The sequence below is a fragment of the Centruroides vittatus genome, unplaced genomic scaffold, assembly GCF_030686945.1.
Source record: "Centruroides vittatus isolate TY-2023 unplaced genomic scaffold, ASM3068694v2 contig_221, whole genome shotgun sequence".
Lineage (NCBI taxonomy): Eukaryota > Metazoa > Arthropoda > Arachnida > Scorpiones > Buthidae > Centruroides > Centruroides vittatus.
The window spans coordinates 2,148,500-2,211,712 of NW_027121377.1; the positions used below are offsets into that span (position 1 = coordinate 2,148,500).

The window sequence follows — 63,213 nt, forward strand, 5'->3', positions numbered from 1 at the left end:
AAGAAATTAGTCTTATTGCATTAAATTATTGAAACAAGTAAGAAGACTTGTGACCAATAAAAAAGACATTTTGATTATATTTATTTTAATTACTCCAAAAATTGTTTTCTCTTGGTAAAAGATTCAGATATATATCTCTTATATTGTCTTAGAACTTCATAGAAAGTAGTTTTGTTTGTGTTGATTGTTGTTCTAAATTACAGTGATAACCTATTGGTACAGTTAACATTTCAGATACTGGTATAAATTGGTTATAATATATCAGGTTCAGTACATGACCATATTCCAAGAGGAAAAAACTTCATTTTAAAGTTTTGACCTTATGTTTTGGTTAGGCAAATGTGAAAAGAATCAATGACAACTTTACTGATCTTTAAATGTTTTTATCGACGAAAAATGTGCATTTTGTGAAATCTTATCCTTAAAACTTTCATATACTGGTAAGTTGCCTTATCATGTAATAGTTATAAGGACTTGAAATTATAAATGTAATAATTAACGATAAAAATATAGATGTAGATTATTTTAACTTACCTTTCTATTAAATCGGCTTTTCTACCAGCTAACTTGGCATTGTACTTTTTTAATTCTTCCTTTAATTGTACCGTTGTTAACCTTCCTAAAAAATATTTTCGTTCTTCCATTATTATAAAGTAAGCTATCCTTCGAACGGAACAGCTTGTTTACAACCGTATCGATAGGCGCGACACCTATGTCACGTGATCACTTTTTTCCCCTATTACAATAACACAACAAAAATTAAATCAAATTCATGCTATTCCAGATATAAAAACGTACAGTTATGATTATTAATGAACCTAGCCTCAGAATCTTCATAGGTGTGTCACTATTGTTAATGAATAATATCATTACATTCTATTTCTCAATTCCTGTGGAGTAAAAGAAAAGTTATAGACCTGTATATTCTCACTATCATTTGTCCGTTTATATGCCTGTCATATCTTCATTTAGAGAACGGTGTTAGGCAGATGAAAGTTGGACCATATAGGGGAACCATAAGAGCAGCCGACCCAGATGTATGAACGTCAGATAAAAATTGGAAAAGTATAATATACAGGGCAAGACACTACTTCTTTCAGATGAAGAGCACACATTATAAATTAAATAAATTAATAATTTAAAATTAAATCCCGGCATTGTGACAATGTCACAATAAATAATTGCTCGTTACGTAGTGTATTGCTATTAATCTGTATCCAAATAGTTATTTTGTAACTTAAGATTTGAATTTTCCATTAAGTTTCACAAAAAGAAAAAGGTGTTTACAAATACATTCGGTTGACTTGGTACTATTTTATAACGGTTTTCATTAAATATTTATTCTCTTAAATAAAAATATCTATCAACGTATAAAATGAAAGTCAGTTTATAATACTTATTCGTTTAAAATAATATCTACTGCTATAATAAAGTTGATTTTAAGTGTTTAGACCTTTAAAAGTGAATTTCATTTTTCACAAGAAATTATTGTTTCCTACCAGACTTTGTAGTTTAACATTAAATTTAGACAAAATAGAAAATATGAGAGAAAGAACAACCGGAATGAAAATCAGCGCATGAAATGCAGTTTTTATAGCAATAAGAAATATAATTTTCACAAATGTAATGCACGCGTACATGTTTCTATATACAAACAAAATCCCTAAAATTGTGGACAAAGATCCTTGACATATCGGATCGCCAATACGATAGAGACTGTCTTTCATCTTTTCACTCGGAGTTTCGAACGTAGAACGAACATAAGCATAACAAATATGAGCCGGATAATTCACGCAGAAACCAACACAGAATATCAGACTCATCATAGATAAAATGTTCACGTTGACACCCCACAGTGTCATATAACCTAAAGTTTCTACAATGGTGGATGCTACCGATATTGCAATGTTCGGTATAAACAGCAAAAACAATAACAAGAGCATAATCAGAAAACTTTTGTAATATTAAACGTATAAAGTTCATAGTTGAAGTTATAACACTTTTATACTTAAAATTCAAGTGATTAGCAAGTACTATTGTAATCAAAAGTATCGAGAATGATTCATTTACACTGCGCGCGTGAAAGAAGGCGCCGTCGTCGTTTTTTCTTCGTTCAGTACGACTTTTAACGACATCTAGCAGCAATTCCGTACGCCATTGTCTGCTTTTGTTTGCAAATAAAGTTGTAAACATTCGTTAGTACTTTCAACTCGTGCCTTTTAGATGCCATTGATTCTGTAGACTGACCTTTGCTAACCTTTTTTAAAATTTTGCGTATTTGAAAACGAATAACTTTATGGTTTCTATGAAATATCTATATTAAAGATTGTTTTTTTCTCGTTTTATTTGATATATAATAAGTAAATACTACGTATTTGTTGATACAGATTTGATTGTTCGCAATGTAAATGCAATGTATACAAATGCAAAAAATTTTGTAGCCTTTATATAACAACAAGTAAAAATAACGCACGCTAGTAACGAGTAAATTCTTCATGAAGTTCGACCCTACTCGAGACATGAGCCCCTCTACTGCTCACTCCCGACTTTTAAACGTCAAAATTTAATCAAATCTATCTCACTAGTTCACAAACTTTCCTGAAAAATTTCGAAAATTTTCGAAAAAAGACACAAAAATCATTAAATGTCTAAGAGAGTGAACAAAAGCGTGTTACACACACACTAACATCCATTCATACAGAAAAAAACTTGCATCTTTTGCATTTCTCTATGTTTCAACGTTCCCCGAATCCAAAAATGTAAAAATTTTGGGGGCCATTTTTTTAACCGATCGCAAACTGTTAATGTCTGTTAATGTGTAATAGCCAGAAAAGTAAAAATCTGCTGAAACAGCGTAATTGTCTTTACGCTGTCGCAGCAGGTTTTTACTTTTTGAAAGTTTGCAACAATACGATATGCAATACGAAGTTTATTATAATTTATAGAATACGAAACGAAATATTTTATATTCAGAAAAACAAAGATTCTGTTTTTCAGAGATTTTTACAATTATTACTTTTCGTTATTTAATTGCGACGTGAAAATGACAAAATAATATTTAAAAAGTGAAAATTTCGATAACTCTGCATTGCAAACAATGATTAATTAATAAAATACAAAGTACTCACCTTCATTAGAAGAAATATAATAGAAATTTCCGAAAAGGGAAACAAACAGAAACAACACTTTCATTATCGACGACGTCACACGGAGTGACCACAGAATTCGTTCGTAGCGTGACTACGATTGTGATTTAAGCATTGTTTATTCAGTGGCGTAGCTATAGTTTCATCCGCCTGGAGCGTTTTGTAAATGTCCGCCTTTCTTTTAATACATAATAAACATCAGACTTATTTAGACACAATTTGAATATTAAATTAAGAAATAATTTTATTTTACTTATTTATAAATTTAGATACTAAATTAAAGACATCCAGCAAGGAGTTGCTTAACTTTCCTTGCCAACATTTCAAATTTTGGTGCGCCATCTGTTGTGATATTTTAATTTTAAAACATTTTATATTTTTAATTATTATAACATGGCAGAAGGGTTAATTTTGAGAGTAGAAGCGAGTTTTATAAACAATTGTTATTACTAATAACCAATAAAATCGTCATAAAGTCCGATTCTACTCGACGTTCGACACACGACCTCCCTTTAGCTACCCGACCCGTCGACCTTTAACCACCAAAATTTAATAGCATCAATCCCCTAATGCACAAACTTTTCGACAAAATTTCAGAAATTTTTGAGAAAAACCCGTAAGTTATTAGTTTTCAAAGAGAGTGAACAATATCGTGCCACACACAAATTAACATCCATACATACAGAAAAAAACCCCAGAGTTTTTTGCATTTCTTGACGTTTCGAAGTCCCCTGAATTCAAAAATGCAGAAACCTTTGGGGTTTTTTTAACTGTATGTATGAATATTAGTGCCGGTGCGGTACGATTTTGTTCGTCCTGATCGAAGTTTAATAATACCCTATTCAGAATCCGATACACGCAGTCACATAAATACATATCCACCGAATTTTCTTCCATTTTGTGACATTTTGGAGTTGAGGAAATCTGAAAACATGGAGATTTGCAGAAAACTCGGAAAGTAAAATTTGATACGATTTTCTATCTTGCGTATACGTGACAGCCGGGAAAGTAAAAATACAGAAATTCCTCATATATTTGTTTAATGTCTGTGTAGTTGATTTAAGTAACAAAAATAAAAACACATGGAATACAGTATATTAAAAAATAATTTTGTTTGTTGTGCGCGATCAATTATAATCTTTCCTTGCAGACGTGTTATAGTTAAATTTTATAGATTTGTACACCAAATTAAAATGGATGAAAATTGGAAGAAAAATCAATATCTAAACATAATTAAAAATAGTAATTTCTCTTCTGCAGTATTTTTTTCGCATTTACAACATGATTTAATTAAAATGTCGTTTGCAAATGTTCATATTTGGCAATACATCACATCTTTATAAACTTCAAGAAATAAATAAACTCGTCGGTACTTATTGGATTAAAAGAATAGATAATAAAAAATACACTAGATAGGTGACATCGAAAATTTCGAGACGATGTTTATCGATGTAGTTAGCCTGGCCGAGCAGTTTGAGGATTAACATGTCACAGAAGGAAAAATTATAAGTGATTTATTGTTGAAAAAAGAAAAAAATATGATGAAAAGTACAGATAAAAAAGAAAAGTGTAATAAATAAATTTAAATCACACTAAAGTAAAGTAAATAAACTAAACTAAACTAAACTAGAAAATAAGAAATAAAAGAATGATAAAATGAAATGAGTTTGCATTTAAGCTGGAAAAGTCTTCGATAAATTGGACTTTCCATAAAAATTTCCTACCGAGTGGAAATGACATTTCCTCTAAATCGATACAGGTACGAGCATGTAGTTACAGCAGAGGCAATTGAAAAGGGTAACGTAGGTAACGTTGCCCCATCTAGTGGGGATGAGGAACGTAAATGTGGTTCCTTTTTCTTTTGACTCGGATAACTTTACCATAGTTCGACCAAAATTCGTCAACGTCTGGAAAAATATCAAGCAACTGTGTGGCTTTATATTCCAAAAAAACAGCACCCAAAAATGTCAAAATAGTTTTTTTCTTTATTAATCGTCAAAGATGCGAAAGTCGACACTTTCGTTTTTTAAATATATCTTTTTTCCGAGTTAATTATGTTTTCCAACATTTAATTTACGCTTTTCACATGGTACTACTGAGCATATTCACACCAAAACAATCGAAATTTAACTTGGAAAGTGTTTTTAAAAACGCGCACAAAAAGTGCAAATGTTACTCCATTAGCCTGGGATACGCCCAGGCGAAAATCTTCGCGAAAAAAATCCATCTGGAGCTGAACTGAATTCACAACTCCTGCATTCGGTGCACACGCGTGAAGTTACTCTACTAAGGCAGATATCTGGGGACTTATTCTGAGCTCTTCTGATACCTCAAGGAGAGCGATACATGGGAAATTGGACAAGTCTCCCTAGCGAAAGGCACTTAACAAACATTCTGCAAATCGCTGTTTTCTGCTCCACGTTGTTAAGTGGGTTTCGCTACGGTTAATCGGATAAGACGCGTCATGCTATCGATAGCTGTTAGGCTTTAACCTCTTAACAGTGGAACAGTCGGACTCGGCTCTACCAGTTAGTTGTGGAGATAAACCCTGGGAATTTTTTTAAGAATTTTCCCACGCGTTTTTCTCGTTTCCGTTCAGGAAAAAAAATTTTTAAACAGTTACGTCTTGTAAAGAAAAAATCGTTCTTTATTGTCACATAATTTTTTTATATATGAATTTTTTTCGCGGTAATTTTTTGCTAAAATTTTTTTTTCAAATTTATATTAAATTCTTTTTTGATTTTCCATCCGATACGATTTTTTCAAAACTTTTGAATTTATTTTCAATTTTATAAAATTTTTTAAAGTTTTAGGCATTTAAGTAATGACGATTTTTTCCAACCTGCGAATCAAATTCAAGAAAATGTAATTGACAGTTAACGAATTTCATCCACAACAATAGAAGACGTAAAGGTTGTTATGACTACAACTGGCGGTATTTCCCCCAAGACTGAAATGTGGGTGAAGGTCGTCTCGTGTTCTACTTTCTGTAGAAGTGACGTAATCATTGTAAATAAAAGAAAATTTCAGTATATCTTTTATTTAAAATTTTAAAATTCCTTGTTCAAATTTACGCCGAAATATTAAAGCGAATTAAAATATTAGCATTTTGTAAATAAACTTACTTGACATATAATAAATTTAAATAAATTAATCTTTAAGAAACAACAAAACAATAAAAAAATGTAAAAATATTTTTATATTCATTTTCACATTTATAACATATGTTATCGTCATTGACCGATATTTAATTTTAAAAACAATTTTCACAATTGGCATGCATCAGAAAAAGAAAGCATAACTTCCCTAAAACACACTTCATTGAGAAGGTCCGCTTCACTCTGAAAAAGCCCACAGTTTTATGTCAGAAATCCAATGTGTGACCTACTTTCTCTAACGTAGTAAAACAAAGTAAGTTGCAGTACAACAATACACATAAACATAAATAAATTAGTAGCCCAATAATACATACTTTCATGTAAATCCATATGTTATATCCAAAAGTCAGTTTTCCCAAATTGTTGAAAAATAAATTATTTTCAACTTTTCTTTTTGTAAAGTAGCATATTCTGAAAAACAAGTTCTATATTCAGCGTAAAATTTCCACCTTTTATCCGTTAAAAACAACGCAAAATGTACGAATCCACGTAATAAAAAATTATCGCAGTGAACTTTGAAAAAACCAGAAACACAGATACACCAGACTGCACTGTACAAAATTTTCCCACGAACTGATTCATATTTTAATGCACCTGTGAATAATTTCATCACATGACGAAAAGTTTTTGAATAAAAGCTAAAAGTTTTTAAAAATTCTTTCATAAAATCCGATGAATTTAATTAATACACAATAACTAAATCTGTTTAATAAAGGTTAATAATTTTCCATTATAATTATGCAAATTAGATATAAAAAAGATCATCGCGCAAATTCTCCCGCGAACCATGGATGACTCTTACGTCATCTGGATTGAAGTTTCCTGCAAAATACTGAAAATTTTTATATAATTATTTTACTAATCCAGTCAAATTTAAATAATATAAAATGTCTAGATCTGTTTAATAAATATTAGTAATGTACTATCGCTAATATGCAAATTGGATATGACAAAGATCACTGCGGGAAAACTCCCGCCAAGATAAAAATAGCTTTCGGTCACGTGATCACCAAGAAATACGAAGAAATATGCCTTAAATTTAATGTTTGTGTACAAATTAATACATTTTAACTAATGTCATCGTTTGAAATTTAATGTTTCTGTAAAAATTAGTAAATTGTAACAAATTTCATCAAAGACAACAGAATAATTTTCAGCTTATAAAAACTCTACAATAAATGATTATTTCTTCGAATGACGTCGATATGCACGAATAAATAATAAATATGCAATAATGCTTTTATCCATTTTAAGTGGATATTGTAAAAATTAAGCTATTTAATTTGTTTGGCTTTTATAATTTAGTTTCCGAATATTTTACTGTGAAATTCCATTTAGTAAACAGAAACAAAGACAAGCTATTAGTTATAAACAGGACAATAGAATAATTTTTACGTAAATTGAGTGAAAATACAGAAAAAAACGAATTATATCAAAGATGGGGACAAACAAGCTTACATCCCCAGAACAGAGCTTATAATTTGTTGTTATTTTCAGCCTGTTTCTACTTCGACTGTTTTTTGTTGGTAAAAAGTTAATATTTTAAGATGTTCTTAGTGAAGAAAGATAAAAGTATCGAAATATAATATTCACACACACAAAAATATTGATGTATGTCGACATTAGAAATTTGAAATCAATTATAGAATGTCCTGGATAGAGATATCGTGTGATTGTCTGTTTCTTCTGTCTTATTTTGTTTTTCTACGTGAAAATAAGATATCTTTTATAACTATTGATAATATAAACATTTTGTTTCTTTATATATTACTTCAATTACAGCTGCAAACTTTAACACATGGAGCATGTGAGAAAGTATTATTGTATAGATTATTACATTTTTATGAATACACCTGAGACTCGTGACAATATAGGCCTATATTAACCTAGTTTAAGTGTCAATATTTTATTTAGAATCATTTTAAACGTTATTATTACATCAAATTATGAAATGGAATGTTCCAAGTATAGGAGTAAGAGGGAGGGGAAAGAAGCCATGCGTGGGGAAAAAATGAGTTTTTATCTAAATTATAATAAAATTTACTTATATTTACGATAAATATCGACAATTTTTTTTTGGAGAAATGTATCTTGATAAAATTAATTATCTATATGAATGAAACTTTCAATAATACATTAGTTACAATGACTGACGTTCCTTTCTTACCCTTTCTGTAGTATGTCTTATTATTAAACATAGTTTTCTAGATTATAGCATAATAATGTGTAAAAAAAGAGGAAAATTCTGTTAATTTGTAAACGCAAATACTATCACATAACAAGCATACTGTATCCTCTGTATATTTAAAGTCAGTTATTCGCGATTAAATTTTTCTAGATAAGCCTGTTTAATCCGTAATTTATTTGACAGAAAAAAATTGTTTATGGCCGTATTTCATTTATATAATGTTTTTTTCGTGATATTATTTCTAATATTGGAAAAAAATATACATTTCTAATATGGACATACATCAATATTTTTAATTCTGAATATTATATTTCGATACTTTTATCTTTCTTCACTAACAACAAAGTACTTTTATTTTAAAAAAAATAAGTTTTTACCAACAAAAAACAGTCGAAGTAGAAACAGGCTGAAAATAACAACAAATTATAAGCTCTGTTCTAGGGATGTAAGCTTGTTTGTCCCAATCTTTGATATAATTCGTTTTTTTCTGTATTTTCACTCAATTTACGTAAAAATTATTCTATTGTCCTGTTTATAACTAATAGCTTGTCTTTGTTTCTGTTTACTAAATGGAATTTCACAGTAAAATATTCGGAAACTAAATTATAAAAGCCAAACAAATTAAATAGCTTAATGTTTACAATATCCACTTAAAATGAATAAAAGCATTATTGCATATTTATTATTTATTCGTGCATATCGACGTCATTCGAAGAAATAATCATTTATTGTAGAGTTTTTATGAGCTGAAAATTATTCTGTTGTCTTTGATGAAATTTGTTACAGTTTTCTAATTTTTACAGAAACATTAAATTTTAAACGATGACATTAGTTAAAATGTATTAATTTGTACACAAACATTAAATTTAAGGCATATTTCTTCGTATTTCTTGGTGATCACGTGACCGAAAGCTATTTTTATCTTGGCGGGAAGTTTTCCCGCAGTGATCTTTGTCATATCCAATTTGCATATTAGCGATAGTACATTACTAATATTTATTAAACAGATCTAGACATTTTATATTATTTAAATTTGACTGGATTAGTAAAATAATTATATATAAATTTTCAGTATTTTGCAGGAAACTTCAATCCAGATGACGTAAGAGTCATCCATGGTTCGCGGGAGAATTTGCGCGATGATCTTTTTTATATCTAATTTGCATAATTATAATGGAAAATTATTAACCTTTATTACACAGATTTAGTTATTGTGTATTAATTAAATTCATCGGTTTTTGTGAAAGAATTCTTTAAAACTTTTAGCGTTTATTTAGAAACTTTTTGTCACCTGATGACATTGGACAAGAGCATTTTCGTTTTGTTTATTGTATACGACAGTTCGCGCCAGATTTCGTAAAGTGCGGTTTAATAATTCTGTGTTTCTCGTTTTTTCGAAGTTCACTGCGATAATTTTTTATTACGTGGATTCATACATTTTGCGTTGATTGCAATGGATATTTTAAGGCATAAAGTTTACTGTGAATTATTTCTAAATTCAGAAAGAAAAGTTGAAAATCATTTATTTTTCGACAATTTGGGAGAACTGATCTTTGTTTGGATGTAAATGAAGGCATGTAAATTTATTTGTGCATATAATTATCTAGTTCTAATTTCGAAACATTTATGGCATTTAGTGTTTATAAGCGTGTTATTTAGACATGTCTACCAATTTAGTGCTAAAACGTAGAACTACGTCAAAGAAGAATACAAACTTTAATTAGCAAGTAGTATCTTTATTAGAAAACTTATTTGTTGGTAGATTTTTTTACATTTAAAGTGTAATTAGATGAAACTAAATGGATGTGAACATAGAAAGTTGAATATGGCAAGAGTAATAGATAAAACTATTATTACATATTACTCGATCAGAAAAATTTATACTTGAAGAATTTTGTTTTGATAATTATTGCCTAGGGTTTATGTCGAAAATATTTTTCAGTTATATTTGTAATTACAGTTAATTCGAATAGTAATGGCGCTTAAATATTTATAAAATTAATTGAAGTTTTCGAATTTTGTTTTGAGGAAACTGAGGAAGGCAAGAGTATCTACAGTTGTATAATGAACTGAATTTAAGTAAATTAGGTGACTTTGTATGTTTCGATGTAGTTTTTTATAATATTACGATATACGAACTTTCGATTTTGTAAATTGTATTATACTAAAAAATAAAGTTTTTCGTTATTCTCCTACTTAATGATGTATTTATAATGTTTCTGAACTAAATAATACTTATTAAATTGAAATCCAAGCATTACAAATTACTATGAATATTAGAGAAGTCCGTTTTACTATAAACTACTACGTTTTACTACAGCTTACTCCAATGTTGATTCTACGAAAAGTAGGTCAGACAAGGACCGTTAGACTAATGACGTAGGCTGTTTACTTTTTCCGATTGCATCGGTGCACTCCCGATAGCGTCATTTACAGAAGTCACACCTACTTTTTTCTGACGCGAGCCAATTAGGAATATTAATTTTTTTAACCAATCAGATGACGGCGGGAGATTTAAATTCGATTTATGTCGATAGATGGCCGTCTAAAATTTCATATTTATTTTAATTTTCTTTCTTTTATTGTAATTTCTCGAGAACTAAAGGATATTCCAAAACAAAGTTGGAGAACCCAACTACTCGTGAAAATTCTACGACTTCACGAAATGGTCCAGGTATTTTATAAAAATTTTTTAACGACTATAGTCGTCCTTCACCACTGCCACTCGATCGTCTTGGACGACTATTCTCGTCCTTCACTGTTAAGAGGTTAACCAATCACAATTTAGTTAACGTTATCTTTGGTCACGTGACTGCAACCCGCCGTTTGCCGTATTTTTAGTATTCTGAAACGAAATTTTTTTGTGCTAAAATGTCATCAAAGAAGGGAAAATGTAACCAGGGAACTACTTGTCCGTTCGAGATATTAGTTAAAGCAATTCGGCTCTAGTCGAGGCCGGATTTAGGCATTTCCAATTCCTTGAAACTCTAGCTGATGCTCCTTACCAACGGTACAATTTTAAAAATCAATTATAAAAAAGGAATTGACATAAACGTATTAATTTTAATAATAAATGTTTTATTGTTAAAAAGTACTTGCAATATATTATACAATAAGATACAGTTTATAAGGGAAATAGTAAAAATGTAGTTTTCGTCATTTTTTGATGATAAAAAACTACTAAAAGACAGACTATACATCATATCTTGAAAGATTGTCCAACAAGATGTTTTCCGGGACAACACAGTCACTTCCTGACTGTGACTGAAAGTGCTCTAAACTATATTTCTAACTTAGATTTACATTTATGATTTGTGGTCTTTTTTCTGCTTCCTGTTCTTTTTACTAATTAGATGTAAAACTTAGAAAAGCTACCAATAAAAATCAAATGAATGTTGTATAAAAAAGAATCGGGCAGCGTTTATGGTCGGCGATTTTGGGCGTATTATAATTAATAATTCATTTAACTTTCCAGGTAAGATCCTTTGTATTATTCGTCATGTCTAAAAAAAGACCTATTCCCCAGTAAATCAGTCAGATAGTAGATCTAAGATTTTTCACTTGGACCTATTGGAGGAGACGAGGATTTTAGTTACTTCAAGGAGAACTGGATATTAAGGAGGGGATATCGTTATTAATTAAACTAATTTAAACCAGAATATTAAATTGGAAAAAAATGATTGCTAAAATCGATAGAATTTTTACCTGGGTAAAAAATTTTGACGAAACTATTGTTAATTTAGAAACTAGACTTGAGGATTTAGAGAAAAAATTTGCATGCGATACGGACAAGGTCTTGTCAGTCGAAGGAATAGACTTGGATAATAAACTGGCTGAGTTTACATAAAGCCAAGAGCGGTTTCAGTGTTTTGTAACAGTTAACAAACTTCTGTGTGCAATAGTAAACTATTGACATCTTGGTCGTTTTTATCACAAAGGTTAATTCATCATTGAGCGTATTGCTCCTGATCTTGTTAACTGCTGTAATTACATACTGTAACGAGCAATAAAGGCGATCACTAAAATTTTTGCAACCAAATGTTGTCTGTGAATTACACAATGCACGGCGACTACATCTGGTACCGCCTTTTTTCAAATATGAAAGCAACTCGCGGTGTCGTTCAACCATTGCCCGAGCGCCATCGGTAGCAATGGACACGATATTATCCAGAAGAATATTTTTTTCTTTAAAATAGTCTTTCAATACATCAAATATAGATATTCCTTTAGTAACCGTTTCTAAGTATTTTGCGAATAATAGTTCTTGACAACTTTTTTTCCTATTTTATGAAGCGAACGTAAAGACTCACTGTTTGGTGAAGTAGATTCATCCAGCTGTAAAGAAAACTCTGTCGTTTTCAAAAAATCAGTTAGAGAACCTCCACATACTCGGACATTTTGTTCATTCGTCTCTGTACTGTATTATTGCTTAATGGGATTTTCTTAATAATATCAGACGGTGGCTTGTGCAGTAGGGGAGAGTCTTGTACTGTACCTACGGACATCACGTACCTATGGACACCTCAATATTAATTTAATATGTTGTAAATCTTAATTTTTTTTTAATCTTTAATCTTAATATTGTCGGTTGGACGCTTGCTGCGAGGCTTAGGCGTCCCGTAGATGTTTACTTGTTGGCTGGTCGTCCTCTAGCGGTGAAGTCAGGCGACAGCTTGTAAGTGTGTGTTGATGAGAGCACTTGTAGCGACATCTTTTGATGAATTTGATAACTAACACGAACTTTAAAAAAGTCGGCCATTTTGATTTGTTCATCAAGAGTGAAACCTCGTTATATTTTTTCTCCAAAAGTAATTTTTAAAATCTGATTTAATCATCTGCTTCATTTGATTTTTTGCAAGGTGAGTGATTAATATTCGATGTTTTAATGAAATATTCCTTTGTATTTACGATATTTGAAAGATTTTTGTAGATAAGATATGTTTTTTATGACTCATAACCTTTTCAACATTAAGTCCGAATTTGTACCTACAACTGTCCTTAGGTACAGTACATGTCTTTCACATTTACTTTGGTCATCGTGCATAAATATTGTTTTTAGATGCCGCGAAGTAAAACAAATATAAAAAGACCCAATCCCGAAGAAGAATCGGTCGTGGCTGCAGCAAATCTGGCTTTGAGTAGAAAATTATCTATAAGAAAAGCCGCAAAACATAAACAAATATCAAAATCTATGTTGTCCAGGCAGTTGAAGCTGCATAAAGAATCTTTGAGAGAGGTTTTCGTTTACGTGTGTAATTATGAAACAAAACGCGTGTTTTCAGACCAACATGAAATTTTACTTGTAGATTACTGCCTAAAAGCGAGCAAGTTTTATTATGGTCTATCAAAAGAAACATTTTTGAAACTGTGCTATGAATTCGCAGTCCATTTGAAAAAACATATTCCTGAATCTTGACACAAGAACAGACAAGCAGGTCACAATTATTATTACGGTTTTTCCAAGCGTTATCCCCAACTTAGCTTGAGAAAACATGAAGCAACGAGTCTTGCAAGAGCGACAGCATTCAACAAAACTACTGTGAATGAGTTTTTTCAAAAATACGAGCAGGTCCTTAACAGAGAAAAGTTTACGGCTGATTCAATTTATAACGTTGACGAAAGTGGACCGTCTACAGTGCACGTGCCGCTTCGAGTGATCGCACCAAAAGGACAGAAACAGGTAGGAAACATGACCTCAAGCGAACTTGCAAACAACGTTAGAGCCGCCGCAAACTAGCGCTTTGCGAGAGCAAAATGCTAGCAAACGTGCCCCAGGACAACCGATGACGTCAAAGGCTCCTCCCCTGTCTTCTTGCTCACGTGGTTTTTCCTTTGCTAGAGCGATACGAGAGTACTCTCGCTGTTCAAAGAATTCAACAACGAGAGCAGTCACGCTAGCAAGAGAGAGCAGGGGAAAATGGATGACTACGTAAACATGCCACGTGTCGAAAAAGAAATTATAGAATTTTATCGATGTACATAAATTACATGATTAACACATTCAGTATTGAAAATAGTATAAACGTTGTATATAAATAGTAAATAGTTTATAAACGTTGTATATAAATAGTTTTCGGCTAGTTAAGCTTAGTTAGCCTTAAAAATTACACTCAAATACTTATATTGTGATACAACCGAAATTTGGAACACCTCGGAACCACCATTTGTCAGCCTTAGAAGCCTTACCACCATTTCGAAAGACCACAATTTTTGATTTTGCAAGATTCAACTGTAGACTGTTATCCTTTAAATATTTATCCAGCAGGTCAATCGACCTCTGTAACAACCTCGGAGAATCCGCCACGATGACCACGTCATCCGCGTACATTAATATCTTAACAGAGACACCACCCACAACTATACCACCGCCGCCGGAATCATCAATACAAGTCAATAAATCATTTTAAAATAAACTAAAAAGAATAGGGCTTAGAATACAACCCTGTTTAACACCTTTATCAGAAAAGAAAGGCTGAGAACAACAATTCCTCTATTTAATCCTAACATTCGAACCACTATATAACTCTGTCAATAAAGGGACAAACTTAAAATTTAAACCAAACTTTAATAATTTCCTCCATAATAAATTCCTATCAACAGAATCAAATGCTGATGCTAGATCTATTTTAAAAAAGTATAAACCTTACGTCGTTTCCTATTTAATGTCTTAGAGATAATAGTATACAAAATAAAAATATTATCAACAGTCGAGTAACCTGCACGAAAACCAGCCTGACTCTCTGACAGAATATATCTCGTACTCGACCAACTGATTAACTTATAATACAAAACTCTGCAAAAAATTTTACATTTTTATGAAATAGGATGTTTATTTTTTATAAATTTTATTCTAGAAAGCATTAGATATCTTTCTACACAGCCAAAATGATGGAAAGAAACGCCCTTGACCATCAGATTTACACGTAAAGAGTTCGGAAGATGCGGAGGTTGCAAAGGATTGTTGGAGGCTGAGTAAGAACTTACTTCTGTTTCCAGATGGAAAGCAAACGTTTTCACCAAATCCAAGAGTTTTTGCTGTCGACTGAACAAACTAAAAATGAATTCTGTCTCAAAGTTGAATTTAAATCTTCGTATGTTCGTGCACTAGATAAGGGTCAAAAACACTTTACAGTATACAGTTGAATATAATGTTTACAATGTTTCTAGATATATCTTTTATGAAAATAAAATGTTTATAAAATATTTTTCCACTTTTCGAATGGATAAACAATAAATTTTGATACTATTTTAGAAACTCCAGTCGATATTTCGTCTCCAAAACTCTCCTTTGTGTAGCTTTAATTTACCTTTTTTAAAGGAGAAATTAACTTCAGTTATGCAAAAATATAGCCTTTAGCTGCCATTTATTATATTTTAAAGGCATTTTACACAGAAGAAAAACTATTTATAAAGGTATTTTTAACTCTTCTAATCAAATCTTTATTCGAATTTCTCTCCACAGAGCTCGAGGGGATGATCTGTTTCGTGTAATTTATTTACTTTTTACTATTTATAGATACATTCTTTACTGTTTCCACAATAATAATATTATTACTCCTCGCCTTCATTTTTACATCATAAAAATCATTTGGAAAAGGAGCTATGAAGTTTACTTTCTTCCGCATTCCGGGAGCAGAGGATAAAACATGATTATTCGAATGGGCAGCATCCCTTCTTTGATTTATTTTTGTTAAATTTTTCTCTCCTGCCATTACCCATACCAATGATTTGTGTTGTATAACCTTTGTATTTGTATTGTGTAGCAACGCTTCGTGTTACATGACCTTTGTATTAATTTTTTTTTCTAACAAATAAACGGCCATGACGTGGCGTCTCTGTCGAGCCCGCCACTTTTTGGTTCGGTATTACTTTGAAACGGATCAAAGTAGTCGTGTATGATTTTATACTTGCTTGTAAGATATCCTACTCACTATCTGTGAACACATAACTTGCAACAGTGATATATTTAACAATTTTATTTCTCATAATCACATAAATATATCAGCTGTCAGTTCTCTTCATACATGTTTGAACAATGACAATAACTCTATCACCACATGGTCCAATTCCTTTCATAACTGCGGTTGTGTGTCGTCATTAGTTTGATACCCGTGAACAGAAACAATCCAAATAATTCCCCAAATGAAACAAGTTAAAGATTTTTATGGTCTTACATGTAAAGAATCGAATGATCTAACTCACGCATTTCGATAATTTATGTCTTTATGAATGCACTAGCTGTTACCCGCGACTTTGCCCGCGAGGATTTTGCAATTTGATAGAAATAGCCCTTAGTTAAGCCCCAAATATATAAAATAACTTGCCTTACACATGCCCCTTATTACTGAGAATTTTCTAATGCAATTGAACGTTTTCAATTTGATCAATTTTCTAGATCGTTTGCAATCGTTCTATAATCAAACCAATGTGTAGAAACAAATTCGAATTTAAAACGGTTCGAACATTTGGTTGAAAAATCGTAATACGTGAATATTGTACACTTGGAGATTAAGTTATTACCACCAGAAACAGAAAATCGCATCTAAAATAGTAAAGTAGAAGTCGTTTTTCCGGTTAAGCCTTAATGCTCTCCCTTTCCCCCCACGGGGGCATTTCGAAAAATCCTTTCTTATTGTGCGTTTTCATGACGTACCCTAACTGTGTACCAAATTTCACCTCTTTAGGGTCAGCGGTTTGCTCTGGGCGATGATGAATCAGTGAGTCAGTCAGTCAGGACAAGAAATTTTATTTATTTAGATACATCGATTCTTTTTTGCTTGTTCGAGATCGAAATTCATCTAAAAATTAAAAATTTACACGTATATTCGAACAGAAATTAAAGGAAATTTATTAAAATCGACGTTACAAATTAATAAAATTGTCTTCTTTTGCTGAATTTAACTCTACTGTCGCTTCTAGTGTAACGAATTTCATCAGTGATTAGACAACGAAAGGCGAGACCTGTAAGTTAAGCGGCTTATTAATCAATTTATCCTTAAAAAATCCTATAAAATTTAATGTTTTCTAAGTGATAATTAGGCTTACTTTTTAAAGAAATCGAAAGGCGAAGTTCTCCATCGCCGTGTAATTCCTGATTATTAAAAGGCCACAAGAATTCATTTGTAAAAACTGTAGTAGCCTTTAGCCTCCGACTGGGATCATCCCTTAGAAAATAATGTACAAATTTCCACGCAGATTCTACTTCACTGTCCATAAGAGAAGCAACGGGATGAGCTTTCTTTAAAAGCGTTTTATAATAATTTTTATGTCTTATTTATTTTAGAAATGGCCGAACGTGATCGTTTCATATTCTGAATCCATTAATGCCACGGTTAATGATGTCCGACTTAGAAAACAACTTTCTACGGAATGTCTTCCCAAGTAACGTTTCTAAAGTAACGATCCCGAAACCCCAAAGATCTAATTGTGCTCCCGTCGTTTCACTTTTATCCCAAAATTCTGGAGGAGCATACAATGGGCTTATCATGAGCTCAGTTGTAGCATCCGCATTGTTCTCCTTCAGCGTGGATAAACCACCCAATCTGGCCGATTTTCCGAGGGTTAAAACGATATTTTCCGGTCTTAAATTTAAGTGGCATAAACCTTGAGAGTGTATTTCTGTCAATCCGTATAAAGTTTCGTAAATCCACTCCTTGGCCAATGCAAAACTTAAAGAATTACGTGGGAAATTACGCGACATGACTTCCTTTTCCAGTGTGGTATCATAGAGTGGCATGGCGTAAGCAGTCTTTCCATCGTTCAATTCTGCTATTTCGTATAAGGGTATAACGTTCGAATGATGAAATTTGAAAATTTTGAATTTATTGTCAGAACGACAATTAATTTCTCTAACAATATCTTCGCACTTTCTTACGTATTTCCAAGCAGAAAAATACTTGAATCTCGTCCAGATGATGTAATTTTTGACGTAGAATTAAGTGTGTGGATATTTTTTTAATAAGATTTTTAAATAAAATTTCGACAAATGATTGATGTTTGTTCGATCCTGCCGCATTCAATTCTTCGTTATATTTATTTATTTGTTTATTTATTTATTTTATTTAAGCATTCTGGTACAAAAACCCTGGTGCGGGGACATAACAAAACATAATACATAACCTTACAAAATAGTAAAAAGAACATTCCACAGATATATATACTAATTACAACTGATAATTATAAATTTTATAAATACTAATATTTATCATTTTAAACTAAATTCAAATCAACAAAACAAAACTTAAAGAATTACTTGGGAGAACTATTCACAACAAATTAGCAACAAACTAGGCTGAAAACTTACCTAGAAAAAAAGGAAAAACAACAATTTAAACCACTAGTTCAAAAGAAAATTGGATAGTCTCCCAAGCAGCCACAGATTAAATAATAGGCAGGCCACGCCCCAAGACATAATTTACATAAATAAGCAGTACTTCCGCTTTAAACCTAAAAACAATGAAAAAAGCAAATAACAGAATCAAGATCAAATATACCATAAAAACATTATGAAATGAACAATTTAACCTTCTTTACGAAAATAAATACCTTAAAAAATACACCAAAATCAGAAATAACCTTTTTAAACTGATTAAATGGAAAACAGGAAACCTCAAAAGTTTCTTCACGTAATTTTGACAAAAAAGTACAAACAGCGATAATATTAAATGCATCCAATGACGAGTCAGCCGCACCACATATTCAGATGCCCCTTCTGTAATTACTAGGGTTTCTCATTTTTCGAAAAATTTGCCTCTAGCGGGTTACGGGGAAAATAATTTCTTTTCCCGGGATCCCGGGAAATTCCGGGACGAGATAATAAAATAAATTTCATATGAATAAAAAATTTCATACAGGAATATCATAAATTTGAATAATTTAATGTATTTTCTAGTAAGTAACTAAAAGTTTAGGGTCAATCTCACCCATACGGACGCGTTAGGCTTAATTAATTTATGTTCTCTACATTATAAGATAAAAATAAAATAAAGCGTTTGTCCATCAGGCCTCGGACTTCAATTTCACAAATTTTCTCTGCTACTACCCTTGCACTGAACACCTGTCTCCAATAACGAGGCAACGTATCTTGAATGATGAATTTTTCGTCAGTCATCCTTTGATGTGACAAACAAAATTCACCAAAGGAGTAAACTCAATAGCTCTATATAATGATAGTACGTGCTTTGATAATGATTCAAATACCAGCTCGTTTGCATTCACAGCAGCTTTGCCAGTGCTAGAGATCTTTTTTAAAAAAATGTTGTCAGTGTCTGGAACTTTTGAATCGCCCTGATATATAATTTAATTATGGTGGTAGTATTTAAATTTGATTTTCACCTGAATCCTAGTTTTTGTCGCATCGCTTGGAAAACATGGAAGTACCATCCTCCCAAAATCTAATTTTCAAACTTGTCTAGAATCATAAAATTTTTCTTCTGAAAGAGGCATGGCAATGTGACAAATGTAAAATGTTAAGTCTGGAAAGGCAAGCATGTTCCTGCGCTATCTAGAGATGAACTTTTTTAACGTCTAGAACAACCCTTTGTTCACCCCTACTTTGAATTCCTGTATTTTTCTAATTACATATTAATTAAAAGACATCTTGCATGATTTTTTAACATTTTAAGATTTGCGTTACTTATCAATTGAAGTATTTTAAGTTTTCAGAATCTGCAATAAAAGAAGTGTGTATTAGTAAAATAACCGCTTGTATGTTTCAACACAGACAAATATAACAAAAGTTTTTAAATAAATTAATAGTTTGTTTTTGCTTGCATGCTTGTTTGGCCGCTCTTTGGTGGGATGTTACGCGTTAGCTTTCATGGCTATTTCGCCCCATTAAAAGACTATCTCGCCCCTATGGAATGATAGGTGGCGCTGTGTGTCAATATTGACCATAGCTCCATCTATCAACTTTTAACGTCAATCTCTGATTTTATTTTACTGTTACTCCATGAAGAAACTAAAACGTAATTCTAACAATTCATTTCGTTACTTACTGCTGATTGATTGATTTTCAGACAATCCTAACAAGAAAGAGAAAAGTATACATGTACTGTACTTCCAAAATCGTTTTCGTTGACAACCCAGTTTCCCGGAACCTATCGACGAATTTAACTGAGGACTCGCTGTATTTTATTGAGAAGCATGTATTATTTAAGGCATAATAATTAAATATGAGTTTATTTTTTTATATTGTCTACGTATACCTTGTTTATAAATAGGACTTATTACACTGGTGTAGTTTCAGATTATCGGAAAAAGGAAGTTTTAATTTAAAAATTGATACAAAATACCTTTATTTTTAACTGTACACTTAGAAATAAAGTGTGCCCAGGTGAAAAAACAAGTGAACACAAAACTTATATTGCAAAAATAAAGACTAATATAAAATTGTTTGTAAATCTACACACGTCCAATGCAAAGTATTTGTTATATTAGGTTGTTTGAAATGAAATAACCGATTTTTACTTTTGACTTTAAATGTTTATTAATTTAATTTAAAACACAAATATTCAATAGAATTGTCGCCACAACATTAATATACATTTCCCAATGTAATAGAAGTGCATTAATGTCAATTTGATTGATATCGCGAGGACAAGCAAAAAGTCATTAAAGATACTTTTCATTGTGTCTTCTTCTTTAAAGACTTTCTTTGCCAAAAACAACTGGACGAATATATAAAAAAAAGTGATAGTCTGTTCGCAAAAAGTCTGGACAATAAGGTGGATGGAGAGAAATTTCATATAAATACTTTCATTGTTGTGACGAATAATTAAAGAACTGCACACCCCAAATGCTGCTCCTTATCTCTCTCACTGTGTTCGTGTAGTACCCATTTGACGAGCTTCTTTACTTGGTAAGTCAAGAAGCTCGGGTTTAGACGTGGAGAAATGATTCAATAATGTCCAGTATGTTCAACCTTACGCGATTTCCGGACAGTCATGTGATATTCTAATTCGATGATATTCTTCGGTTCTAATTTTTGACATTTGTATTCCCGAAATGAAATTTTTTGAACTAATGCCTGGTTGCCTGCTCACTCACACAACCTTCACCAAAAGTTTTATTGATATTTTGGGTGACTTCGGCTGCATTATGTCCCTGCTTATACTATTAAAATGAAATTATTCGATTCCTTTTTTTCCCTTTCCGTCAGAAAAAGTACTCTTAAACGTGTTAAACTCACAATATAAATGAGATTGCATTTTTAAATTCAATCATACAGCACTGTTCACACGAAAAAAAGTTTAACTTCAAGGCCGGAAAATGTTTAAATTTTAAAAAACGGCCATTTCATTTGCAACGACTCAATAACACAATTACTCTTTTACGTATTTAGTCCTCATTTTTGCAATTTTACAATAATACTTCTTAAATCCTTTAAATTTTTATTTAGTTAAAAGAAACAAAAAACAGAGAGAAATTCAATTTCAAAGCATAAAATTTAATTTGATTAAAACTAGTTAAAAATAATACTTGATGAAAGGTTTAGAGCTAGAAGAGTTTTGTAGTTGTAGAAGCTTTTAAAAAATTTTAAGAAATTTCTATCAAATGTGTATCTAAAGCATTTGTTGCAAATCCATAATTGGGTTCAGAAACAAAACAAACACTTGGTCCAAAGGAATACAAAACACAATAAAATATCTAAAAAAAAACCTAAAATATGTTCACTTATCGACCTGTCCAATCATCGTGAACAATTGCCATTGTTCCTGTTGTTCTGAATAATCAGACATGAGGAAAAGTGAAGACATCTTAGTTTCTTCTACGTATTTTTTACTGTGCAAATATCGTCAGATATTTTTAATTGAAAAAGAAAATAGTTTCTAAACGCAAGAAATAGTAACAGTATTATATGCACACTCAATAAAACATAATTCAAAATTTATAAAGGAATCGAATTGTTTTAAAAGTTACGTAGAATATAATATCGTCAGTGTATTCGCTATTAAATAAAGAAAAGTTTTATGTAATAAAAACGAATTTATTGATTTATTAAATGTAGTCATATAAAAATCAAGTAGTAACTTCTATTTTTCTATACATAGGAAGCGGATATCTCTTACTTGGCTATATTTGTTAATTATGATCGTTTCTCTGCAATGGATTTCTCTTCTCCATTAGCTCTTCGACCAATGACATTTGTGATAAAGTCGCCGGAAAAAGTTTCGAATTAGAGTTTTATCATAGAGCCTTTCTCTGTAAGAAGCTAATAACGAATAAAATACGATGTAATCGCGACGATAAAACCTGTAAAACGATGTCCTTGTTAAAAAATTTCACTGCACCAGAAGCACATCAATTCTCATAAAAAATACTTTCATGTCGACGTAAATAAAATATTTTATCATAAAAGGATATGCAACAACAAAGGTAGAGTAGACCAATTTTAATATTTTCTAAATATCTTAGCTGTTAAAATGAATGAGAGAAGAAAATAAATAGCTGCGTTATTTTTCAAACTTATATACAATGATGTATGGTATTAGCGTTGCAATAACAATGGAAGAAACAGGTATATTAAATAAAGTAGTAATTATATGACGTAGGTATAATGCAAACAACAGTCTTGTACTGCAATCTATTAGATAGCTACCATGCTACTTGCAAAATAATCTCAAGCGCCCGCAATTGAAACTATTGAATATACATGATAGCTAAGGCCGCGACTCCACTAGCCGTAAAAGGACCGTAAAACCCCTCACCGTAAAAGCTTTTAATCACGTGACCATGATATTTTACGCCTGAGCAGGTCGTAAAACCAACGTAAAAGCGAGTTGAGCAGTGTTCAACTTGCTTTTACGTTGGTTTTACGACCTGCTCAGGCGTAAAATATCATGGTCACGTGATTAAAAGCTTTTACGGTGAGGGGTTTTACGGTCCTTTTACGGCTAGTGGAGTCGCGGCCTAATGGTGGCTTCAGACCTGTGTAGAGCGTTGAGCAGAAATTTTATTCCTTTTATGTTATTATTAGTGATTTTGCATTTTTTCTGAAGCAAAATCAATTAGTTATGTCCAAAAAATTTGGTTATTTGGTCTGAATGCTGTGCATCTAATCATCAATGTCACCGAAGAATCCGCACCTCCTTTCAGTAGTAATCATGAAAGTAAATGGATTTTGCTTAAAGTAGATTAAAAAACTTTATACATAGAATATACTCTAAATGTTTGAATAGTATGTATATAACCTACTTATCACAGTAAAAAATACGTAGAAGCGGCTAAGATGTCTTCATTTTTTGTCATGTCCAATCACTAGGAACAACGAGAATATGAAAAACAGTTTTAAAAGTTTTCTGGTGACAAACCAATAATTGAAACTGTACTTTTAATTATTGGCTTGTCACCAGTAAACTTTTTAAACTGTTTTGCTTATTTCTGCATAGCTTCTAAAGGACGTCTTTACAATGGAAGACTGTTGTTTTGGATATTCAGACATTACGAAAAGTGAAGACATCTTAAACTTCCTCTACGTATCTTTTAATGTGTAAATATCATCAGCCCTTTTAAATTGAAGTTATTTGTCGTAATTTAAATATATAGAATTTTCATTTTATTAGTTAGATACCTGTAATGGTAAAACGTCTGGTGATTCACATTTGAAGTTCATATTAAAATTGTGCGCTTTTTCAAATTTTTTTGCGTAATGGAAATATCCGCCAAATATTGATACAACAAAATAACACTACTGTAATGTTTACAAGTATGGATCGTTCTATTATCAACTATGTTGGTATTTGGATTAATTTTGCACAAAGTGATAGAAAAAGATTTCTCTGAAGACAAAACAAAAATCAAGTGGACAAGAAGGAAAGTATTTTGGAATCTGTTTTGCACTTTTTTCTATAAAAGTAAGTTAATATGTTAAATAATCATTACTATTGCACTGTCTTGCGTTTAAAATACAAAACCTCGTTTAGGTATTCAATTGAAGAATATAGAGAGATTTTCTTCAAGATTATTAATTGGAATCTGGTGACTATCGATTCTAGTTTTAATATCTAGTTACAGTGAAGCTCTTATGTCTTTTATGACCTATCCTCGGATGGAAGATGTACCCAAAAATTTTGATAAATTAGCTACTGCGATTCATAAAGCTGAATATACTTGTGGCATGTTAGGTAGAGGCGCTATTTTTAGCTATTCATTTCTTTTATTTTAAGAATGCTGAATCTAAAGTTGATAAAATTATTAAAGATAACCTAATAAAGCATAAGAATTTTATGTCCGGATCTGAAGGACTACAACACGTTCTCGAACAACGTTTTGCCTTCATAAGTAGCATTCCCATGATAAAACAACATATCAACACAGAAGATATGCATAAATACAGAATTTCTAATGATTCCATTATTACATTTCTTCAGGCTTTTGTAATGAGAAAAGAATTTTGCTTGAAGAAGGACATAAGCTCCATGTAAGTTTATGTTAGCATTTACCAGTGGCGAAGCAGACTGAAATAATAAAAATTTACGTATAATTTTTTAGGGTCTAACGTAACTTTATATAATTAGATTATTGCTACATACACTACCTATATGAACACGCAAAACTCGAGCATTTCGTTAGCGTCACGTTTTTCTGTTGGGTGCCCTTGTGAAATCTGTATGCAAAACGTGAAGCTATCGTAGATTAGCCTCACGTTTTAACACGTGTAATATATTAATGAGAAAAGTATTAAATCTACAATTTCGGTCTATTTTATATCTACAATTAAAACTTTTAATACTTTGATATAGTTTAATATTAAGAAAAAATAGACTTAACTGTCAAAAGTCCCTTAAGTTCTTCGCCACTGGGTTTTACTATTATAAGATGTAAAATAATAAAAATTAGTTATTCTAATTAATATAGAGTGACTCGTTTATTCGAAGCTGGAATTATTGAGAAAATTGATTATTCTGAAAAACGCAAAGTTTTGGAAGTTTCTGGATATAATGCTGTTTCGTTGGAAGATCTGAGAAGTTGTTTATTGCAAGTTTAACGCTCTTTTTTGTGTGCTTACTTTTTGAATTTTGTTGTGCAAAGTATTGGTGAATTCAGTCATAAAACTTTCTAAAATGATGAAAAATAACCAATATTTGTGTATAATTATACTTCGTTATTTCATACATTTTATTCAATTTTAACATTTCATGTTAAAAAACAGCCAACTAAAATTAAAAAACTTAATATCTCGAGCATTCACACATACAGAGTAACCTAGTTTTGTAATCTTAATTTCTGAAATGGGTCTCCATTTCTTCTTGATACCTGCGCGAAGTTTATGGGCGCACTTGTCACGGAGGGGATGGTAATCAGTTGAAAATTTAATGCAAAATTTAAGTCTGAAAGTAACAAGTGTTTGAATGCTATTGGCTTAGTAAGCATGTGCTGACCTTTGCTTGAATACTACTGACCTCTCAGATCCCAGTAGTCCATCGTTAGCTTCAGGTAGATCTCTAAAATTTCCTCCTGGTAAATTTTTCGTGATCACTGACCTCTTGACTTTGTCCTTCCAAATGTTCTATCCTACATGGTCCATTGAACGTGAGTTTTTTAAGCGTGAGCTAGACATGATACGTTTCTTTTTTCGAGAGGAATGTCTATAGACATTTTCTGTTCTGATAACATTCCGTTATTTTTCTAGTTTTTCTACTAAGCAACATTAAAGTGTTTCTTCTCTGAAGGATATTGTCAGGATTTTCTTAGAAAATTTTGTTGGGTTCCAACTATACATTCTTCCCTTTTAGTCATTTTTCAATGACTTTTAGTCAATTTGTTATTATACTAAAAATAATGACAAATTTCCGAATAATTTTCGGGTGTTTATTACACAAACAATTAGTTTTGTATGTTTACCTTTCAGTAATGCGTTTACAATAGCTTTTCTGTTGAAATTTTAATCCATTTTTGTTTGGAATTAAAATGAAAGTACTAAAACAGACAACGCGAAAAACAAATGCAAGATCAAATTTTGTTCTGTGCATATAAGAGTATCTGCGATAACGGTTTTAAAAAGAAAGGAAGGTCATTTAAAAAGCGTAATAAAGTATAGGAAATACTTTATTACGCTTTTTAAATATTCTTCGTCTGAGTTGTCTGTTAGTGTATTTAATACACTCCGTTATTTCATATAACCGAGTGTATTAAGTATACTGACGGACAACTCAATGAAAATCGAAATTACTTTTTAAATACAAAAAAAAATATCAATAATTGCTTTTGTTTTCTAACAGATCTTAATTAGCATTAGATCACATATCAATGCGTAACATCCCTGTATAAACATTCTAATGCATGTAAAAATACTTTAAAAATATTGTATAAAAATATTCTAATGATATTCTGTATTTTTATAAAGCAATTTACAATTATTCATAATTGTATAAATTTATTTTATAAATTTACTGACCATCGAAGATTTTTTTCCGGACTGTTATATATAACAGACGAGAAGTATGGCGATCGATCGAAAAATTACCCCGAATATTTTTACATTTCTGAATTTAGGACACCTTGACACGTCGAAAAATGAAAAAAAATCGGGGGTAATTTGTGTATGTATTTGTGTTAGTGTGTTTGTGGGATACGATTTTGGTTTACCCTGTTTGAAGCTTAATAACTTCTGTGCTTTTCGTCTAAAATTTCTGAAATTTTGCAGGATGGTTTGTGTAATAGGAGGATTCATGCTGTTAAATTCTAGTGGTTCAAGGTTGAGGGGTGGAGAGATAATAGAGGTCGTGTGTATATCCAGTAGGGTCGGACTTTGTAAAGATTTTACTCGTTATTAGAATTGATAATTTTTTATAAAACTCGTCTTTACTTTTAAAATTAAGCGTTTTGCCATTTTATAATAGTTAAAAATATAAAAGTTTTTAAAATAAAATATGATAACGGATGGCTCCACTAGAATTTTAAATTTAAAAAATTGTAAATGCTAATAACTTGTGAAATCATCATGGAGTCCGACTCCTCTCGATAAACGACATACAACCACTCTTTATCTCCCTAACCCGTCAACCTTTAACTACCGAAATGTAATAGCATCGATCCTCGTATTACACAAACCTCCCTGCAAAACATAAGAAATGTTCAACACAGGAGTTATTAAGCTTCAAACAGAATGAACAAAATTGTGCAACCCCCTCACACACACAGACTAACATCCCGTATCGAAAAAAAACTAGAATTTTTTTCATTTTTAGAAGTTTCAAAGTCCCCTGTCCAAATTCAATAAAATTCCCATTTTATATAGTCGCTAATTTGTACGTAGTATAGAAATATAACAAACGACATATATAAATAAGAAAATAAATTTTAATTAAGAAAAAACGGGAAAATTCTCTGATGTTTCTTCTTTGGAAAGTGCCAAGGCCGCCCTCGATGGGCGGCCTGGCACTTTCCAAAAAAGAAACATCAGAGAATTTTCAAGGCCGCCCTCTGGATGGGCCACTGCATACCTTAAACTGAAATATTGAAATACAGTAATTAAAAAGCAAATTAAGATAAATAAAGACAAATTTGGATCGGAAGAGAACATACAATTTGAGTAACAGTAGATTCCAGCTTGTGGGTACGTTTATACAGGGTGAATTAGTGAGAATGAGAGAAAAACGTATGGTAGGCTGCAGTAATAGAGAGGTTGAGGCCATCGTATTTTGTTCTTGTTCTTGTTCGTGGGTTTATGTTGGAAGGTGTGGCCGTTGTCGGCTTTTCTTCCGATGCGCCGCCTGGTGGCTAGGCGAAACGGCCGGTCTTATATATGTACCGCTCAAGGGCTGAGATGTGGTGGCGCGGGTCTAAGCCCGCGTGTGGCCAGTAAAGTTGGCTGAGGTGACGAGTCTGGTGCAGGTCCAAAGAGAGGGCTTGGCCCAAATCCCGATGGGCCTCGTTGTACGCCGGACACACCAGCCAAAAGTGATTGGGGGATTCCTCCTGCCCGCAGTGCTGGCAGTCCGGGGAGCGGCTAAGGTGACGAGAAAAAAGGAAAGATTGAAGAGGCGCCGTATTTGTACGTAGCCTCGCCAAAAGCGATTCCGCACGGCGCGAGGAGGCCAGATGGTAGGGCCAAGGGGAGAACGGCCGGAGGTGCTCCCTCCCCTTCTGCCGGAGAGCTGCCGACCAATTGTCGGTGAGGGCGAGCACGATCTTGTCCCTGTTGAGTCGTCGTAGGTCTCTCGGGGTCAGGGAGCGGTGCCAGGAGCCAGTAAGATCGGCGTGACTGGCTGCCCTATCGGCCGCTTCGTTAATCTGAATGCTCGAATGTCCTGGGATCCAAACGAAGTCCAGGGGGGCAGGGAACCTGCTGACCATAGATGCAATGTCTGAGATGATGGCCGTCGAAGAGAAAGAGACGTTCGCGATTGCCTGCAGAACGGAGCGGCTGTCTGAAAAGATTACAGTCGGACGATTATATTGGGAGGCGATCATCAGCGCTCGCTGGATCCCGATTGCTTCAGCCGTGAAAACGCTGCAGGCATCGTGGAGGCGCCAAGTCTCTCGGATTCCATCATTCGGAATGACGATGCCGATCTGAGTCCTGAGAGTAGTTTTCGAAGCATCGGTACCGATGCAGTACCTGTCGTACCATAGTTTAGCCTGGAGCTTGGAGTAAAGGCTTATCAAGTCCTCGGCGTGGTCCGCACCCGCTGCGGACCACTCATTGAGGTGGACCTTGGGCCGGACCTGATCTGCACACGGGGGGTGGAAATTCTGGCAGTAAAGGCTGGCGACCGGGAGACTCTCATTCGCGAAATGGGTGAAAACCCAGTCGACGTAAGGAGACTGAAAATGGCGCCAATGGTGAGAGGCCAGTCTGGGAGCCGTCTGGAAAAGGTGGAACAGAGGGCTAGATGGACCCCGAGATAAGTGGGTTACCGCATGCGCTATTGCTCTATGGCGAAGGCAAAGCTGAAGCAGAATATACCCGGTTTCCGTGTAGAGGGAGATCAGGGGGGTCGATTTGGGGACCCCCAGCGCGGTACGAAGGGCTTCGTGTAATGGGCGCTCCATATGGCTAATGCTGGAGGGCGGAGCCCCCTCCAGGAGCTGGGCGCCAAATTCCGCCATTGGGCGAAGCACCGAGTAGACAGCCATCGTATTTAGCGTGTACGGCGGACGGCAGAGCGCCGCCATGTGGCAATTCTAGAGTCGATAATGGCTTTCGTGTCGTCTACGATGGTGAGTATACGATCGGTTAAACTTCTTCATTTTTTTGTGTTTGGGGTTAAAATTATAACCTATTTTATTAAAATAACGATTATTTAAGCATTTATGAATAACATTGTAAAGAAAAAGACGATTTTAAACCAAAAATTATTTATTTAATATTTTTTAATGTACAGTAATGTGAAGTGACCACAGAAACTCTAAGGCCGTGTTCACTTTTTTTTTTAATTTTTGCATGGTAAGCATTTAATTAAAATTATATTTGTAGTCTAGTGATGAGGTATTACTCTTGTCGGATCAGTATGACAGTGATGAAGAAGCCATCTTATTATATCATATTACTAATAAACATCTACCTGTGACAAAAGCAAGAATAAATTTAAATAAAATGACCGATTCTGATTGCTTGTTTTATTTTCGGTAAGTGATATATTTATAAATTAAAGTAAATACTTAAAAAATATATAAAATATTTAATTTTAACAGATTTTCAAGAGACGATTTGTTTCATCTGCATTCTGCTTTACGCCTTCCATCTGTAATCATTTGTGAAAATGGATCACGTTTACTTGGTGCATTATGTATTTTATTACGAAGATCAGTTTATCCTAATAGACTTGATGATATTTCTGTTTTGTTGGGGAGATCAAAAAATGAACTTTCGCGATTTGTGCAAAATACTAAATATCATTAACAATAACCATTCCAAATTGTTATTGAATATCAACGAAATAAAAGTAACAAGAGAAAAATTAAAATTATTTAGCCAAGTAATAACAGCAAAAGGTGCTCCTTTGACAAATTGTGGGGGTTCGTAGATGGAACGGCACGTCCTATTTGTCAACCAAAAATACATCAAAGGGTGGTATTCAGTGGCCATAAACGTATATATTGTTTCAAATTTCAATCAGTGGTTACACCCGATGGTATAATTGCTAATTTATTTGGACCGATAGAAGGAAGACGTCGTGACAGTGGAATGTTAAGAGAATCTAATTTGTTAGAGCATTTGGCTACGATTCTGAGAACGGGATCCAATTTGTTTTATATGGAGATTCTGGTTATCCTTTCCGTTAACACCTCATTACACCATACCGAGGTGCTAGCTTAACACCTGAGCAAGAAGTATTTAATTCCAGGATGAGTTCAGTAAGAGAGTGTGTGGAATGGGTATTTGGGAAAATAATTCAGATATTTGCTTTTCTAGATTTAAAAAAAAATTGAAATTGTATTTTCAGCCTGTTGGTAAACTGTATATTGTTGGTGCACTACTTACAAACTGTCACACATGCTTATACGGTAGTGCAACATCAGATTATTTTAATTGTTTACCCCCTCAAATTGGATAAATACTTAGAATGTAATCAATAAATAAGTAAAGAATTTTTTCAATGTTATAAAAATGTTTCTTCAATTTTTATTCAAAGTTTTCAAAAGTATTTTTAATAACGCTTCTCTCTCTTTTCTCTCTAACTCAAATTTTTCTAAAAATATCTTGATCATTCTTAAAAGAAAACTATGATAAGCTATTTTATGAACACAGCTATAAAAATTTTATCGACACTTCACATCACTTGCTAAAAAATTGATTAATTAAATAATTTCTGGATTAAAATCGTCTGTTTCTTTACAATGTTATTCGTAAATGCTTAAATAATCGTTATTTTAATAAAATAGGTCATAATTTTAACCCCAAACACAAAAAAATGACGAAATTTAACCGATCGTATACTCGCCTTTCTAGACGAAGCGAACGCCATTATCGACCGTCTACAATTGCCAATCCGCCGTTTAAGTTTTGCGCTGATACGTGGGCCTCAACCTCTCTATTTTATACTTCTAAAAATAGGGTAGGTTCTTTAGTCTGTTACAAAAGTATAAGAACACCATAAATTTTGTTTTTTAAAAATTTATTTTGAAACTGTTACTAAAAATATTAATTATTTTTATCATTATTTTAATTATTTTATCGGGTTTTTTACATTTCCTAAACCAGCATAGTTTTTTTCACAAATATTAATTTTTTATATATTCAACATACATCATGTTTAACATCCAGGAATGAGAGAGAAGTTTTGAAGCTTATAAATATAAAAACATGTCAACAAGGCAAGCTGCTGCTGAAATACCAATAGATGTATCTCATGCAACTGTTTGGAGAACTTTAAAAAACTATGACAATGTAAATTATTTAAAAATAAACACTTTTAACTGCCAAACACATCAATGCATTTAAATTTGGCTAAAGACAAGATGGGATGGACTGAAGAATGGCAAGAAATAATGTTTAGTGATGAGCAGGGCCGGATTTACATAAGGGCATTTGGGGCCTGTGCCCGGGGCCCCCACAAAACTAAAAAAAATTATGTTTAAACATAATTTTTTTTTCTATTACCGCGACAGCCTAGTGTGGTCTAATCATGAGGGCAACAGGCAGAAAAAACCAAACCCGGGAAAAAACCAATAAATCATCGGAAAATTTCGGGAAAAAATTTCACATAGGTATTTTTCAGTTAAATTAAAATACATATATTTTATTGTGTAAACTAATCATGTCTACAATAACCTTATTTTTAAATGCAATTTACAACTTCCTAGTTCAAATCTAATTGAAAGTACAGTATTTTGTGTAAATTTTTTAAATCATCAAATTTGCCTACTCTTAAAGGGGTGACCCCCATCGAATTTGTGCCCAGGGCCCCTGGATTGGTAAATCCGGCCCTGGTGATGAGAAGTTTAATTTATATGGCCCTGATGGGTTTTCATATTATTGGCATGATTTAAGAAGAGAAAGCAGAGTTAAAATAAGCCATGGGTCTGTAATGATTTGAGATAGTTTAGGAAGTAAATGGGATGGATGTGGAGGTAAAACTAATGTAGTATTTGTTGACAAAAATATAATTACATTTGGTGCATTAATTGAAGGTCATAAATGGTAGTTTCAACAAGATAATGCTCCCATTCATGTCTCAATGTCAACTTAAAATTGGTTAAAAAAGAAAATATTTATGTAATATTGACTAGCCTTCGTGTAGTCCAGATTTAAATCCCATTGAAAATTTATGGGGGATTTTAACAGCTATTGTTTATCAAAATGGGAAACAATATGAATCTGTAAATTAATTGAAAATTGCAATAATGGATACATGGAATGAAATTAAGAATGAACAATTAAAAAAGTAATAAACTCCGTGCCTAACAGAATTTTTCATGTAATTATAGCCAAAGGGGGTGAAATCTTAAAAGTGTTTAAAATATATTTAATTTTTTTTATGTAATTTTAGAAAGTGTATCTATACTTTGGTAACAAGTAAAAAGTGATAGCTTCTATTATACTTCTTATAAGATAAAAAGCTTGAAAATGATATTTTTGTAATTGTCTTAAAACGTATAAAACTGTTTTCTAATAAAAAATTTAAATAAACTTTGAAAAATCACAAAATTTGTGGTGTTCTTATACTTTTATAACGGACTGTATATCTGGGAGGCAAGATTGCTGTCTACTACCTTGTCTGAAGAATACTGTAGAAGTAGAGTTGTTCTTTTCCGGCATCTTCTACCGTCGACAGTGTGATACGTCCGTAAATTTTCAGATCTATTTTTCCAAGCACCTTTCGGATTTTCATACGCATAGGCATTTACAACCACTACGTCTCTCAACAGAAGTATGTCGTGATAACAAGAAAACGCACTGGAACTTTTCTAATGTTTCTCGCAGGAAACACGACGCTAATTATAGTAAAAAAATAATTACTTAATGTTATTAAACATTCTATAAATACTTGTAAACAGTTTAATTTCTTTATTTATTTTCGCTAGTAACCCTCAATGTGAAATGTATCCGCCATTTTTTAACAAATTTCCTGTGAGTCAATGCGCGACGTTCACTGAGTCGCGTAATGTTGTGAACAGGGGCCTCAACGATTTTTACTTAGACTTAAAACGTCAAACGTGTACTTCTGTTTGCCGTACAAGTTTAACGTCTGAACTTGCGCCTCAACCTCTCTAATGTGTTCGTCAATGTACAGTACTTACGGGTTTTTCAATCAACCTTAATATCGTGGATATTCATTCTATCGCCTTAGAACTGTTTAAAGAGTGTGCATGCACATACGGAAAGCAGGTGCAAAATGTATAGCAGTATGCGAAAAATTTAGATGGAGTATAACTTATTAAATTTCACAAAAAGGCAAATACCTTCTATAATTTGGCATCAAAACTCTCGTTCCAAAAATATTGCATAAACGAAATTTTCGTATAATTGATTTACAATTGATTGGCATCACAACTAACTAGACCACATAAACATTACAAGCAGAACTTATATTTTCGAAACAACATTATAGTAAAGATAACATAATGGAAATACAGGTACTTTATACAAAAAACTAATACAAGTACATGGTACTTTATTCTGAGATACTTAGCAAACAATAGTTAATTAAAACAGTTATTTCAGTAACTTGCTTGTATTATTTTGCCTCCTTGCTTACTTTGTAAGAAGTAAGAATAGTTAATTTATAGTGGCTCCTCTGATCCTACTGGAATTAATATAAAACTGTCTAAATTTCACTAAATATTGTAAGCCTATCTTGAAATATAAAAATGATTTATTACATAAAATTAACTTTAGTGATAGTTGCTACACTTTATTTATTCCACGTGTCTTCATTTTTTTAATACATAATCATAAATATTCCATTAACGCTAATGATGCTTATCTTCCATCAAACATTCTGGGCAAATTGCTTCCAACTAATTTGTATATGATTAACTAATATGATTAACAAACAAACACTATTAAAGACTGGAAACAATATTAAAAGCTTATCCATAATACTCAGGAATAATTTATTCGACATTATTTCCACTGTTCAAGCAACACGATACCCTCTTGAACTCGATGATGGGAAGTTATTTACGGTTGAACAATTTTAGAAATTATTCAACCGTATCTTAATATTTTGCGCATTTTTGGCATCTTTATACCCAAAAGAAATGATCATTTGTGGCTTAAAATATTCGTAATTCAGGGATACCTTCTGGCGACTGTACTCGTATTTTTCCTGATTCCGAAAGGATTTTCGGTTCCTTTCATAAAACTCGAATGGGTGGAATCTTGCGGCATTCCCCAACTTTGGAAAATTTTAGGACAAAATGCAGACAATAGTATTATAGTATTTATATTATATTTAGATTATAGTATTAATTTTAATCTTGTTTTCTTTAATGTGTTTCTACTTTTGCAACACAAACGCTAATGAGATATTCAAAGCCATCAAGTTTGCAGACGAACGAGTAAAATGCGCAAGTAGAATTTATGTGAAACTTCAACGTTATCAAGATTTTATCGTATTTTATTTTAGTTTTCTTTCTATGATATGGTGTATCGCTTTTTGTACATTTTACACTTTTTATCGCAGTCTTCATCAGACATTCACTGAAGAAATATTCTGTAATTTTCACATTGTGTTCAGCTTTTATATTTTTAGTAATATTATTCCTTGCGGATTCGCCTGGATCCTAACATTTCTAACCGTTCATTTACTAGAAACATTCATCCTGGATATAAATGAAAAACTGAACGAAGAAGTTTTAAAAAATAAAGCAGCATTATTCGAATTATCTTCTGTTTTATACTTTCTTAAGTTTGTTGATAAACTTTGTCAAACGGCTCACGCCATAATAATTACAGTATTTGTTCCAGTAGGATACATTGAGTGTATTTATGTATTACTTCATCTGAGATTTAACTTCGAATATTTCATTTTCCTATTTTCCTTTGTACTTCTCGTAATAGCTATTTTAACTTATTTTTTATACATGGCAAGAATACCGTCTAATGTAAGTTTTATGTTTTCAAACAGTACATTAATTTCAATGCACTAAATTTTATGTTAACACAACACGTAACGACTGTTTAATGACGAATGATTTTACGATTTAGATGCGACGATCTGTTTCCTGTATCATGGATGTATACTTACGGAATAAACGTGATGAAACAACTGTGAATGTTACTTTACAATCTCTTAGAGTTTGAACTAGTTCTCTACTAAAATTTAAACTATATTAAGTTTTCCTTAATGGTAAATTATATAAACTTAAAACTATATTCATTATTTTTATTTTTCAGGTACTAATGTTGTTATACGTTGCAAAGGCCGAAGTGGGTTTCAGAAGTAACAATTTTTTCTTCTTTACCAAGGAAGCGGTCATGAAAGAAAGTGAATTTTCTGTACTATAAAACCTTATTTCTGCTATTTATATTGCTAAAAATCTTTCATTTCAGTATACCTTTGAATTCATTACTCAGATGATTACATTTTTCATGATAAGAAGTTCTAAAGATCGAATTTAGTTAAAATGAAGATCGTTCTCTCAACACAAAAGAATTTACACAAATTAGATGACTTGTATAAACAAGAAAGTATGCGTTAAATAATGAGATCAAAGTTTATATTAATAAAAAGAATCTGCAATGTATAGTGAAGAATGTAAATCCCGAAATTCTGTGAAAGGTGATAAATTTAGCCTTTTGTTTGTATTTGGAAATCGGATCTATTTGGTCGAGATCAGGATATAATCGTAAATAAATAAATAAATAAAACAAGATGGCGTTCAATACAGTTTCCAAGGGGTTTCGAATAGCTGTGGCTTGACTGTAGTCGAGATTAAAACTCAGAAACATACTAAATGTAAAGTAATAGAGAGATGAAAGTTTGGTGGGAAATCTCTCTTTGCTCTACTTGGTTGATCCCGTTAACTACTAGAGACAATTTTTGTGGACCATTTTTAAAATTAATTCTATTAATTTTTAAACATTAAATTCGATAGTATTAAACTGAAACATTTTTTAAAAACTGATAACTAATCGTATTTTTTTAAATAATTCACAAGTTTGTTATTTTTATACAATGTAATAATTTGCATTTTGTAATGGTCAATAGTAAACAGTATCCTTAATTAATTTGAAAATCATATATCAGGAAGGTATATATTATTTTCTGTTAATAGTCTGTAAGTAGAAAATACTGCTAATAATAATATTGACTAATTTTTATAAAACTAAGTATCTTTTATTCGTGCATTTCATATTACATAAATTGCGCAATTAACTGTTAATTGCGTGGGCGAAGCCCAGACTACTGGGGTAACATTCTCAATTTTTGTCGAGTTTTAAAAAATATTCCCACGTTAGATTTTGATGATTTTGCTGTCAAGATGCTTCAGCGTGTGCATAAATTACGATTTGGACAATTTAATTAACTCTGCGAAAAGATATATTCAAAAAAACGAAAGTGTAGACTTTCGCCTGTTTGACGCTTAATAACAAAAAGTATCTTGACATTTTTGAGTGCTGTTTTTTGTAATATAAAGCCAGACAGATGCTTGATATTTTTTCAGACTTTGATGAATTTCGATCGAACTACAGAAAAGTTATCCGAGTTCTAAGAAAAAGGAATCAAATTTACGTCCCTTATCCCCACTACGTTACCTGGCTCTTCAATTTCCTAGATGTTTGTTTGTTTGTTAAGTTATGACAACGCAACACTTGGGCAATCTGCCTAAGGGGACATCTTCCGTGAGGACTTTTAAGGGAAACTGGCTCCTATTTAGGCGTTACAGACGTGGAGAAAATCCGGAAAACTTCATGTGGTCAGCCCATCTGAGCGAGGCTCGAATCCACGACCGAACTCCCAGTGTTCAGGGTACGAAGACCGCTTGGTCACTGGTGGGCCCTCTTTTCCTAGCTCTAATTACAGGGAGCTTCTGGAAGAATGCGGACATTGTCATTGTTTTCAAGATGTGAGTGTGGACTTTTTGATTTAATTTTGGTACTAAAATACAGTCGATTCCGTTAAATTGGGCCACTGGTTAATTGGGGCAACCACTTTTTTGGGCCGAATCTCAAAGAATGGAAACCAAACTAATAAACTAATACATAATTTAAACGTTTAATTGGGACAGTATGAGAAAAGAAATTTAGCAATTTTGGATAGGTTTTAGGAATCTTCTGAAAATACGTGAACACTACAAACACTTTTTTTTAAACTCTTTTCTCCCTGTGGGCTCTAACAGAGCCTCTTTTGGCAAGCCCATTATGGATTCAGCCAGTTCCATAACAGGGTGGCCGGGTGGTGAGAGACGGGACCCAACACATCTGGACAGACCACGCCCGAAAAATTTCTGGGAAATTTTTCTACCCGTCCACATTCGACCTCAGGTCCCCCAAGGTGGGTAGGCTACTACCTTGACCACTCGGCCAACCGGCCGTCACTACGTATATTAATGTCGTATAGGCCTAACGGTTGGCAAAGACAAAGCAATTTTGTCTTTCACTCGGGTGGTTCGGTTTTTCCGGAGGGGGTCAGCATATCGGGACGTATCCCACCAGGATCCCGTCTAAGGCGGACCCGAATGCGAGCTGCTCCTGATTGGCAAGATTGGACCGGCTCAATTCCTTCCTCTTATCTCAGTGGAAGTTTTCAACTTTTATGTAACTATTTCGAATATATTTTTTTAGCCGTGTCAAGCGATTCACCGACGTTACACTTCCCTCAGTCCAGCCCGGACAAAATCTCAAATGTGGATGCTCTTAATATCAAACTGCTTTACACGCATATTTTAAATTAATGCAAAATGATTCATTTATTATCGGCCAAGTATGTATTTGCAGGAATTTATAATACGAAATAAAATTACTTAAATTTAAAAAAAGTTACTTGATTAATAATGAACTTTTTACTTCATTGTACTAAAAGATGTAACAAGTGTTTTATAATCCTAAAAAAATAGAAATAAGGTAAGATTTCTTATATAATACTTGTATATACTTTAAAATCAATATACAGTCGAGTCCACATAAGTCGACACCCTAAGGGGAAGTGAAAATGTGTCGAGTTATCCGATGTGACGACTAAAGCGAAGTTGGATTAAAAACCACAAAACTACAATTAGCAGGGCCGGATTTTCCTATAGGCTAACTAGACTTCAGCCTAGGGCCTCAAGATCAAGAGGGGCCTACATTAAAATTTTTATTGTCTGTCATGTAATTTACAAACTTAAAATGGGAAGTGAAAGGGCCTCATAAGTGGAATAGCCGAGGGTCTCTTTTTATCTAAATCCGGCCCTGCCCACAACAGATCTATTACAGTTTTATCAATCTCAGCCGTAAGTTCACCCAACGTTTTCGTCAAGCTTATTCGAACCCCTCTTTGCCGTATCTAAATTTCCGTAACTTATATGATCAAGTATCCCATCGGCTGTAACACCACGTTACGAGGTTCTTGAAGGAAACCAGACATGGCGTAAACGAAACATAAAGTTTATTTACCTTGGAAATATAGTCAAATAACAGCACAGTACAAGTTGGAAGATACTTTCCGCCATAAGAAAAACCCCAGAAAACAGCTAAAATACACGGGCTCTTATGTTCACCGCTAGGAGTGCCCGACATTAATAAAACGCGCTATCAATATAATTTCAACAATTGTCAAATCCGATTGTTGATGAAAAGCGATTGTTTTCGGATGTAATTTTTTCGAAAGCGAGATATTTTTGCAAAAATGAATGCTGAAAGTAAGTTAAATTATCTGATTATGTGTGTAATTATACTGATTAGTTTACAGCGTGTCCATAATGCGATAATAACCAAAGTTAGTGGCATATTTAAAAAAGAGCTTAAAACATGAATGAAATTATTATGACGTAAATCATGATGAGCGTCGCTGCTGCATTGTCTGCTTTCAATGAAATAATTAATGCCATTAAATTATTAAAAAGTTTGGATTATAAATCGAACCTTAATTGACTTCAAGGGAGATGACGGAATATGTTTTACTTTTTACTAGTGCAGATGTATTACGTAGACAAATATGAAATTAATCATAATACCAATAGGTTGTCATTTGCAGTTTTTATGTAAAATGCAAATGAATATTATTCCAGAATAAGTAATAATTATATAAAAGTTACGCGATTTGTTAAAATAAGATAAATTAAAATTGAAAATGTATGGCGGCAATTTCGAGAAATCAGTGGATGCATATCGCTAAGGAAGTAAAGATGTTGCATGAGTTATTCGTATTTTACAGCAATAACTACAAACAGTAATTAAAATAAGTTAATGATTTATTTATTTAATATATAGAAACTGTTAAATATTCTTAAATAATCAATAATTAGTTACAAATAATAACAACGTAGACATTGAAATGAAGAGATCATAAGCGAAAATTTTTATTTTTGATATTTAAATTTACTTTTCTGTTTATGACATACTAAACAAAGAAGAGATTTTATGCTAATTACTAAAGATTCCCTTTGTGTATTGTATTTAATATGCTTTTAATATATTCCATCTCTGATATGCTCACATACAAGATATGTGAGAGAGAATTGGAGCCATCTCGGTTGTGGTTCCCACCTTTGGGATGATACCCATTGTGAGTCATACGGGTGTCTCTCGGTACGCAATAAATAAATATTTAATTATTTATTAATACAATTCATAATTACTATAATACCATTATTTATAATAACACTCAGTACTATAAACGTAATACAGTTTAGCAGTTAGGAAGAACTTGATCACGAATTGCAACTTCGTTACTTACAATTTATTGTTTTATTAACACAAATAAGTATATTATTAAAAAGAAATAAATAATAATTCGGAAATGTTTTTTACAGATTTTCAGTGCGTTTATAATGAAAGTTATTTGTCATTTGAATATCATAATTATCCTGTGTATGCTTATCAGGTGAGTGTATCTGGAAATTCTAATTTATATCTTAGATAAAGTAAAGTAAATAATATTTAAATAAAATGTAAACTCAAATCGCTTGCCAAGGAAGTCAAAAATGAAGTTATAATGAACATTAACAAGCATTTTACGTTTACTTTTTATATGAATGTGGTGTTAATTCGTTTTAGTTTATAAAAGCTAATATTAGGACAACTAAAATATATATAAATTTGTCAGACAGTCAAAAATTTTTAAACATATATCAGACTATCAAACCAAACAAAATTAATTACTCCATTATCTTTAATACGTACGGTTTTATACTTTATTGAGACATTTCTCCAATTAGAATTTTATATTATTAGAAAATTTAATGTATTTATATTAAATTTTACCTACGTAAAAAGACTATTTTATTTTATATCAACGTATTTATATAAATGTTAAATATGAAATTCACGAAAAAGTACAATAATTTTATAATATTAAATTCATAAAAACAAGAAAAACAAAGATATTTAAATGATTTAATTATTTTGATTGAATTTCATTTAAATTTAAAACCTGGATTAACGAAAAGGAACAATTGTAAGTTGTGTCACATACCGAAAACCTTTTTCTAGCATTTTTTGACTGTCTTGGTTAAATTTCGTAATAAAAAACAGAGAAAATTACAATTAATGCTAATAATTCTACAGAAATTTAACATTTATTTAATACTGTGTTGACTGTGATGTAAAATGTATACTTTACATCAGAATTAGAATGAACTGGGACAAAAAATGCATATTTATTCGTAAAATTTTCTGCTTGTATCAAAAAATGTAAGAATTATTTCTAAAGTTCGATGTTCTCTTACATTAGATTAGTGAATTGTGTGTAAAATATACTAGAATAATGTTCTTCTATTACTCCAAATCACATTTTATTTTGGACAAGAAATTATTACTCTTTTCAGTAGACATATTCCTCACTTAAGATTAAATTTACTTTAACAAAATAATTAAACACTATCAGAGAAGTTTGGAAGAGACTTTCTCAACTTCAAACTATAAAGTTGATTCACATCTGTAATATATTAATGTTATTGTCAATAATTAAAATTAAAAATAAAACAGTTAATATTTTATATCTTTATATAAGTACAGTAAACTGTATATTATGAAAAGTATTTATTGTATTTAAATAAATTTTATAGAATGATTTAATTTTAATGAGTATGAGTTATTTTGAATATTATCCTTATCTCATATTCGTTTCTAAAACGAATAATTAACGTTTGATTTAATGTTGTTGACATATGTTGTTAGATTATTACATATACAAACTTTAGATGTGAATTAAAGTAAATTTTTATTAATGATCAATTTCTTTTTTGTTATTTCAGTATACATTATTCTTTGTGCCATATGAGTTGTGGTCAGAAATGCCTGAATATGAGCCGACTAGAGACTTTTCACAAAGTGAAGTACTGCTAGAGTATCAGCAGTATGAACCCCAAGTGGGTGAATTTGGATATCGGCCACAATCAGAATTCTCGAATTATTGGCCATCTCCTGAGATGGCCGAATATGGAACAGAATCAGAAACAACTAAATATTGGCCATTCCCAGAAGTTATTGGAGATAGTCCGCAAGCAAATGAAGATTGGCCAGCTCCTGAATACAATGGATCTGAAGTGTTTATTGATAGCAATGAATATTGGCAAACTCCTGAATATAATGGATATGACTATCAATCAGATATAAATGAATATATGTCAGAGCCAGAAGTAATTGAATGTGAGCCACTGCCGTATGGAAATGAATGTTGGGCAGGTGCAGAAAATGGATATGGAGCATATTCGAATTTAAATGAATATATGCCAGCTGCAGAAAATGTTCAATATGGAACATTTCCAATTATAAATGAATATTGGCAAGTTCCTGAATATAGTGGATATGGCTCTCAATTAGATAGAAATGAATATATGTCAGAGCCAGAAGTAATTGAATGTGGGCTTCTGCCATATGGAAATGAATATTGGACAGGTCCAGAAAATGTCAGATATGGGGCGTATACTGATATAAATCAATGTTGGCCAGATCCACAAACTATTGGAGATGGGGCATATTGCGGTATAAATGAATACAAGTCAACTGCAGAAAATGTTCAATATGGATCTTCTCCGGATATACAGTAGAGAGTCGTTAATCAAAACACTGATAATCGGAATCGCCGGTAATCGAAACGATTTTCAGTTGGACTGTGTCGTGCTGAATCGAACGTTTTTGATACTAAATTTACTTCTAAAGTATAATTTTAATGTTTTTATATTCTTCAATATATTTATTTTGTTTGTACAAAATGCAGAAATAATTTTTAACAATACAATAGCCTCGATTATTATTATAAAAATTTTCGTTAGGCTTAAAATCGACGAAAATTCAACACGAAGCGACACACAATGGAGAAAAATTTGAACATTGGACAGGTTAATATATTTTTTCGTACATAATTGGTAATCGGAACAAATGACTAATCTGAACAACCCCAGTCCCCAATTGATTCCGATTTTCCACTCTCGACTGTAAATGAATATTGGACACTTCCAGAAAATACAAGATATGAAACATATTGCAATGTATATCAACATTGGCCAACTCCAAAAGTAATCGAATATGGTCAGCATCCAGAAAATATTACATTTGGACAACAACCTATTATGAACGAAAACTAGTTAGCCTCAGAAATAATTGATTACGGGCAGCAACAAAATTTTGCTGAATATTGGCTGCAACCAGAAATAACTATGTATGACTGTCAGCCGCCGGTAGAACTTCAGCAATACTTGCCGCCAACACAAGTGCTGGAATATTGTCTGGGGTCAGAATTTTCCGAAAATGGAAAGCTACAATTTGAACTTCCTGGAAACGTTGAACCAACAGAATTTCTCAAATATGAGTCTGCAGCTGATAATTCTTCAAATCCATTAGAACCAAAGTCACATCTTTCATCAGAAATGTATCATCAGCAACTTGAAGGTAAATTTTATTAATAATAATCTTCTAATAAAGCCACAGAAATGAATTAATATTCACACAACTACACGAACAGCTGTATTTCATATAAGTAGTATAAATAAGAGAGACTCTGGGATAAATTGTTAAACTTATAAGACTTTACAACTTTTATCCTAGTAACGCTCAACATTCCAGGGGAAAGACGTCGACCAGGGGCTAAAAATCGCAATAACCGTTGAATCGCTCGAGCATTTCTAGGATATTTGCATCCCAAAAGCTCTCGTAGACATCAAAACCACGCCCATTTTTGTTGCCCCTTCGGATATACTTCCCCGCGAAATTTGAACGAGCGTTTTTAGAATAATTCGCCAGGACTTTTGAAATAATTGTCGGGTCTTAAGAGAATCAATATTTTTTTATATATATAATTTTAAGAGATTTTTTATATATATATAAGTTTTGTTTATATATAGATCTCTTAAGAGAATCAATATTTTCTTTATTTAAGAGAATTAATATCATTATATATATATATAACTTTAATATTTAAGATATTTTTATTATAAAAGTATTTTTTTTCTTAAGCTGGTGCCATCTGTTGGCAAAATATTAAACTTCATTTTTTTTAATTATTTTTTTTGGTCCTTCGAAATTACGAAGGTGATTAAAAAAATAACAAACAGCACGAACCGTCTGTCGCTAATTGGATTGTGCCATTTGCTATTTGGTTTTTATCGATTCTTTTACGATATATATATATTTTTTTTCCTCTTTCTTTTATTAGTATACTTTATATATAAGTTTTTTTGTTAACTCATCTTAAGAGAATCAATATTTTATTTTTTTATATTTATATATTTTTATTTTATATATATATAAGTTTTTTTTATATATTTTTATTTTTATATGTAAGTTTTTCGTTAAACCGGCGCCATCTGTCGACAAATTAATATGTGTCGCGACGATTAAATAAATGACGACAATGTCAATTTCTTTTCTTTTTATTAGGAATAAGAATAAAAAAGGTTATAATAAAAAAATGATTACAGTAGAATAAGAACAAAAAAAAAAGGTTATAATAAAAAAATAGTTACATTTTCTCTACATTCTCTAAAAAAATATTTACATAGATGAGATCTCCTCCAAATGCATCTAAAAAAACAATAAATATTATGTTGTATATTTATTTTTAAAACTTTTTATTATAAATAGTCTAAATTAGAAATTGAAAGTAGTTTTTAAGGAAAAATCTGCAAGAAAAAAAAAGGCAAAGGGCATTAGTTGTTGTTCTTTTTCGAAACAAAGAAGATTGCCAAACAAAACAGGATGCCTGGGAGTTTTGGTTTCAATCGGATTGGATGCCTTTTTTGTCTCCGCTTTGTTTTTGGTTACTTGCGTTTCCAGCCCGCTGACCTAGCACGCTTTCGACGGCCAGTAGAGTTAGTTTTCCTCGCTTCCGTCCTCGCCCCCGCGACAGTCAGTGCAGGTAGGAGTTTTCTTTTCTTTTTCGGCTTTCGCTCAGCGTGGAGGTCTTGCAGGCCTCGGGAGAGGAGCCGACACCACCGGCCGCAGTGCCGAGCCCCGTCCACGCTGATTTTCGGTTCTTTTCTCTGCTCTCAGAGCTGGACAAACTCAGATCCATTCGTCCAGATTTTCCCCCGTACCACCTCTATATTGTCTTTTTGGAGGGACATGATCCCCTTCATCGCCTACGTCCGGCAGACTTGCACGCGGCGCTCCAACCACACTTCCCCCACCCAGACCTACTCACAGATGTCAGATACTCCCGAGGGGGATTTCTCATCCTGAAGACATGGGGCTCCCACACCACCGAGGCGGCTCTCCAAATCGACACCCTCGCCGGATTCCCTGTCCGCAGTCGTCTGGCCCCGGACTCAGCCCTCACAGCATACCTCCTCCGGGGGGTCGACCCATCAATTACAGTACAGGAAATATATGAGGCCCTCACAGCGGCCAATCACCCGGTCATCGAAATTCACCGTTTCACAGGAACTGAGAACACCACTACCTTCCCAAGTCCCACCGTCTACGTGTCGGTGGCCAGAGCTGCCCCAATCGACTACATGACAATATATTATCAGCGCTACCCATGTACGCATTACATTCCCCTGGCCGCGCATGTGTGGACGTTGTCTATCCTTTGGTCACTCCGCTCGTACTTGCTGGGGACGTCGCTGCTGTCCCAACTGCGGGGCTGACCACGACCCAACCAACTGCTCCACTACAGACAGTGGGTGCATGCACTGTGGGGGGAAACACAGCGTCGATTCCCCAAACTGCCCGATCTATCGCCATGAAGCACAACTTCTAAAATTCAGTGCCCTACAGCGCGTATCATACGCCGAGGCTAAGCGAACCCAACGCAGCCCCCCCTCATACCTTCGCCCAGGCGGCAACCGCCGCCACCAAAAATGCGCAAGAGGTTGGTGGCCAGCCTCCTCACCAGGATCGCGATACAACTGGTTTCTCCAATGGCTTGCAGGGGGACCTAACGACCCTTCTACACCGAGTTTGCCAACTCGAGTCTACCGTGGAAGCTCTCCGAGCGGAGATTCGGAACCTCTGTCAAATTGCCTACCCACGATCACAAACGCCCATCTCAACATCGTCCCCACCTGAACGACCTCTAGGTCCGAAACAGGCAACAGCCACACCAACATCAAACAAACGCCCTTTCCTCACAGCAAAAACAACAGCTGACACACAGCGAAGCAAAAAGAAGAAAGGGACCAAACACAACCCACCAATCACAACAACGACGCCCAACACGGATGACCCATGGTCGGACATGAAATCCCAATCAACTCCAGGTCCATCCCATGCCCCTTCCCACGAGAACCTCAATGCGCCCACACCAGCTGAGTCTGCAAAACTCCGTCGTCGCCAACAAAAGACACAACATTCAAATGGCTAATTCCCCGAACAATCAACACACTCTCCGTATCGTACAATGGAACGCGCGGGGGGTTCGCTCAAAACGCGACCTCCTCCTAACCGCAGAGTGGTACCGCAATGCGGATACCATCATCATCCAGGAAACCTTCCTGACGCCAGATATCCCCTTTTCACTCCCGGGGTTCACTTTGTTTCGGGCAGACCGCACCTCGGCCCAGGGAGGCAATCTACTTACAGCTATAGCCCACCGTTGGCCAGTCCGGTACCGCTTGCAAAACCGCACCATCCAGGGCCTTGAATACCAAGAAACACTGATCTACGTAACAGGGACACCCCTCTCCGTCATCAACGTTTATGCCCTACACGGGGACCTTACCGAGGATATGCTAGATGCTCTCACACACAACCATCATTGGCCGTGCATCATCGGAGGAGACTGGAATGCACATCATCCCCTAAGGGATGAAGAGCGCGGGCGCCTCGACGGGGGCGGGCCAAGCCTTATCCAACTGGCTTTTGACAGCCGATTTCAGTTGCCTTAATACGGGGGAACCCACCCATTTTCGCCAAGGTGGCACCTCAGCCATTGACATAACCCTATGCTCACCAGATCTTATGAGGACAATTGTCTGGAGCACCAGCGTCGATACACTCACCAGCGACCACGCTGCGGTGCTGCTTAATATGTTCCTACCAGGCACCATCGTCACCCTGGCCGTTTCTCGGATACGCTGGCACACGAATTGGGACAAGTATGCTACCAAAATCAGCCAAAGCTGGACAGAGGGGGAGCCTCACCCCAACGACTACCATTCGCTGATCAATAAGATTCGCGTGGCGCTCACATACTCTACCGAAGGTCGTGCAGCCCCTCCCAGGGGACTACCCCCTTAATGGACCCCAGCATGCAGCCACCTACAGGCCAAAAAACGCCGCGCCTTTAGGCAGGCCCATCAGTTAGCATCGATCACTTGGTGGAATACCTACAAAAAACTGGGGGCCGAGCTTTGTCGCAAGGTCTGCCATTCCTGCCACGAGTGGTGGAACAGCATATGTACGTCCCCTCCCTCTCACTCTATACTTTTTCGGATCTTCTGCCGGCTGCGAAGCCCACCTACAACAGCGGATACCCAGAACATCATCCAGTCCCCCACCACCCTCCTAACACCGCTTCAACAGGCAGAGGCACTGGCCGACTTCTTTGGGAGGAATCACCCAATTGAAGCATTCGCTCTCCTCTCGGCACCCCACCAGCCCACAGCGATAAGCGACAACCGTCCTTTTCACATCCGGGAACTGGCCCATGCACTCCACTGGATTCGCAACATCACGCCCTGACCGGACAGCATCAGCGCCCGGGCTTTAAGGGCGCTTCCAATCGCCGGCCTCCACTCCCTTCTAGACCTCTTCAACGAGTTCTGGATTTCCGGGACCTGTCCCCATGACTGGAAAACGGCTACAATCATCCCCATCGCAAAACCAGGCCGGCCCGTTACGAGCTGCGGCTCGTATAGACCAATATCCCTGACATCTCATCTCGCCAAGATCTTTGAACACCTTGTCTTGCACTGCCTCCAGGCGCACGCCATGCACACAAACCACTTCCATCCCCACCATTTCAGCTTCTTACCCTATCGCGGCGTCCAGGAAGCGCTGATCTCCATACATCATCACATAGCTGTAGCTCGGGCACAGTGCCGTTGGACGTACCTGATCGCCCTCGATCTGGAGGGAGCGTATGACTCTGTCTGCCACCATGGCCTTCTGGCAAAGCTGTCTTCCATGGGCGTCGGCGGCTGGACGTCGCGCTGGCTTTCCTCTTTCCTGCTCCAGCGCACTTTCCGGGTTCGCTGGAGAGGCGCGCTGTCCTCATTCCACACTCTTACGCAGGGTGTCCCGCAGGGCAGCGTCTTTGCGCCTTTCCTGTTCACCTGCTACATGACTGACCTTTGGGAGGACTTCCCTCCGGGCGTCAGGGCAGTCCTATAAGCGGACGACCTCTTTCTTATCGTAACGAGTACCAACCCCACTCAGGCCACCATCCGCGCGAAAAATGCGCTTCACCATTTGACCCATTGGGCGGCCAGATGGAGCCTCTCCTTGTCTGCAACAAAAAGCGCTGTCATGGACCTGTCACCCAAACATAACCATCCGCCAGTGGCGCTGACCCTGCCTTCGGGGAGAATTCTGCAACGCACCACCATACGTGTCCTGGGCATGCACTTTTCTCATACGTTTACGTGACGGCCCACGAGACCTTCATACGCACAAAACTGACCAGAGCGAAATTTTTCCTGAAATTCTTTGCATCCCGCCATAACGGCACTCATACAGCAGAGCTCCTCAGGCTTCTCTTTGCAGTTCTCAGTCCTATGGCGGAGTTCAGAGCGCCGCTTCTGGATGGCGCCCCACCCACGAGCCATAAATCGCATTGAGAGACCGCTCCACGCTGCATTACGAACGGCGCTGGGCGTGCCCAAGACGACCCCTCTCTTATCCCTTTACACAAAGACTGGTTATGTGCTGTTACGCACGAGGCTACGCTTCAGAACACTCTCCCATGCAGCGGCTCAAATTTCGAGGGGCAGTTTCAGCCCACTACACGACCTCTGCCAAAATGCCTCAAGTTTGGACTTTTATCGTTGGCGCCGTCACCAGGAACCATACGTGCACTGGGTCATATCTCGATACCGTCGGGAAGGCCAAATGACATCACTTATTTATCGCCAGCGTCGCGTGCCACCAAGCACTGCCAGCGTCCATCCGCTCATCAGTTTAGATGACTACCCCACTTCATCCACCGACCCACCAGTCATCTCAAGCGTCCGTTTCCGGGAGACAGTCACCGCAAAATAGCCAGGCTGGCTCTGTCTAGGCGCGGATGCATCCAAAACCAGTACGCAAACTGCCATTGGCGTTGTCTTTTCAAACACCAACGAAACAGAGACCTGGTTCCTGCACAACTGCTGTAGCGACTTTAGGGCAGAAGCCTAGGGCATCCTGCGCGCAATCCACATCAGCGCCCCGCTTGCCAAACCCACCGTTATCTTTTCTGACAGCCGCTCGGTCATGCAAGCTATGGCCAACGTCTTGTTTTCTTCACCACCTATCATCATCGATCTCGCGGTTATCGTCTGCACTCACACAGTGCCCATCATCATCGCTTGGACATCGGGCCATACCAACATTTCAATCAACGAGGTGGCCAACAAAGCGGCCCGCTGCAACCCGTTCAGTGGATCCATCTGGAAACCCCTCACGCCATGCGACCTCACCCGACCCATAAGGGACACCACCATCGCCACCCTGACAGATGCCTGGTCAGCGGCACTCCGCAACAAAGGCCGGGACCACCTACACTCGTTTGCCCCCTGGAGTTACAGTTGTGCGTTGTCTCGCCACGTGGAGACGCTCTTGGCCCGGCTCTGGACCGAGACGGCCCTGCTTAATGCCTTCCTTTACTCACGACACCTTCACGACTCTCCGGGGTGCCCCCATCGTGGCGCAGTGGAAACTACTCTTCATTACTGGCTACACTGCCCCAAATATGCCTTAGCCCGCAAGGACCTAGGCAACACAATGACCCTAAACATGTCTCTGGTGCGCATGCTTACGCCTATCTACTGGCCGCCGGCCTCTATCACTCCTAGTCACCACGTGGCGGTGCTGGAGCGCTACATTAGCCTCACTGGTCATTTCGCTTAGCAACTGGCAACATTGGTCGGAGAAAGAGTCGCAAAGGCTATAATCTCTATATCAAAAAAGTGAAAAAGTGAAGTGAAGTGAAGTGAAGAGAGATGCCTAGTCATTGTGTCTAAATGTAACTGTTGCTTTTTGACTTACAATTGTTTTAAATATAACAGGCAATTGATAGGATTATCTGATGCATCGCTATCATTTGCGTTTATAAGAACGAATCGAAATGACCGTGAAGGTAAGAAGTTTAAGATTGAAATTATAAAAAAAAGCGAATTAAAGTTATAAAAAAGTTTAAGAGTTAGTTGTAGGAAGCTTAAATTTATTCCGAATATTAAAAAAACCAAAAGAATTTAAATTGAGCTAATGCCTACACACTCATCTTTCTTTGTCTCAAAAAATCTTGCGGAATATTCTTACATCTATTATTTAAAATTTATATAAAGTTTTTGAATAAACTTACCTTTTATTGATTGTCTTCAAATAAAATTATTTTTCATCGGCCCATTTTTATTATTACTTTTCTGTGGCATTCTTGAAAAATAACTACATTTTTTTTAAATGCTGCATTTAAGTCTGTTATTTTGGAATACATTTTTCTGCCATAGTAAATTGTTTCTTTTTTAAATACAGTTATTGTCACTTCGGATGGGATATTTAGTGGAATGGAAATTCTCGGTCTAACATGATAAATATTATGCAACGGAATTGTTGTTTCTGAAAAGTTATGAAATACTTTTTTAAAAAAATACAATTAAATAAAAAAATTCTTACTAAAATATAAAAAAGATAATTACCGTTTCGTTCTAATATTTTCCAGGCCTTTTTATGAAAATAGCATATTCTTTGCTCCTCGTCTACGAAATTTTTTAATATGTGAATCGTATTCCACGATTTGCTTACTACATGATTTCCGTTGTATATTCATCCATCGTAATTTAACGTATATTTAGTAAAGTATTTTATTTCTAATATGTCTACATTTGAAGGAGATCTCATCTTGCTGGTAAAAAATTGGCTAAAAATAAATGTATTTATACTCTAGGTTTTTTTAATTATTAATATATGCGTTTGCTTTCGCTACTCCCCATGTTAGCCTATGGCTTCAAAGTCGTGTCTTATAAGTCTCCCTCTATCTTTTTACATTCTAGGTCAAAGTTAGGCCTCCTAATTCAAAGTCAAGAACTCGAGTGACCCGATTCCCACACAAAGCGACTAATGTTTTTATAGTTTCAATTAAAAAACTACCTTTTATTGATTGTCTTCAAATAAAATTATTTTTCATCGGCCCATTTTTATTATTACTTTTCTGTGGCATTCTTGAAAAATAACTACATTTTTTTTAAATGCTGCATTTAAGTCTGTTATTTTGGAATACATTTTTCTGCCATAGTAAATTGTTTCTTTTTTAAATACAGTTATTGTCACTTCGGACGGGATATTTAGTGGAATGGAAATTCTCGGTCTAACATGATAAATATTATGCAACGGAATGGTTGTTTCTGAAAAGTTACGAAATACTTTTTTAAAAAAATACAATTAAATAAAAAAATTTGAGTCGTAATAATAACAAATTGAATTTCGAAAATAAGAGCTATCCAGTGTCGTCCGGGATTTTTACTGTCCTCCGTATTAACGATAAAGCTTCTCTTCTTTCTGATTGTTTGAGGTAATAAATCCGACGAATTGACGCCTCTGAATGTCTTGCTAATTTCGGAATCACCTAATGCCAGTTTCCATAGCGTAATTGTATCCATTATTTGTTTAGTAGTCGACATAAATGTTTTGCGATCGATCGATTTTTATTGTATTATGATATTCTAAGAAGCATATGACGTTAACTGTTTCTGGCAAAGGTCTTTTGAACTTTAAATCAAAACTAACATTTCATGCATCAACACAGAGGTATGATTTTCGGACGCTGCGCGGTCGGGAGTTAGGTCGAACACGTAGAACATATATCCTTGAGCGTAATCAGAATACGATATATTAGCGAATTTTCAATAGGAAATTCCCCCTATTTCTTCGAATAATGTCGCGTAACTTCGAGCATAGGTTTTGGCGTCGAAATCCGGCGTAAACGAATTAGGTGGAATTAAAATCGAATCCTTTATAACAGAAATATAGTTTAAGTCGAAATTTTCAAAATTGAAAGGATTTAAATCGATCTGTCCATTAAAAGCGTTATTTCGCACCAATCCGATTATAATTCTTTTCAGGATTTGACCGATTATCGTATTCGATATATTTGAACTTAAAATCCCTTTACTTAATGTAAATACTTTAATATTAACCCGTCGATAAGGCATTTTAATTACAGAATTTTCTAATGTTTTTTCCATTCCAATTAAGATGCTAGGACTTACTTCTATTCTATTTACTTTTAACGTAATATTCTTTAATCGAATCTGATAATTATCGGCTGTCGCCATTAGAGCGAAAGCGTCTTTCGAACGTTCCAATTTTATCCGAACGTCTACGCCGTTTATCAATAATTTAGGTTGATTAATAAAATCAAAATGAAGTCGTCCGTATAAATCTAATACTTGACTTTTGCTGTTTTTCTTAAATCTAGCAACTAATCCTTCATTCTTGCCATCTTTAATCGGATTGGTTTCGTTTAAAAATCCGGCAGTATCTTTGTAGAAGAAAGAGCTGGTTAAATAAGTTTTTTAAGCTTCTTTGGAGGAAAATAATAGTTTTTCTATTATCGCTTATTCTATTATTTATAAGGGTAATTAACATGCGTAGATACGGTTTTATCATTAAACATTGTAGTACATTGAGAGAACATTGAATGCAATAAATTATTCACAGGTGTTACTAAGTCAGTATCGAGAGTAGAAGTTCCATTTTGTTTAGTAACAGTTACTTGCGCATTAATCGAAATACTGCTCAAATCTATTAAGTGTTCTCCGGAGCCGGGGATTAGAAATTCTATAGGAGATTTCTGATCAGTTATCGAAGCGATTGGATGTAGAATAGCCTCGGTAGTATTTAAAATTGCCAACTGGGTCGGGATAGTTTTCAAAAAATCTAGTTCTGATTTTAAACACGGGCAGGAGAAAGGATCCATTTTTTTAGGAGAAAATATCTACTTCTTTTCTCTTTATAGTATTTTTTCGTTTTACGCTTTTTCTCGACGTTTTCGTTTTTTACCCGAACCGCTTTGAATTTTTTGAATGACGTCATCTTTTATTTTTCGACCTGCTTGATTATTTCTCGATAGAGCCGAGTCTTTTAACGATTTACCCGTGAGTATATCCGATCCAATATCTTTTGCTATATTTAACGCTTTTTTTCCAATATATTGTCCCGCATGTTTTAAAATTGGTATCGCTTCCCAAAAGATATTACTGAAAAATCCATAACCTCTTTGAATCGGCCGACTTTTAAAGTATGGTCCTCTTCCCCATTGAGGAGTAACGTAAGGGGTGTGCAAAAATAAAGAATCGGGATAAATAAATCTTCCCGTCTGCAAACGATAATAACTAATGCAGTCCTCTGGTTTAAGCTTCATTTTATCAAATAACTGATTCTTTAATGAATCCGGTTTTATATACTTTTTCGACGAAAACACAATACCAAAAGCGTTTTTCCCGAAGTAAATATGACGTTTTCACCTGTTAAAATGCATATATCTACGGTTATAGTCTCGATATAATTCGATCGAAGAGAGAAAAATAATGGAGTATTATAAATTTTAACGATTTGTTGATCTTTTTCTCCCATAACTGGAATTACCCGAAATAGTGGAGCCGAAATATCACCTACGTGATGTGATTCTATTAAATTAGAATATACAAATATTTCTGTTATTCTGGCGTTTAATTCTAAGGGATAAGTTCCTGTAAATTATCCTTCGGAATATTCTAATCGATTGAATCCTAATATATCTTTTAATTGACTATTAAATTTTACGGTAGTTTCTCGTAGAACTTTCAATAATAACTTTTTATCGGGAAGCGATTTAAAACTGATTGTCTGAAATGATTTAAGAAATTCTCTTTGTTCGTATAATCCAATCGGTATATGCGTCGTATTTTTGACATTTTCGATTTTTACTTTATCTATATATCTATTTTTTTCGATTAATGTAATAAATTCTCCTTTAAAATCGGCAAAAGATAAATTATATTGAATCCTTTCATCTTTTCCTCTTACAATATGATTGTTTTAAATACTCTAGATTCAGAGCTGAAAGAAATGTAGGAGCATCTTGATTTATGTGTAATTCGCAATCTTGAGCGATCTGAATCGTCACAAAGCTGTCTTCTTTGTTATAAGAAAATTTAATAAAACAATCCTTTCCCAATTCTTTTAAATTATTCGTAATAGTCTCGAATATATTACTTTATTTGTTCTCTCCCATAGGATATAACGGAATTTGCGTAGACAAATCTTCGGTTTTTACTTTAATCAACTTCATCTCTTTAGAAATTATCTTGTAAGTATTATTTTCGCTAGTTATATTAAACCACGAACGAGGTATTATTATCTGGAACAATGCCGCTTCCCACGATCCGGTTAAATTTATCCGCGGATTAATTTTCGATGTGAAGGACGATTGAGTATTTTCCGGAAAATATTCCATACTCGCCGTACTGATAAGCGTAACATTAAATCCATTTTTGACTTTCTGCAGTTCTTCGTTATAAAATCGACCCGTAATCGTCTGGTTGTTATAATCTTTTAACACATAAGTGGGAGGAGTGGTTGGAAATCTGTTTTTTATAAGGAAAACTTCTTTACTCCATCCAGCCAAATATCCTCGAGAAAACGTTTTACATTTCTTAGAAATTTTAACTTTATCATTAATTTTATATTTATATTTTATTTTCGTTTTCGTTTTACCGTAAAGTCGATTAAAAATTTGTAAACGGTGTTTAGGTTTCACCTCGGCCAAAGACATTCCTATAGTTCGATGTTTACTATGATTATACGCTTTCACCAAATCCTTTAATTTATCGATATATTTATTAAAATTTCGATAGGTAATAAGGCGATAAATTTTATTTTTTAAAGTTTTATTAAACCGTTCTACGACAGACGCTTTCGTTTCGGAATGAGTATAATAATGATTTATTTGATGTTTTTTAAATAAATCCTTAATAACAGAATTCATAAACTCCTTTCCTTTATCTGTATGTATCATCCTAGGTATTACTTTTCTAAATATTTTTTTAAATGCTTTTTTTATCGTTTCGGATTTTTTGTCTTTTACCGGAATTACATACGCATATTTAGAAAACACATCGATACTTGCTAATAAATATTTTATTCCATTATTATTTTTCGAAAATTGTCGAACATCCATTTTTTTGGATACTTTGGCGAAAAAATCGAAATCTATGAAAGTAAATTAAATTAATGGTTGTATTAACGCCAGGAATGCGGATGGTCTAGCTTTTGCATGGAAATTTGGCACTTGTGCAGTTTAGGGGTACAACTGTTTGAAAGGTTTTTCCCATAAAATTAATCATTTCTAGACTAATTTGACTCAATCATGCCCAAAACACGTATAATTTGTTGGGAATTAGCGATATAAAATGTGCTACAACCAAAATATTGTGGGAATACTTAGAGTTCGAAGATGTCATTGCGTAAGCTTGTTTTCGTCGCGGAGCGGCACATCGGAAGGCGGACGCGTACGAAGAGTTACGTGACGTGTCGGTGCTATTCAGTCACGTAACCACTCATCTCTGACGTTTCCTGATAACTTACTCTTTTTGCGAAGAATTCGCTGAACTTTGGAGACATCACATGATAGATCATAATATACTATAGTATTTTTATTGTAATTAGAAACGATTTATTATTATTATTTACTATATGAAACAACAAAGGAAAAACCGTTCGCTAACGACGACAATTCTATCATGATGTATATTATGATGATAAATATTAGTCAGATGCAACATAAGATGTTTAATGTCTTCTTGTAAATAAATATAACTCAATTTTGCTTAAGATATGAAAGATATTAGGCCATTTAAAAGAAAAGTAGAATTATTAGTTATTTATTAAATTATCATATGTTGTTATATGTTGATTTTAATCCATATTTAAAATGAAATGATGTTTTAATATTTCTGTTAACGATGTCTTCAAAGTTCAGCAAATTCTTCGCAAAGAAGTTATTAGGAAACACGTCAGAAACCGAATAGCACCGACACATGTCACGTGTCAAGGAGGATGCACACATGCGGCGCGGCAGCGAAAAGCGGTGTCGCGAACGCGTCTTCACCGTGCGGCAGCATAACCACACAAGCGGCAATCCGCTTACATTTCGTCGCATGCGTTCAGTATTCAAGATGGCGTACGATATCGACACTGCCGCTAACCACGTGCTTACAACTTTTGTTTTGTACGGCGCTTGCTTTATTTAGCTAGAAGATTTTGGATTAGAGATATTTTCTTGGCTCGAGAAAGAACTCGTGTAAAAAATAGGCTTATTCCTCGATTAAGGTCTCTCGATAAAGAATGCTATTTTGAGTAAGATTCGAATGTTTTGTTCTTTGAATTAAATTATATATGATTATTTGTGTTAAATTTATTATCCTTTCCTCTTTATTCTGATATTTGTTATCTCGGTTAATTGCGTCGAACTTTCCGCCATTAGAACACCATGTGGTTGTATTTTTTCACGTGACTACCAGACGAACTGTTATTGGCTGATAGAAATGCGTCTTGGTGGCGACCGCCGCCGAAGATAGAATTCAACCAACTTTTGCGGCAAGAGAAAAGTGGCACAAAATCTTCTGTGGTGAGAAAAAGTGACGTCATTCTGCTGCTTTTCTTTGCCGCGCCGCATGTGTGCATCCGGCTTCACTCTTCGTACGTGTTCGCCTTCTGGTGTGCTGCTCTGCGACGAAAACAAGCAATGGCATCTTCGAACTCTAAGTATTCCGACAATATTTTGGTTGTAGCATATTTTATATCGCTAATTCCCAACAAATTATACGTGTTTTGAACATGATTGAGTCAAATTAGTCTAGAAATGATTAATTTTATGGGAAAAACCTTTCAAACAGTTGTACCCCTAAACTGCACAAGTGCCAAATTTCCATGCAAAAGCTAGACCATCCGCATCCCTGGCGTTAATACAACCATTAATTTAATTTACTTTCATAGATTTCGATTTTTTCTTCGTGCAAAGCTAATGATTGGGAATGCATAGCCCTTGTGATAGCAGCTTTGTTTCGTTTAACCGCAGTCCTCTGCTTGTGCCATACAGGATAATACTGTGTTGCTGTGCTCTTTATGGTAATTATATAGTTTAAGGGAATATAAATTTTTTAAATTATGTTATATTAAAACGAATGTATATTTGAACGACTATAACTGGCCAAAGCAACTTATAATATTTCGGCCGATGTTCTATTTGTATGACATTTTATCACAGAATAATGAGCTACGGGAGGAAACTATTTCCACGTTGAATTCTAACTAAACACAGTTTGCAGTCGATACGTGTTCTGACCAGGATTATAATTACTTCAACAGTTAAAATTGTACGTGGAATTTTCACGATTGTATATAAATTTTAATATTTAATAAAAATTATTAAATTTCATATTAATTGTTCAAAGTGTGACCACAGAATCGGCACCACGTGAAATAACGCCACTGTATCTAGAAGCTGAGAAATAGCGAAAGCGGTCATAGGCAGTCAGATTGGGGATAGAGGCGGTTCAAGAGACTCGATATAATTTAATCTATATAAATCTAATTACCCGTTTATATACCAAAAACTATTTACAAGGAAAAAAATCAGACATAATATTTAGGATTTGTGCACTGTAACTATTGCCGTGTTCTGCGTCCTAGTTGACCTGATACGTGTTACACAGGTTGTAATGGTTCCGCACGTGATTGAATTACTAAGCTTAACGTCCAATAGACTTGATATGATTTGTTTAAATTTAAAAATAGTTGTAAAACTGTGGGAAAAATTGTTTTTACATTATAGCTATGCAAAAACAGCTTATCTCACTAAGAATTATTTATTAACCGTAATGAACATTTTCAATCTTTAACCAACGTTTTTTAATGTATTTTGTTATTTTAAATTCTACAGTATACATATTATTGTAATTTATTCGTTGGATTCAAATATCTCAATATTTCAAGGAATTTGGTATTTTAAATGTGTTCTTAACTGTTCTATACAAAAAAGAAGTTATCAATATCTTGTGATTTTTAAAAACCTGAAGATGTCCTCCAGAACAAGTTGAAAACGTTTGTTACTGTTAAGAAATAATTCTCATTGAGATAAGGTGTTTATGCATAGATTAATACCCAGCTAGATGCTTCTTAATTATTTTATGTTTTAATAAAGTGTTTATATTTTTGCAACAGATTGTATAAATTATGCGGGAAGTGTGTTCTCGTAAATATAGCGTTTATAGAAAAAAATTGTAGACGTATAAATTCTGTCTGTTTTTCTTTTTTTTAAATCTCGACAGCAGAGTTAGATAGATGAAAGCTGACAACGGATTGGAAAGGTTAGACTAGAGGCCCCGATTAATTATATACTTAAGTCACGTTATTTTAATACACAAAAAATAACACCTTTTACTTATAGCTGAGATAATTTTAATGAGAATACTAACGTTTTCGGCTTACTCAATAAACCATCTTCAGATTCTAACTTTCGAAAAAATGGAACATTATCATTCCATTAAAAGAATACAATTGTTCGAAAAAATTCAAATCATTAGTAACGGAGAAAAATAAAAATAAAAAGGAAGAACATGGTAATATAAATAAATAAATATACAATAAAAACGTTATAGTGGGATTGAAGTGAACTCACTCAGCAAAATTAAATCACAAACAACCAAACACCTTAAGTTGCTGAGAAAATTTAATAACTAACAAACGTTTTCAGCCAAATCTGTTGGCCATCATCAGGTTAAACATATTCGAATGCAAACACAAAATGGAACAAAAAATTTAAATACAAATAAATAAAATAACGGATAAAATATACATATAAGAAAGTAAAAATTAAATATAAATAACAAAAATATATAAAAAATATGTATAGGTTAAATAAATAAATATTAATAAACTACACGAAACTCTAATAAATGCAAGAAGTGCATTTATCAATAAATTATACGAAATTCTGACAAATACAAGATATGCAGTGATAACAAAATCAAGGCATTAAATTAAGAGCTATCAAACCTCTTAATTAAATATTTCCATGCCGAAGGCAACCCTTCAGCATCCCTGGCATTAATGCAGGCATTATGTAATCTGCTCTTATGTAATCTCTTTTCAAGAAAAAAGGTTGGTCCTCTGCATCTTTCAACTATGGGAAAAGAGATTACATAAGTTTCTCACCTCTCAGCTCGAGAATAACGTATATGTGGCAAAGGATTCCAGGGATGTGGTTAATGAGATACAAGATCTAATTTTAATGGATAATGAGGTTGGAACCGTAATGGACTACGAGAGCTTATACCCCTCTATAAAAATTGAGTCATGCAAGGTAGCGCTTTTGGATTTCATGCACAGCAAAAGCCCAGATTTGGCAAATTACAGTAATGATTTGATAGAGCTAGCTAACCTTGTCTGCTATGAATCGTTTTTCGCTTTTAATGGCCGTCAATACAAACAAAAAAGGGGAGTCCCAATGGGAAGTCCTATGTCAGGATTGTTGTGTGAACTTGTATTGAGAAGGTTAGAAAAGAGTTTTATTTGTGGCTTCATGAATGACATTATGTATTTTAAAAGATACGTGGACGATGTCCTTGTAATATGGAAAAATGACCGGAAAATCGAGGAATTTATTAATAGAATCAACAACAACGATGACGGCCTCATGCTAAAGATTGAACAGACGTGTTCCTCACGGATACATTTTTTAGACATTGACATCGAATTCAAGGAAGGACATTTGATCACTAAAGTGTACGTAAAACCAACGCATAGCCCTTTGTACATTCCATCGCGTTCGAATGATCCTTACCAATACAAAATGGCTGCTTTCCGTGCCCTTGTTCGCAGGGCTTTTCTCTACTGCAGTAGTGTGGTTAATAGACAAAAAGAAATCTACAGGATATCGCATATCGCTAGAACTCTAGGGTACAGGGCGGATATGATAACCGCACTAATCAAAAACTACAAGAATAACAAAACAAAAGCTCAAGGAGGTGATTTCCGTAAATTCACAAAGTTCACGTATGAAAGAAAGAAAGAAGCTATCATGAAGGAAATCTCAGCCCGCAAAAATACCAAGTTAATTTTCAAGAGGGCTCCCAACTTGTACAAATTATTAAGGAACGACAAAGACCGTATTGATAAAGAAAGAATGGCTGGAGTGTACAAAATTCCTTATGAAAACCAAGAACTAGGCATTAATAAAAACTACATTGGAGTTACTAATAGAAGCTTAGGGATTAGATTGAGGGAGCACAAATACAACATCAGCAAAAGATCTAACGCCATAATTCTATCTCAGATGGCGCAGGTTGAAGGCTCGGTAGTCGAGTGGGGTGAAGCAGACATCATTAAACCTGTACACTCACCGACTTTAGCGTTTTGCGCCGAAAAAATTGAAATATTTAAGAGCAGATTACATAATGCCTGCATTAATGCCAGGGATGCTGAAGGGTTGCCTTCGGCATGGAAATATTTAATTAAGAGGTTTGATAGCTCTTAATTTAATGCCTTGATTTTGTTATCACTGCATATCTTGTATTTGTCAGAATTTCGTATAATTTATTGATAAATGCACTTCTTGCATTTATTAGAGTTTCGTGTAGTTTATTAATATTTATTTATTTAACCTATACATATTTTTTATATATTTTTGTTATTTATATTTAATTTTTACTTTCTTATATGTATATTTTATCCGTTATTTTATTTATTTGTATTTAAATTTTTTGTTCCATTTTGTGTTTGCATTCGAATATGTTTAACCTGATGATGGCCAACAGATTTGGCTGAAAACGTTTGTTAGTTATTAAATTTTCTCAGCAACTTAAGGTGTTTGGTTGTTTGTGTTATAGTGGGAATAAGAAGTAACAAAAAATGAAAAATAATAAATGAAAAATAAAAATGATTCCACTGGTGATACTTTTTTAAAAAGAATGGCAGATTATCGAGGAATGACGCCAAAACAAGCCAAGACAAGCCTACGAGTTCGTGATACACTTCTTAACTACGAATTTCCAAGCTGTTGGTAGGCTGTCAGCGTCCCTCGCGTTTATGCATGCGTCGCCCAACTTGCTTTTATAAATTTTAATTTTCTCTGCGGTACCCGCTAACGTTGAGGAGCTCAAGGATTTTACAATATCCGCTTTCTCCCACTTAATTACTAAGCCTTGGGTCAGCGCGTACGAGAACGCGGAACTGGGTATCGAAAAAGACTACATTGGAGTCACAACAAGAAGCTTAGGGAAAAGACTTAAGGAACACAAGTACGACGTCAAAAAAGGGTCCAACGCAACAGTACTTTCGCAGTACGCGCAGACCCAAAGCTCAGTAATTAAGTGGGAGGAAGCGGATATTGTAAAATCCTTGAGCTCCTCAACGTTAGCGGGTACCGCAGAGAAAATTAAAATTTATAAAAGCAAGTTGGGCGACGCATGCATAAACGCGAGGGACGCTGACAGCCTACCAACAGCTTGGAAATTCGTAGTTAAGAAGTGTATCACGAACTCGTAGGCTTGTCTTGGCTTGTTTTGGCGTCATTCCTCGATAATCTGCCATTCTTTTTAAAAAAGTATCACCAGTGGAATCATTTTTATTTTTCATTTATTATTTTTCATTTTTTGTTACTTTTTATTCCCACTATAACGTTTTTATTGTATATTTATTTATTTATATTGCCATGTTTTTCCTTTTTTTTGTATTTTTATATATTTATATTACCTTGTTCTTCCTTTTTATTTTTATTTTTCTCCGTTACTAATGATTTGAATTTTTTCGAACAATTGTATTCTTTTAATGGAATGATAATGTTCCATTTTTTCGAAAGTTAGCCCTTGAGATGGCTTATTGAGTAAGCCAAAAACGTTAGTATTCTCATTAAAATTATCTCAGCTATAAGTAAAAGGTGTTATTTTTTGTGTATTAGATTAATTATTGGCTGAGCTAGTATCTGCTTCACGTTATTTTAATTTATAAAATGTTTCCCTGATAGGAGTTAGATAATGACCTGCACGACATTATTGCTAACAGAAAAGTATGATGTACAGGGGCAAGGCACTAGTAATTTGAGGTAGAGAGCATATATTTTATTTACATATAAAATTCTTCTTATATATTCAAAGAAAGTCTATTGGAATTCATTATAGATTTGGCAAGGCCCATCAGCATCTAAACAGTGACAAATGCAATGTGACATATCTAGACCAGAATACCAGTGGCGTGCTGTCCTTGGAAGTGGTGGAAATGCCATTTTCCTTGAATTTTCTAAAATGTAACTATATATTGCGCGATTATTTTCATATTTGAATTAATTAAAATTTATATTTTATTATAACTGCTTTATGTATCTTATTACAAATTTCTATACTACATGTGAAAAAAATAATAAGATTGCCATTGTATATTCGAATATAAATTCGTATAGGGATATTTCCAATGGAAGTGCTGTATTGTCGACAGTTTCCACGGCCAAAATGTAAAGCAGCCAGATTATAGGCATTTGCGCATGCGCTTTACAGAGCACTAACCTCACGCGGTTTAGTTGGTGGAAGCTTCACACCAAAATATTGTATAACGCTTCCAACGTTTCTATCCAGAACCGGTTCTCGGCGTGCTAGATATTTGGCCGCCCTCGCCCCATTATGTGAATCGCCAGTAGATTTCTAACTTACCAGTAAATTCTTATCGGTTGGGTTATGTTTTTATGATAGTTCTGTATAGTCGACCGGAGTTTTAAAAAATCTATTAAAATATTTCATATATTCTGCTCTTCCATTTTGTATTACTTATAGATCTCAATGTTAATGATATTATTATTTAGTATGTCCCATTTATAAGGGGATGCAGAAAATACGTGTACGATGTTAAAAAATTAACTGTTACTTTGACAGCATCATTTACAGCTAAATTTATTGAATGAGATGAACGAGGTACAAAAAGCTCTAGAATTTATATATGATTTATGTATCCGTTGTCATAAAAATTTGTCTTTCCACTTTTTTCCCAAGACTACAAATATTCAAGTACAAAGTA

The 63,213-nt window shown here is 34.2% G+C and overlaps 1 protein-coding gene and 1 long non-coding RNA gene across 2 annotated transcripts; both read left to right on the plus strand.

The window, feature by feature from the left end:
* Nucleotides 1–30,002: 30,002 nt before the first annotated feature.
* On the plus strand, nucleotides 30,003–30,282 carry LOC136970917 (uncharacterized). Its single transcript, XR_010880059.1, has 2 exons — nucleotides 30,003–30,065; nucleotides 30,132–30,282. It is a non-coding gene; the product is annotated as an uncharacterized lncRNA (long non-coding RNA).
* An 8,880-nt stretch (nucleotides 30,283–39,162) lies between these two features.
* On the plus strand, nucleotides 39,163–42,578 carry LOC136970909 (uncharacterized). Its single transcript, XM_067265414.1, has 3 exons — nucleotides 39,163–39,227; nucleotides 40,341–40,411; nucleotides 41,784–42,578. The coding sequence occupies exons 1-3, from the start codon at nucleotides 39,215–39,217 to the stop codon at nucleotides 42,576–42,578; spliced, it is 879 nt and encodes a 292-aa protein (XP_067121515.1). The 5' UTR covers nucleotides 39,163–39,214.
* Nucleotides 42,579–63,213: the final 20,635 nt, after the last annotated feature.

Bases quoted from the DNA above. Each gene is read 5' to 3' on its own strand.
- LOC136970909 (XM_067265414.1), top strand. The intron at 40,412-41,783 runs GTGAGTGTATCT...TTGTTATTTCAG, and splicing joins ATCCTGTGTATGCTTATCAG to TATACATTATTCTTTGTGCC.